Consider the following 72,089-nt stretch of genomic DNA (forward strand, 5'->3'; position numbering starts at 1 on the left):
TGTAATCAAAGCCCCTGAGAAGGGGATGCAGAAGGATCAGGAGTTCAAGGTCAGCCTGAGTTTTCAAACCTACCTTGGGTGACAGGAGACTATATATACATGTGTGTGTGTGTGTGTGTGTGTGTGTGTGTGTGTGTGTGTGTTTGTGTGTGTGTTTGTGTCATGTGTGTGTGTGTTTGTGTCGTGTGTGTGTTTGTGTCATGTGTGTATGTGTGTATGTGTGTGTGTGTGTGTGTGTGTGTGTGTGTGTGTGTATGCATATACACATGTATATATAAAACAGAAGACTGCAGAGATGGCCTAGAGGTTGAGGAGTATGGCTCAGAACCTACCACCTATGTAACAGGCTGTGTGTCCTTACAAATCTGCCAGTGCCTATGCCTCCAGCCCTAAGAGGATTGAAGGATGGTGGAGTCAGGAGTATTTCTGAGGCTTATAGCTTCCAACTAAACCAAGAACAAGCCCAGCATTCAGAGAGAGAGAGAGACCCTGCCTCAAAGGAATAGGAGGAGGACACCAAGGACCCTCTTCTACACACACACACACAAACAAACAAACATACACAAACATGCATTCATATACTCTCATACTTAAACACAATCACATAAATAAACACACACATACACACACATAAAAGATTTAAAGAAGTTAAAAAAATTCTGTTAGATTCTATTTTTGTGAGTGAAATTCACAGATACTTTCATATCCATCATGATCCTGAGTGAACAGAAAATTTGGACATCACTGAGAATGTGTAGCATTCCTGTTTGGTTTGGTTGGCACCATCTGTCAGGGCTGGGTAAGTTGTCTCCTTCACCAAATACCAAGGTGTTCAGGATCAGGAGAAGTTCCTGGATTTCAGTGTTGACTTCCCATATCACAACTTTGTACTGTCTGGAGATTCCATCTCCATTCTGAGGTCACAGGACTGATAACCCCAATAAACAACTGAAGTGGAGAAAATTATCCTTAATCAAGACCCACTTTCAAGTTCTAAAAACACTGAGCCTGGGTCCAGGTCATGAAAACCTCCCTGGCTGAGCCTAGCTGAGCCCTGGGCTACAGAGAATGCCATTATTCTAGACAAGTAGAAGTCACCTTTTGGAGTTGTCTCTGGAGCAAAGCAAAAACACCATCTCCTTCTAAAAGTAATTGAGAACTACAAAATGTCAACATACTTACAAAAGGGTCTAAAAAGATCTGCACCAAATCTGATCCCCCATCCTAGACACAGTTTGTGCTATTCTGTCCTGAGACAAGTAGACCAGTAAGTGCAAGGAGTGGGGCTACAGTGGGTCTGTCATGTTTCCCTAGGCTTTAAGAATCTGAGCTGACAAAGACACATTAAAAATACATTTAATTTTGAAAAAATGCCGCAAAGATATCAATCAACTGTCTAGAGGAATAGAACACACAGCCACACACACTCACACACACTCACACACACACACACACACACACAAGCAGGGAAATATATATGAATATTTATTGTATTGTCCTATGAAATACTGGGAGTTCCAGAACTAGTGATATGGCCCTAGGCCAATGCTGAAAACCTGGAGCTCCTTAAAGAGCCACTGAAGTCTGACTCAAAGGCTGAAGAAGAGTCTGGTGTCCATGGCCATAGGCAGCTTTCTCTTCTGCCATCCAAGCCTCTAACCTTTTGGATGGGGATGCCAACATTCGGTGGTGTCACCATGTCAGTTACAACCAGATGTCATTGTCTCTGGAAAGACTCTCACACCAGGTGTGCCTGGCTAATTTCTGAGATGTATCTTGGTCCAATCAAGGCTGACATCGGTAAAGTGAGGACAATAAGGACATGGACCAGAAACCCAGCCTTAAGCACAGTGGTATCCAGTGCTAGAAAACAATAATTATAATGCATCCAAATCCTATTTGCTGATAGCTCTGAACTATGTGAAGAGTTTGTTTCCAGATCCACAGAGGGAAACTAAACATACTAATAAGGTCTTTGACACATGTGTCTTTCAAACCAAATTGGTGTTTTTTATATTTTTCTATGATTTAATATCATCACTTACTAATAGCCAAGGCAATAATGCTATGTGATATTATATACCAAGGTATCTAAAATATGGCTGTTCTAACTGTGTGCATGATTAGAGTCTATAGCATGAACCTTATCAGTCTTTTCGCTGATCTCATTATTTTGTTCCACTCTTGGAACAAAGGGACCTATTCAAGACATATATAAACATTTACATACATTAATATTTTTATCTGTGCTCCATCTGGTACCCAACACATAACAGGTACTAATTACTATTTGACAATCAGTGCTAGTGAGTGTCAAATAGTGTTTTGCAAAGGGGGAGCACCTAGAGCCACAGTACAGCAAACATGGCCAGAATGGATTCTTTGGACCCAAAAGGATGCACATCACCTCCTCTGCCCATGTTAAAATATCTTGTATGTGTAACGTCTTTCCTGTACTTATGATAGTCTCACCAGAATACCTTATCCATGCCTGTACTAACTGTTGATACTTAACTGTTCAAGGTCTTTATATAGCTCATGTCTCAGCTGAGATTTAATCCTGAATAACCAATCCTTTACTGTTCTTTAATAAGTAACAAAGGTCTTGCCCTTTGCACACAAAGTCCAGGAATACTCCTGTAAATATTCTGGCACCTTTGATGGTGGAGCGTGTAGAAGCTCACAGCACTGAAATCCTCAAGAAGCAATTCCAACCATACCAGATCTAGGTCATGTTAATGACCTGAATTTTCATCATAAATGATCATCTTGGTGAACGAGTGGTATACCAAAGAGGCTCCTGAGCATTCCTTAGTCAGTCCTCCGTGGACCAGGACACACTGAGCGTATGCCACATCCCTGCCACTACATTGCCCATATGCACAAACACATTCCATATGAGGGTTGTTTAAGTCATGCCAACTAGAGAGTTGGAAACCAAAGGGCAGTAAGTTGCACATTCTTCAAGGGCCACTTACTGTTGCTGTCTCTTCCCAGATTAAACATCTGGCAAACCTCTGTATTGCAGCTTGGTTATCACCCCAGAGACTGGTGAATACACTGTGCTCCATATCCTTCTTATCTTTTCAGTAACATTCCCTAAGGGTGGGAAAGCAGGGTCTTCCTAGGAGTACATCCACAGGCTAAGTACCTCAATAGATAGCAATATCTGCATCATATCTTCCCCTTGATTCTCACAGCAATGCCATCTCCTGGGCCGGAGACAGCAGGCTAAAAGCAATAGCTCCCACAATGACCTGTTAAAGGGTTGCTCTATTTTTCTGTTTCTAATATATTAGAGACATATTTTGTGAAATAATATTGAAATACTATTTTAATTACATTTTTATGGTACACATACAAAATATAAGCCCAAGTTTCTATTACTATATTCAGGGAAGCTATGTGTTTCCTTTTCTTCAAAAAATTTGTGTATTTGCTATTTATTTCTAAATATTACACATGAGAAACTAGTGTCAATCAAGGAATAGTATTTTAAATAGCTCAGATCTAAAAGAGTCTGGCAGCTTCCTTAGACCCTTAGACAACCCATTCTTCTTCTTCTTCTTCTTCTTCTTCTTCTTCTTCTTCTTCTTCTTCTTCTTCTTCTTCTTCTTCTTCTTCTTCTTCTTCTTCTTCGACAGCCTGCTTGAGAACAAGCCTTGAACACAGAACCAAATGTCTAGATTTTGTGGATCCAGTTTGCATGGTGTGTCACTGATAATACATATAGAGCATATAAGAAAATTATATACAACCCAAGAGAGAAAATATACTTACATGAGCTGCATGCATCCACAGGTTCTTCATGGTACGAGAGATCCAACATCCGAATGTTATTCTGACCCCAAGTGTGTACCACAGCACACACTTGCCCACACTCAGACATACATACACCCCCAACACAACATAAACAAACATAAATCAATGTAAAATAGTTGTAAAAGCTTGCAAAAATATTAAGAATATATGCAAATTATATACATATGTACAACAGAATTTCACTTAGCTATAAGGAATAATTAAAATATGTCATTTGCAGAAACAAACACTTGGAACTGGAGTTGATCATTCTAAGACTGAAAAAAATATCCCATTTTTCTCTCATATGTAAATATGCAGAAGATAGTTATAATGGGAGAAAAATTGATCTAATGTAAGGGGAAAGAAAGATTATTAACAAGGGATTAAAAACAAAAAATAGTGTTATATATATGTGTGTATATATATATACACATATACTAATGTTAGCTACACATATATAACATGAAATCATAGGTAGATCTATGGTGTGGGTGGAAGAGACCAATTGTCTATAGGGGAGGAGGCATGGGAAGGACAATAGGTAGGGAAATAACAGCAAATTATGATATGTATAAAAAGATGTTATACTGAAAGTCATTATTTTGTACACTGAAAAAATATATAATGTACATATCACTGCACTGCTGATTGTAATAGCGAGTATGACGTTACTTAGGTTGAAGACGAGTTTCAAAATAAAATCCCCTCTATACCAGACAAAACTCTCATCCTGCACAGCCGATTCCAGCTCCAGGCCCTGAAGACAAGGGATTTGTGTTTCCATGAAAGGCAGATGCTAAGCAAGGCTAGAGCAGGTAGAAGAGCCAGGATGCATACCTAGTCCAGTGGTTAGCTTTAACCCATAACTGACCAGTTCTTAATTCACCAAAGTTGCTCTTTCTTCTTCCTGGGGTAGCTTAGATTTCTAAATTCTGGAATTCTTACTGACTGGCCCATCCCCAAACACCTCCTACACATGGAGACCTTGCTGCCACTGTCACGGTCATCTTCCACTTCCTCCTAGATGAATGTTTTGCAGTCTCTGCAGAAAGTGTACTTGACTCCCGTGAACCTCCCCACAGCCCAGGTATCTCGCCAATCATCCTCAGATTTGTTTACTTGAAATGTAAAATTGAGATTTGACAATCTATTTTGATCTGAGGGGATGGGTTTTTTGTTTTGTTTTGGTTTTTGTATATAAAAATATAAGCTTAGATGGATATAACCCAGTATAATTTATTCTTTCCTGCTCCTCACGTGCAACCTGAGGTCCTATTTCTCTAAGGAAAGATTCTTTCATTACTGCATTGTCCCAGCCACACTGCTCCTTCTTCGCTGTTTATAAAAACACTTCTGGGAAATTAAAACAAGATATGCTATTTTCCAGAGAACCTAAGCTTAGGCAGACAGCACTGTCTTAAGTACGATTGGAAACTCAAAACCTAGCCAAAACCTAGTATCGTGATTAGCAGACATTGTGTAAATAGTTAATTATGATGATGGAGATGTCTAAACCCACCTACACATCAGGAAAACGAAAAGAAAAGCAAGCCAGTCAGTTCTGAAGCCTGCAGACCCAGCTCCCCAACAATGCTGTCTGATACTGCACATGGGGACCTTCCAAGCCCTTTCGTCTGCCCAATTTAGGCCTGGAAAGCCATGACCTCCTATTTTTCATATTTGATTTGGACTGGGACCTGCGGTTGAAATCTGAGATCATTACCCCTTCTGTTCAGCATCCTCCCCTGTGCCTCCCTAACTCTGTTATTTCTCCTATTAATATCTCATCAACATTGGGCAGGTGCTTCCGGGAGGGAGGTTCCTCATTAACAAGTTGTCAGTGGGACACAGCCAGATTCCCAGGGCTAAAGAGAATCTGCAGGCGGAGGAGGCAACACACTTGGAGAAATAATCTTACTTTCTACAGGGTTTTTCTGAGTTTTCTTATCAAACTCAGATATGGACTTACCTGTCTGACTTGCCAAAACTTTCTCAGAACTTCCTCCTGTTTCAGCCAGTACTTGCTCTCAAATTAAATCTATTTTTAATGCGCCATGAAATATCTGAATCAGCAGTTTTTAAATACTCAATATATCTTTAAATGCCAACAGACAACAAGTATAGCAGGTGTTTAATTGTGGTTTAAAGATCTACATTGTTCACATTTTACAATCACAATTAAAATTAAGCAATAACACCAAAGGAGTTCCGGTACACAGCAATAATACTTACCCGTATAGTGAAATTGATAAGGACCCAGATATAATGGTGCCCATTGTAGTAACCCTGTGGTGACTGATTGCTATTCTGCTGTTAGCAAACAACCAAGAAATACTTTATTTTTTCAGAATTATCAATTTGTTTCCAGGGTATGTGAACAATGGAAACCTTAAGGGAGAACGCAATAGTTAGCGAGGTATTAAAACAGTTATATAACTAATAAAAACGCTAAATCAACTTAGATATGCAGCAGTGTGTCATTTCCATTTTAATAAAAAAGTACATTATTCTCTTCCCGAAATTACAAAATTTTATTTTTTTTTTACTCCGTGCCAACATATTTGGAAAGTAAAAAAGTCATAAATCTATGGTTTCTGGAATTGTCGTTTATGTGATTCTGTAGTCCTTAAAAAAGATAGAATAAAAACAGGCATTTTCATAAAACGATCGATTTGAAAAATTATTTGCATTCTCCGCTTGCAATTTTTTTTTCGTTGGGAGGTTGGAGGAGGAGCACAGGGACTTATAAATAAAACACATTTGATTTTCATAGCATCCTTGTATGCTGTGTGTGTGGCGGCCTCTGAATGCCTGCTCAGAAAGGCTGTGCATGGGGCTGTCTTACTGAGAAAAGCGCTCCAGCCTCCACTGTGCAGGCTACAGGATAACAAAGGCCCAGGCGGAGGGTCAGACTCCTGTTCAATTAAGTCCATGCCTTGGCCAGATGGGAGACAGTCTGGACACAGAGCCAGAGGGCTGTGACAGCTCACATTTATAGGCCTGAGCTGCCTTGGAACTCATGACTGCAAATCTGGGCAGCAATGATCACATCTTACATCAGCCAGTTTAGATGCATTCATTTCTAGCACACAGAAAAAGGCATATCAACAGGGACCAGGGATGGTTTCCAGAACCCTTGATAATTCTTGTGGGTTTATTGCCTGGGTTCAATGAATGTCTTCCCATGAGGAAGAGTTAGCCTCTGGAAGAGCCTAGGGATAGTATCTTGGAACTGCAAGATCATTTCAGAAAACCTGAATAAAGGTTAGAGGAAGGTCAGAGACAGATAGAAGCAGCAAATTCATCCCTGGTACTGGGTCTCATTCTGACAGCAAAGCACTAAACTGAGCTGTGCTCCCATGAGCTATGTATGCTCCCATGTATAAGTTCTTGTTCTAGACCACTTGAAACCAAATCTCTGGGGATAGGGCATGTGCCCCCTAGGTTTTATGTTCCTGTGTGTGTGTGTGTGTGTGTGTGTGTTGCATATGTGGGAGCATGCATATCATGATATAAGTGGAGGTCAGAGGACAACTTTGTGGAATCAATTCTTTCCTTCAACCTTGATGAGGGTTTCAGATACCAAACTCAGGTAGCCAGTCTTATATAGCAAGTCCCTTACCTGCTTAGCTGCCTCAGCTGGCTCCCCTTAGGTGATTCTGACACAACAATGTGCTCCACCAAGGAATTAAGGCCCATTTTATTCAAATTAGTGCACATTTTATAATTTTATTCAATGAAACGCTTTTTTGTATGTTATTACTGATACAATTCTCTTTTTTGTTCCCAAATATTCAAGTGAAGTTGTAATGAACCAAGATCATGGGCCATATTTATTCTCTGACTTAACTGTTTGGAGGGTTGTATAAACTCTAGAGAGAGGAGGATCTAACTCAATATAAATTTGCAAACTAAGGTTTGGGAAGTAATGCACTACTACCTTTACCTGTGCAGCATACATGAAGCAAAATGTAGTGATAGAATATTCTTGATACTTTTCAATAGAAAATCAGGAAATATGAAATGGCTGAGTCTGAGAAGAGTCTACTATAACAATGACAGCCCCTGGTGACTATCATACATTTACATATGCACGTATTCATTCAGAAAATTTTGTTGAATGTTATACAAGCAAGCCCCTAACTTAGCTATCTCAAACAGATATAAAGCTGAGATATGATCCTTGTGCTCTTGGGTCCTCAGGCTGATGACAGAGAACAGCATGAATCACAGCACAGCCATGAAGCCCTGTGATGACTGCTCAGAAGGGACTATGGTTCTGTTTAAGCAATGGAAAGTGATCTTCACCTAAATTCAGGAAAGAGACACCCACAACTGAGAGCGTGCGGAATGAATGGGTGTTTACCAAACAGAGAAGGAGCATCCATCACAGAGAGACCAGTGGGTATGATGTCCAGTGGTGTGTAGAGACAAAGCACTCTGGAAGACTTGAGAGGGGTTAATGAGACCGAAATGAAAGAGAAAATGGAGGTAGAACAGGCAGAAGGCAAGCATAGGCAAGAAGTTTGTAAATAGAATTTTATTCATCATCTTATACAGAATTTGCTTGATTTCCATTGTGCAAATGAAAAACCAAAGCCCAGAGTTTAGCTAGCAAACCTGGTGTTGTGTTGTTAGAAAACAACTGGAAGTTAGGCTAACCCGCTGCCCTGAGTTATCCTTTTACTCATACCATGCCAAGGGCCCTGTTCATAGATACAAAGAAGCTCTAAGCATGATCTCTGTATGCCATTAGGTGGGTCACATAATCCTTGTTCATCACACCAATCAGCACCACGCTCAAGAGCATGAACTCAAGTCTACCAGTAATGGATGGAGCAGAGAAACTTATTCAACACATTGAGCTATCAATAACCAAATGCAAAGGAGCTTCCAGATGTTAGAGGAATTGAAGAACATACAAGGCAGCCGCCACAAGCCTTACCTAGCAAAGTCTCTTTATATTCTTAGTGTTTGCTTATATTGCATCATGAAAGAAACATAAAACAATATAAGCAAGGAGAATCTTTTATTATTTCAAATAATATAAGCTCCAGAGCTGGGGAATAGCCCAGGTAGTAGAGCCCTTGCCTAATAGACCAGAACCCTGGGTTCCATCTCCAGCACCACACAAACCAAGCACAGTGGCACATGACAGCATTTGAAAGGTAGCAGTAAAAAGATCAGACATTAAAGGTCATACACCACCACATAGTAAGATTAAGGTCATCCTGAACTACACAGGAAACTGTCTCAACAAAAAAAAAAAAAATCACGAGGACTGGAGAGATGAGTCTGTTATTAAGAGCAGTGGTTGCTCTTCCAGAGAACCTGGATTCAATTCTCCAAGTACCCACATGGCAGCTCACAACCATTCAGTTACAAGGCATCCAAGATGCCCTCTTCCGACCCCCAGGACATTAAGTACAAATGTGGTCCACCAAGATACATGTAGAAAACATTCATACACAAAATAATAAACACATTATTTTGAAACAACTAAATTAAAAATTAATGTATATTCAGAAGCAGGAAGTAGGCAGTCTGTCACCTTTGACTCACTGACCTTGACCTCCATGACCTTCTATCATACACAAATGGATCAGCCATCAGCCAATGGGAAGAGTTAAGTTTTCTTATGTCAGAGCAAGCCAACATTTTCCCCAGACACCTCAGGTCACAATGTAGCGGGGTGCAGGATCACCCACCTCCAACAACTGTCTGGGGCAGGTGAGATGACCACGCATGCCTTAAAGTAATCAGAACTTTTGTTTCTCAAAATGGGCTCAGTATCCCTTGAATGGTGGTTTCCAAATTCTATCTGGAGTTCTATCTGTAAAGACTTGGTGAAATTTTATCTGAGGTGAATCTTCTATACAACAAGTCCCTTTTTTTTCTACATGCATTGGTGTTTTGCCTACATGATATCTGTATGAAGGTGTCAGATCCCCTAGAACTGGAGCTACAGATGGCTGTGAGCTGCCATGTGGGTGGTAGGAATTGAACCCAGGTCCTCTGAAGAGTCATCAGTGATCTTAATCACTGAGCCATCTCTCTAGCCCCAAGTGCAAGTCTCTTTTGCTTAACTTGCTCAGAAATCTCACCATCTAGGCTGCAGGAACAAGTTGCATGAAGTTCATTGATGCTACACTGGATACTATCAACATGGTGTAGGTAAGGCAGCAGCAGGCAATGGACAGGTAGGAGGAGGGCAGTCCTGGACCTATTCTTTTCTGAGAAAAAGAAGGTAGGACCTAATTCTAGATGTTAAGCTACCCCTGTGGAGAAAGTATCAGGCATGCAGTTGCATCCCTGGCTTTCCAGTGCCTACACTAAATGGCCCATACCAGAGGGTCAGTAACTCTCCCAGGACAGCAAGCCTTAAATCCAAAGATAGAGTTTATATTATTCCAAGAGGCCATGGTTTGAATATGAAGTATCCTTCACATGCTCATGTGTTTGAATCCTTGGTCCCCTACTGGGATTGCTATTTTGGGATGCTATAGAACCTTTGGGGTGAGACCTAGCCTACAGATGTAGGTCACCAGGAGTGGGCCTAGGAAGCAATATTCACTTCTAGTTATAGCCTCTTTGCTTCTGGGTCAGCTAACACTCTGTCCCCAACACTAATAACCAAGCCAATCTCATGCCATTCATGTCATAGTGGACTAATAGGTGCAGGGTGAGCCAAAATAAAACCCTTCCTCCCTTAAGTTGCTTCTTCCAGGTACTTTGTCACAATGAAAAAAGTAATGAATATATTTACTAATCAATGGAAGCAAAATCATGATATACGCATATGGCACAATTCATTGTTTCACCCCAGGGATGAGCATGAAGCTAGGACCATGCAAGAGTCTTCTATATATAAGGACAGCACTAGAAGCACATCTGTCCCTCTCAAAGTAGCTCATAAAGCAGACAGACAGGCCACCTGGTGTCTTTTCTGTGGTTTAGTGGCAGGTGCCATTGAAGCTCCATGGGTAGTGAGTGACCTGCAAACCTCATTCAGGCTTAAAGAGTCCTGTGCATCTTATTGGCAAACAGGGCCTATATTTTCTACACACTAGACCTTTTAGTAACTTTGCACCCTGTCTCTACAGGTATCTACCTCTTCATGAGCCTTTCATAGTTCCTACAGATTTGTCATGAGTTTGTAAAAGGCTACTCAACTACAGGACAGTCCAAAGTGCCGGTTAAACACACCCATGTGGGCTCCCTTATGGCTCATCTCCAATACTCAGGAGTTCTGTGGCTGGCTTTACCTCCCCAAGTCCTAGTTTCTTCATCTAGAATATCGCAATTCTTTTAGAGGTTATAAGAATTAGGTGAGAGAATGACTTAGAGAGTGAATGATCATAGTAAGTACTTAGCAAACATCAAGTGTGTCAGTGGGGAAAGAGCTGAGGCAAAAACAATAGGCCAACAGAAAAGACAAACACCCTAAGACATACACAAAGAAAAATGCTCTCTTGAAATGAGGTTCTAGTGTTGAAGGACTCTGGGATTGCAGAGGTGAAAGAATTCTCAGAAACAGCATAGAACCTCTCACGTTTTTAAGACTCTGTCCATTCACCCAACACACATTTATTGGCTACTTACTATGGTTTAGATACTGTAGAGGACTTTAAGACCTCATGCTCAGTATGTCCCATTCATAAATTGCTTATCTTGACACCATTAGATCCAACAACAGCATTTCTGATTAAGAAAACTGTTCTGGAGAGTCAGTTGAGTTCATTCATTCCAGTAAACTTACCTATTCCACAAAATGCTTCCATGTTGACTCTTCGATCTGCAGACTGGCCCAGAACCATTTGATACACACTTGGCTTGATTCAGCGTGACTTTGTTTTCAGAGTGTTAGGCCTGCTGTACTTCTGTGTCCCTGTGACCAAATTATCTGATACAGACAACTTAAGGGATGAAAGATTTATTTTAGCTCAAAATGTCAGAAGGCTGCAGTCCTTCACAGTAGGGAAAGGTTGGCAGAGAGACTCCATCCGAGGCAATGGAAGTATGAAGTAGTAGCTGTTGGCATCCATGAAGACAGGAAGCAGAGAGAGCAGGAGCCAGGTTCAAAGAACTGACCCCATCCCAAGCTAAACTTCACCTCCTAAAGTTTCTAAATACTCCCAAATAGTGCCACTGACTTGTCGAACAAGCATTCAAAACCCAAGGCTGTAGGGTCACTTCAGACTCAGTCTCTTTCGGTTTGAATGTGAAAATATTCCCCACAGGATTATGTGTCTGACAGTTGTTGTTTTGGTGATATGTGAGAGTTTAGGACTTGCGACCTTACTGGCAGACATAGGGCTTTCAAGACAGGTGTATGGGGTATAACTGGGCACTGGTTCTGGTCCAATTTCTCTTATTCCTGATCATCTAAGATATGAGGTGTTCTTCCAGTCCCTGTTATCACTATTAGCTCTTCTATGGTTTCCTACCATAGTGGACTGTTGACTTCTCAAACCTGGAGACAAAACAAATATTCAATTTAGTTCCTTCTTGTCAGGGAATTTGACCACAGAAACACAAGAAGTAACTTAGACAATAGGGGTGGCCCACATCCTAAGAGCCATGGCAGAGACCCCTCAGCCAATGTGACTGTGTATGGACTGTGTAAATTTGGTCACATCATCTACAGTAATGTTTCAATGGTCCAAAAGAGTTATGTGTAAAAGTGTAGTCTAGGATAGAGGACAATACTCCTCTTAGCAGGGAACAATGAAGGCACATGGTAAAGAATCTAAGATTTGCTATGTTGAAGGGACCCTTGTCTCTGACATCAAAGCCTTCCAACTCTAGTCACAACAGTCCTCCCAGACAAGCAAGCAAGGTTGATTTCCTGTAGAATTTTACAGAAATGTAACCTGAGATTGTAAGGAAATATATGGTAAGGGCTCAAAGCATTAGAAAAAGTGCTGAAAATACATGATTGGGTACAAATGACTCCTGATTCAACATGGGGAAGATATCGTCAATAAAACCAGAAGGCAAGCAACAACTAAACTGGAACTTTCTGTGGTTTGCCTAATTTGGAAGTCAACAGACAAGAGAGAAGATGATTGCTATCATCCAGAGACTTTTGTCGAAGTGTACACAGTAACCTTTGGCAAAAGAAAGAGAATAATTCACTTCATGAGTTTAACAAAGAAAGAAGAAAAGCAAAATTCTGATAGGAGAGTGGCATCCAGTGGTTAGGGGATAACTTGCACTCAGGCACAGCTGCAGGCACCCAGTTGTGGCTGTTGTTGGTTAACCACTTTCCTGGGGAGTCTAAGAAGACTACAGGAAGGGGCCAGAACCAGCCTAGATCCCATAAAAGGGAAGAACTCCACAAACAAGGACAAAGACAAGAACAGTCACACTCCTCCCAGAAGAACTGGATCCTCCTGAGTCCCATCTCCTAGTCCAATTGATTCTACCAGGTTGTTATCATTCCTGGTACCAATCATACTCAGAGCTGGGTCTCACTAATGTGACATAATTCAGGAATGACAAGACCACAGCATAACAAGTTAGGTTAGAATGCAAATGGCTGCTTTCAAGCAATGATCCTCAAGGTGGACAAGAGCATCAGCATCCCTGGACAACAGATGACAGCACAAACAGAGCTCAGGCCAGACCTCTGGAATCAGGAGCCCAGTATCTACCAGGTCATTCTGAGAGCCATTGTTGCAAAATACAGTGTGTTCTGAAGACAGGAGGCTCCCTCGTAGACATACATCTCCAGCTGGACATCGAAGGAGATGGAGAATGGGGAAACAGCACACTGTACACACTGGCAAATTAAGTTGCTCACTTAAGGGCCATTGAAGCAAACACCTGGACAAAAGAAGCAAGAGCTTCCAAAAGCTGGGAAGAAATAGACCAGCTAAATCTGATGTCCTTAAAATTGGAAACAAAATGTTTAGACTCAAAAATTTAAAAAAAAAAAGGTTGTACTCATTACAATACAAAATTGAACATTTTTATTCTGGGGAATGAATAGAGCAAGACAATCGGAAAAACAGTGTCTTAGAGTTTCTATCGCTGCCACAACGACCCTAGTTTGTATCAAGTTGACACAAGACCAGTGAGTACAGACACAGATGATATCAATTCCCTCAGATGTGACCCCCAACTTGTATCTTCTTTTGAAAAGATATTATTGGGCAGTAAAGCAGTATAAAAGCAAGAGCAAGCTATCCAAGTAATAACTGGAATGAGAATAGTCAGCCAATAAGACCCAAAGAGGAGAAGGGATGCCACTTAACGGCTTGCAGGGCCCTAGCCAAGATCATTTCTCCCCATCTTGTTTTCTGTACCCATCCCTTGAACCTCATTTCTAGGGCAGCTGCTTTTGGGCAACTGAAGTGCTCTGTACAGAGAGGCCTTTGCTGCTAACCCTGCCTAACTCAATCCCCCATATACTTGCCCAAGTGTGTTGGTCAGCTTAATGACCAAATTAACACAATCTGCAGTTATCCAAAAAGAGAGTCTTGATTGTCTACATTGGATTGGCCTATGGGCAAGTATATGGGGGGTTGTGTTTCAGTTTTTAATATACTTTATTATAAAACAATCTTGCAAACAAATACAAGCAGTATATACCCCAAAAACCAGATCTTTACAAATTAAAGTCTTTACAAATTAAAGAATTCACATACAGTTGGAATTGGTATTTGGAACAATGGTGAGGAGGGATGAAATCCTTGAACTAGCTTTGAACCCTGTTATCAATCACTACAAGAGCCCAAAGAAAGGCAGGTTTAGCCTTAAAGGGCTCTCTGTACAAAATTCCAGTTGACATCAGTGCATTACAGCCTTAGACCTACCCAGCCTCTTCACTACTAGAGTCCTCTTCCTGATGCCAGGAAAACCACCTTACTTTCAACTGGGCCGTGCTCTGTCAAATACCAAGTGCTACAGGAGAAAGATAATCACTATCCCATCTCAGCTATCTGCTAATCCCAAACGCAGAACTAAGCACAGCTTCGTGGATGTAAACTAGTAAATAAACTCATTCATACTTTTTTTTCCTTTTTTTAATTTTTTAAATTTTATTTTTTATTATATATTTGCTTTATTTACATTTCAAATGCTATCCCCTTTCCTCATAACACCTCTGAAAACCCCCATCCCATGCTCCCCACCCCCATTTACCACCCACCCCCCTCACTTTCCTGACCTGGCATTCCCCTACACTGGGGCATCGAGCTTTCATAGGAACAATGGCCACTCCTCTCACTGATGGCTGAAATGGCCATCCTCTTCTACATATGTACCTGGAGCCATGGGTCTCTCCATGGAATTATTTCAATATTCTTATATCTGCTGAGGTCTGTTTTGTGACTTAGTATATGGTCAATTTTGGAGACGGTACCATGAGGTGCTGAAAAGAAAGTATATTCTTTTGTTTTAGGCAAAAATGTTCTATAGATATCTGTTAAATCCATTTGGTTCATAACTTCTGTTAGTTTCACTGTTTATCTGTTTAGTTTGTGTTTCCCTGATCTGTCCATTGGTAAGAGTGGGGTGTTGAAGTCTCCCACTATTGTTATGTGGAGTGTAATGTATTCTTTGAGCTTTAGTAAAGTTTCTTTTATGAATGTGGGTGCCCTTGTATTTGGAGCATAGATGTTCAGAACTGAGAGTTCATCTTGGTAGATTTTTCCTTTGATGAGTATGAAGTGTCCTTCCTTATCTTTTTTGCTTACTTTAGGTTGGAAGCTGATTTTATCCAATATTAGAATGGCTACACTGGCTTGTTTCTTGGGACCATTTGCTTGGAAATTTGTTTTCCAGCCTTTTACTCTGAGGTAGTGTCTGTCTTTGTGCCTTCATGGGTATCTCTTTCTTTAGGTTAGGGAAGTTTTCTTCCATATTTTTGTTGAATATATTTATTGAAGATATTTACTTTAAATCTGTCTTATGCCTCCTCTCCGTCTCTTCTTCCTACCTTCCCTTTCTTCTCTCCTCACCATCTTTCTTATTCCTGTTCTTCTCTTCCTCTAACTGCTCTACTACTAACCTGTTTAGGAAGTCATTAGAACAAGGTAGAACAGCGAAAAGCAGGGGTTTTAGTATGGATGGGCTCAGTTAGGAACAGAGGAACAGGCTCCCTAACCCAAAGCATGGTACCAGAGACAGGCAGGTAGTTTTGTGTAAAAGCGTGACAGAGCATAGGTATCAGAGACAGAGGAGGTTAGAAGGAATCTAAAAGGTTCCTGAATCTGAAAGGGTTTATTAGAACTCAGAGAAAGACAAATACGCAAGAGGGTGCTTAATATCACCGCCCAAGCAAGGTGATAAGACTGTCCTTTAACAGTGCTATTCAATATGGGCAACTGAGTTCATAATGAGCTCACAGAAACTGAAGGTGTTCATAGGCCATGAAGGATCTTCAACGGTCTGCACCGGGTCCTCTGTGAATATAAAATAGCTTGGTGTTTTTGTGGGATTGATCCATGGGATCAGCTGTGTCTCTGAATCTTTTGCTTGCTCCTGGGACTCTATTCTATTGTGTTGCCTTGTCCAGCCTCGATACAAGAGCATTTGCCTTGTCTTATTATGGCTTGTTTTGTTGTGTTCAGTTATTGTCTCTTAGAGGACAGCTCTAATCTGAAGGGAAACAGAGAGAGAGAGAGAGAGAGAGAGAGAGAGAGAGAGAGAGAGAGAGAGAGAGAGAGAGAGAGAGAGAGAGAGATAGTGAATTTGAGGGAAGGGGAAGTTGGGGAGAAGGGAGAGGAATGGAAGGAGCAGAAACTGTGGTCATGATATTATTGTATGAGAGAAGAATCTATTTTCAACTTTAAAAGGGGAAGAAAGAAAGGCATCCTGGTACAGCGTGTCTGAGCCCAAGCTGGCAAAGAGGGTGAACATGTAGAGAACTCTCAGGGACAAACTGAAATGAAAGTCCAAGCTCAAGAGAGTGGAGATGATGGATCACATGGGAGTAGACATAGCATAGGTGTGGGTGATATGTAACTGAGTCAACTCATAACACAATGACAGACAACTCAAAATGAGGAAGAACGCCCAGAGAACTGTCTTGTCACCCTTAAAAGCTTAAAGGTTAAGACAGAATATATTTTTGATGTTCATGCATTTACATGAAAGAATGTCCCCCAGCTAGAGAATTGGGTCACCTTTAGGAGCACTTGTTCTTTCAGAGGAGCCTGGTTCAATACCCAGCACAACCATCTGCAATTCCGGTCCTAGTACCCATATAATGAAGCTCACAAATGCCTGTTATTACAACTCTAGGACATCCGACATCTTCTTCTGGCCTCCTTGAGCACCATGTATGCACATGGGCACATACATACATGCATACAAAACACTTATAAAAATAAGTATTTTTTAAATTCAAAAGTGTAAATCCAAAATTCTAAACACAGTATATATACAATCTAAATGTTTGATCTAATTGTGTACACACATCTATATGTAGAATTGTTATGATATTTACAGTTTATTCATGAGATTCATTACATTAATAAGTAAAAGAAAATGACCTTGACAAATGTCAATGTTAAACAATTTAGCATCAATGTTTAATTTAAAGAAAACCTGTTAAGTTGGAATTTTTAGTACCATCAAATTAGCTATTGCAAAATGCATCCCAGTAATAAAACACTGGGTGTGGCATATTAAGAAAAATATAGTTCCGACAATTGTCATTGCTTAGTGTTCACCAAGGCTATGTAGTAAAAGTGTAAATATCAAAAAGACGCAAACAAATGATCATCTTTGCAGATTTTTGCGATACTTGGAGAATCAAAGAAAAGTGACTATTAGAACTGATATAAATACCAGTATAATTTTCAAATCTAAGACTTGCATATGCTTACTGACCCCATTCTGACAGCTATAAAGGTAGACTCCACCCTTGTTCCTAAGTGTATTGTTAGCATCCATCAGCATCCCCCCCCCCCCCCAGTAGAGAAGAGAGTAAGTACTTTTGTACCTAACTTAGGTTTAGAAGTACAGAAATCCTAAACAGTGTGCGTGTATTATTCTCCACACAGAACTGGTTTCCCAAATAACTATACTATCTTAACAATAGATGCAGCAAAAATTGACAAAGTATTACACCTACATATGATTTTTCAGCCATCTAAGAATAAAAGGACATTGATGACAATCTACAGTTAGCATTGAGCTCAATGTGAAAAGACCGAAATCTCTCACATATGATCAGAAACAAGAGGTTGTCACTTCTCACCACTCCTGCCACTCTATGCTGGTGTGGAGTCCCTAGCCAGGACAATAAGTACTGACAAATAAATCAGCAAATATATACATAACTAGGATGGTTTGGCCCAGGAAGAGGCATTATTTGGAGGTGTGGCCTTGTTGGAGTAGGTGTGTCACTGTGAGTGTGGGCTTTAAGATCCTCATCCTAGCTTCCTGGAAGTCAATCTTTCCTAGTTGCCTTTGGAACAAGAGGTGGAACTCTCAACTCCTCCAGTCACACGTCTGCCTTGATGCTGCCATGTTTCCACCTTGATGATAATGGACAGAGCCTCTGGACCTATAAGGTAGCCCCAATCAAATGTTGTCCTTTATAAGAGTTACCTTGGTCATTGTGTCTGTTTGCAGCAATAAAACCCTAACACAATAACCAATTTATTTATCAAGAAATAAATTCAACAACATGATTACGTAGAAAATGAAAAAAGATTGTTATAAGCTTCTAGAATTAATGTGAACTCAGGAGAATTGCATGCAGTATATTATAAGGTCTGCATAAAATTATACTGCCTGTGGGCCTCAGCTTCCTCATCTGTAAAGTGGAACATATAATCCCAGATACTTCAATGTCTGAGTTACAGTTTCATTATGTATGCCATTTCTCATAGTATCTGGCACACCATAGAAGCTTAACAAAGGGTAACTTTAGAACTGCCAACTACCCAGAAGTAGATAAGGAGGCTTGTAAAGTTGGTGTAAAAGAAAACTATGAGTTTTGTGGATTAAAATATCCATACCATCTGTGACTACATTCTAAGGTCAACAGCAAAGGGACATAATCAGCATATTTGAGGCACCCAAGTTGAGTTTTGTGTTAAGTTTCTCAAGCACATCAAGAAAACCAGGTGCCCCTAAAGGGAATAGTATGGAATAGTTTGGGAAATCATGCTATAAGCACAGAAAGTATACAGACTTCACAGTGAGGTGACAGCAGTCATAGATATGTAGACATCCACCATTCAAATGGATGTAGACATCTTAAGAGGGCAAATCTGTGACCACAAAATGCTTAATACTAGAAATAACAGTGAGTGTTATTTCTAACACTCTGATTATCTTTCTGATAAGCAGTAGTTAAAAATTAATCCAAATATTTATAGACAAGGAAGCTTAAAATTATGGTAGTTTACTAAGACCTTGAATTTAGCCATTACAGAGCCACACTTTGGCTATGTTTAAATCTCAATTTGACTCCATGTACAAAAACTTATCGCAGGTCTCAGCCTTCAGAGAGGCTCAAGGATTTAGTCCAGTGACCTGGGCCTTATAGGTGAATCTGGAACCAAACAACATGGAGCTGTTCTGCAGAAAGAAGTCCACTGTAGCTAGTGCTCTCCCTGAGTGGGGCAGCGCAATGGTGTGAGCAGATGCTGTTGATGCTTGCTGCTGAGTATTTGAAAACCAGCTGGGAGTATTGATGCCAAGAGCTTGCTGCTGGCTCTTAGAAACAAACAGAAGACAGAACCACCATTTTTTTTTTATCTTCTTCAGTACAAAATACTGTTAACCAAATGCAGACTTTGGGTTTGATTAAGAAACACAAGTCTATCACATTCCTATTGGTAAGTTAGGGTTGTTGGCTGAGGCACAGACAGTCTTCAAAGAGTTATGCTCAGAAGTGCAGGCTACCAGACCATGTGTATGGTGATGCCTCACCCTGACAGCTGCATCAGCCAAGAAATGGATTTTTAAATGATTATTCAATCTCTTCCAACAGAGCCACATTAGCTATGTCCATTGTCACCTTGTATCTTCTCAGTGAATTGGGTTTTCAGTTCAGTAGAAGCTTAGAATTTTCCTACTCAAGCGGGCAGATTAGAGCTCTCAACTAACTCAGGTGTAACCTGTTTAATTCACCATCCACCTAATTACCACAGATGCAGATAAACCAGACTAACAGGAAAGAATCAGCTTCCAAAGCAACAAAGGAGCCAGTATGCAGGGCTCTGGATGCCCAGGAAAGAAGGCACTGCATGGCAGAAATCTTAGAAAGAAACAAACACATGCTCCAGCGGGTTTGAAAAAATCTGTGAATTCTAAGAGGGAAAAAAATGATAGCATAGTCTTTGTGCATTCGAGGTCTGCTTGGAGTAACTTTGAATCCCATTTAGTGGCACAAGAAGATCACCTGTTTCCAAATGAGATCTGAATTCACCAGGTTTTTACACAATTCAATCTTTAAAACCCAGTATTTTTCATTAGAAATGATGCAGACTGGAATCAAGGACATTGTTTTAAAGTGAACCCTATGTCCTTCAGATAGGTTAACTTTGAAATAGGAACTTAATTGCCAGTCTTTTGCTTAAAGAACATTAATTGGATATATCTTATTGTGGCAAAAAAAAATTATGTTTCAAAGGAAGATAACTAAAAAACACCAGACTTTTGTTTTGACAGGTCATTTTTCTCAAAAGGCATACCCAGAAAATAAATTACTTGAGCATATACTTTAAAAAGAATAGAGAACGAATCTTAAAGGACCAGTTAGAATATTTCTTTCTTCCTTTTTTTTTATATTCACAACGGTTATACACTAAATGAAAGTTTTCCAGCTTGACAGAGAATAATATTCTTACCTGTGGAAGGGAAGGGCTTCCTTCCAGGCCCTGTTTTTCTGTTTTGTAAATTCCTACTTCAGGAGAACAAAATATCTCCCACATTCCTATTGTTTGGAAACATTTCTTGGCCCTGATATACAGTAATTACATTGTATTTTGCAAAGTATGGCCAAGGGAATTGAGCAGGGCAGTAAAGAAAAATCTATGTACTCCTGACACCTTTCATTCTAAGTTGGGAACATTGGGACGTCTCCAACTATATTACTTTCTACATCTGTAGAGGACAGTGCCTGCCACTTTGGAAAAGGCGGTCAACTGAAGCTGTGACTTAGCAAACAAGTTGGATCATTCCTCTGTCTGTCTGTCTGCCTGCCTATCTGTCCATTGATGGGGAAGACTAAGCTCTCTGAGGAACTTTGTTTCCATTTTAAGATAGACACTATCAATAACTCATTACACTGTGACAAAATACCACCACCTTTTCAGAGAGTGTTATTAAGAATTCCCTCCTTTCCATGAAATGTCATTAAGAATTCCCTCAGCTCCTGGAAGTGGTGGTATTTGCCTTTATCTCTGAGTTTGAGGCCAGTCTAGTTTACAAAGCAAGTTCCAGAATAGTACGAGCTACACACGAGAAACCTGTCTCAAAAAAAAAAAAAAATCCTCAGTATAACACAGGAAATCCTTCAAAGCTTATTCTCCACAATGAGGCCCTAAAAGGTATACCAAATAGAAGAAAAAAGCAAACCAAACCACACAATGGAGTTATGGGATGTTGTATATACTTTGCAACACTCTGAAGCTCATTTTCTCTAAAGCAATGAAGAATTTCAGGAATTAGGTCTGTTTAACTTTGACTACCTTGGTGTTTTGAAAATATGATTGACTTTGTCTTCATGATGGCTATGAAAAATCTCCCTCTGTGGGCAGTGGAAGTGGCATATGCCGTTAGTCCCAGCACTTGGGAGGCAGAAGCATGGAGATCTCTGTGAGTTCTAGGCCAACCTGATCTACAGAATGAGTTCCAGAAGAACCAGGGATACACAGAGAAGCCCTATTTCAAAAACCAAAACCAAAAATCAAAACACGCCAAAATAAGCAAACAAATATACTCCCCTGTCTCACGAAACATTACATTTAAGGTATGCTTGTTGAATCACGTGGTACCCAGGTTCCTTCCACCACCCTTCATAAACCTAAAAGCAAAATTTTCTAAGAACAGAAGTTCTTCAGATTTAAGTCACTAGTCTTTATACCTACAGAGACAAGGTCTCAGTATGTTGAGCAGGCTGGCCTTGAACTTTCAGTAACCCTGCCCTTTCTCCAATGTGCTAGGATTCCAAGCCTTAGGCCACCAGACCTTGTCCTGGTGCATTTCTTTCACTCCCAAGCAATTTCAAATCAACATCCTGCCAGCTCAGTAGTGCAAGATAGGACTTCTCTGCAGAGAGCAAGACCTGGCTTGGATTGAACCAATCTGGGTCATCCATCTATCCTCAAACCACTTTCTATGGTAAAAGGCAAGACTGGTACATGGAGAACTGGCTAGGTAAGAAATGGTCTCCCAAAGGAAACAAGAGTCCTTACCAGAAGAAAGTAGAATGAATTACAGGTAAGAAAACCAACCAGAGGTATGTTGGGTCAGCTGTAGACTGTTAGAAAAAAAAAAACAAAAAAACTATGCAGTGAGTTTCTCCACCCTGTGGGGTTATTCTGAACCAGGATTCCTGAACAAATGTCCACAGAGAACTTCTCTTAGGGATATGCGGACAGCAAAGCCATAAATCTTTTTCCAGGTTAGGACTCAGAAAATGAATGAATGTGCTTGTTATGGTTCTAAGCCACGCCCTTACCCAGCCAGAATCATGCCAGTCAGGCATATGACACAGAGGTAATTGAGCTGGCTGGTACTGTGTGTGTGTGTGTGTGTGTGTGTGTGTGTGTGTGTGTGTGTGTGTGTGTTTACGCCCTCCCAATGATTTCTGAAGGTCTATTCCCCCTGAGAACCAAGAGGAAAGCTCCAAACTATTGTGCTGAATACCTCAGAGACTTAGTGTCTTATTCAAAGCTCCGGTGCTGATAAAAAGGTAGAAGAAGCAATGCTGTGTGGCAAAAGGATTGAACTTTGGAGCTGCAAGTGTCTCTGCCCTTTCATCTGACAGAACTTTATTGAGTATCTCAAGGTACCAGGGATTATTCTGTTGGCCAAGGAATCACAAGTAAACAAACACAGGAGCCCCTACCTACAGCAAGCATGCACTCCAAGAACTGAATTCGAGAACTTGCATCCAATTTTTACATCAGCAATTCACCAGCTGTATAAACATAATTATTATCATCTGTGAAGAGTCTCTGGCAGCACATTATAAGTAATGCAGTAAGACCTGCTTAGGATGAAACGTAGCATAAGAAACAGACAATAAGTGAATAATGACTGTTTTAGCTCTTTAATTCCAATTTACAGAAATGGTTTAATGTCCAGACAAGCATAGTGCTACTTTTGCCATAAAAATGAGAATATACAAAAATTACATATAAAAATAAATCAATTCTTTAAGCAGTCACAAAAAGATAGTCATTATGCTTCCACATGGTAAAAATGGTACAACTTAGGAGCAGGGGCAAGCATCCTTATCCTTCAACAGATCTGGAGCAAACACTGTTTCTGATTCATTCATTGTCGTGTTGTGTCTGCAGTGCTGGGACTCAAGCCCAGGGCTGTGAACTGTACAGCCGCTGCACTGGGAACACACATCCTGAAGGACAGTTCTTTAACCTCTGCTCCGCCCTCTTGGTTCTGAAATAGTGCTCTGGCTCTACTAATCTTGCTGTTTACACTGAAGTAAATAATCTGACATCTCTAGCTTTAAAAAAGATCATGGTTACTCCACAAAAATGAAATGAAAGAAAGACTGCAAGGAGACTGGTTTTCATAGCTGCATAACCCCAGCAATAGAACAGCAATAGCTGCTAAATACTAGCCTAGTCCTACAAGTGAGCAGATTATTGAGATTTTCAAAGTGGCAGCTTTGATTTGAAGATTCACCCCATTGACTATCTAATTCATTCCTAATGACATAATCATTGGTGAACAGTAAACGCAATTCAGAGGGTCAGAACTCTCCTATTAGTCATTAGCTTTTATATCCAGAGTGCTGTTTTACTGCTGAGCCTTGGATTTTATTACTTAAAAGAAAAAGAAAGTATCCCCATTTCTAAGGTGATGGTTATTAAAGCACTGCTACAAACTGTACATGGTTATTAAAGCACAAATAGAGAGTTGTTCAAAACATGTGCAATACACATTTAAATCTGTATTACTGAAAAAAATTCTCACAAATAAAACTCAACTAGAGATAAATTAATTACCTTATTATGCTCCACAAGGAAAACAAGTGTTAGATACCCTGCCGCATTGTTTGTGGTAAGCAATCAATATTTTACTGTCTAACCATATTTAACTTTGCATGCAGATCCAAATGCCTTTCTACTAGGAATTCTAATACAATACTCTGAGCATAACTCACGGCCATATTCAGGCGAATTAAAGATTCTCTCAAATGCACCACATGAAGGAAGCCATATTTCACCTGCATCTATTTCTCTTATTCATTGCATAATCCTTAAGCCCCCAATTCTCTCTACAACTCTTTATTCATTTAAACAAACAAAATCAATTTGGACTTTTCCAATAAATATATATACTTACCTTATCACAGATTTTAATAAATATCCAAAATGTTATAGTGACTACTTTGTAAGAATAAGTTCCTAAAATGTTATATTAATTAAAAAAAAACTGTTCTTACTTGTAGTATACCCCTTTGGAAGCTTACTTATAGATTCAATTATCTGTAACTAAAATATTGATTCTGAAATGGATGGGATTATATCATAGTGTTTGGGTTTCCAATTGGGCACCCTGAAAGCTTTTAAATGTGCCTGAGGAATAGTCAAGTGGTCAATTCAAAAACTCTTCAACTATGGGGAATGTCTTAGGTAGGATTTCTATTGCTTTGATGAAACACCGTGACCAAAAAGTAACTTAGAGAGGAAAGGGTTTATTTGACTTACACTTCCATATCACTGTTCATTATTAAAAGATGTCAGGACAGAAACTCAAACAGGGCAGGAACCTAGAGGCAGGAGCTCTAGGTTCACAGGCCGCAGAGGAGGGTTGTTCACTGACTTGCTCCTCATGGCTTGCTCAGCCTGTTTTCTTATAGAACCTAGGGCCATCAGACAGTGGATGGCACCACCCACCATGGGTTTGGTGATCCCTTCTCCATTGATCACTAATTAATAAAATGCCCTATAGGTTTGCCTACACTCTGATCTTAGAGAGGTGTTATCTCAATTGAGGATCCCTCCTCTAGCTCATGTCAAGTTGACATAAACCAAGCCAGCATGGAGAAGACATATTCTTATGACTGTCTATGGCGTTTTTTTAACTTAAAATTTATTTTCAAGTCCACACACACCAAACTGCAATTGAGAGGTGTATTCCACACTCTTCTCTCTGTGCTGGATATCCTGACAGGAAGCAGGTTAAAGGCGGGAAGGTCTGTTTTCACTCATAGTTCAAGCAGATACAGTTCCCCATGGAATGGAAGGCATGATGGCAGCAAGAGGCCACTGAGCACGCTGTGACCACACACAGGAAGAAGAGGAAAAACAGCAAGTAGCGCAGTCTGTAAGAACTTTCCACCGTGATCCACTTCCTCCCAAAAGGTCTATAAAACTCCAAAATAGTCTCCCTAGCTAGGGACCAAGTATCCAGACAAGCATCCTGTGAGGGATATTTCATACTAAGAAGGGTGCTTAATGAAATAGTGGTGAGACATGGAAAATCCATAACAGTGATGGGTTTACACTATTGCTATACACATTTACCTATATAATATATACACAGTTCCTATATATTATATTACGTATCATGCATGCTAGAAACATAGGTAAAGGAAATCTGATTTGTGTGCTATATTCAAGTTACTAAACTTGAGTTATAATTTGTAAGAGTAAAAGATAATGTTTCCAGTACGTTAAACTTAATGTTTCAATTCGGTCCATGTTTTCACTTCCTTGTCTATAACATTCTCTTTTCCACAAATTTCAAAGTTAAATATTTTCTACCAGTGTATTTCTTGATAAACTGTATAATCCATATTGATATTAAGTATTCCTCAGCGTCTCAGAGAAAAGTATCTCCCTTCTTCTTTTCATCTAAACTGCACATGACACACCCTTTCTTAGCAGGAGAGACTATAAAGATGTAAAAGGCACAGTTTTTGTCTAATGGGGCTGAGTGGACTTGCTACCCAACATTAGCAAACTTATTAGCCCAGTCACATTATCAAAAACAAGCAAGTTATTTGATAGGATGAGCAATGCCTTCATACAATATTAATGATAATATTTTATAACCCTCAGAGGCAAAGATTCACCCATTTATCAATGGGAAGTCCTTCTGCAGATTTTCCCAAAGGCATAACATTCTCAATCTATGCTTTTTCAAAAAAAAAAAAAGATTAAAAATACAGATGTTTTTGTCGAGGGAAAATGTAGAGGTGGATGGAACAAAAAGTTACTACTCTGCTCTTCCTGGGAGTCCCCAATAAGACTCTCTACACCCACAATCTTCCTCTTGTTCTTCTATAAGAGTCCCCGAGCTTCATCCACTGTTTGGCCATGGGTGTCTGCATCTGTCTGAGTCAGATGCTCGGTGGAGCCTCACGGAGGACAATATAAAGCTAAACTTCTAAAGCCAGAATTGTGGCTTTAAAAGAGGAAGGATTGGTGATAAGATATTTTCACAATTACAAAGCATGATTGCCATAACACATTTGATAAAAAGCAGTCATTCTCACAAAATATTCAGAAAAATTTAAAAGACATAGAAACTACATGAGGTGCTAATTGAGAAGGTTCTTTACCAAACTGTAAGAGAAATTAAGCAGAAAATAGGGGGAAAAAATAACAAATTTGCTGAGCTAGTGGAATAAAACAAAATCAGTAGCCACAAAATTTAGGTTTCAGATTGTCAAAGATCATACATTAAAAGAAAATTTTTTTAAAAGTATTCCCAGCTTGCCTGAAATTGAAGAAGTATCATAGGGGTGGGATCTAAACTAAGGATCATAACAGAGTATTTCTTTAAAGTTAATAGAACTGATCTTGAACCAAAATAATAATTGAAGTTTAAGGGATACATTTTTAGAGAAAATGTGTATCGTCATCAGTCATTTGAAGAGGAGAGGCAAAGCAGTAAACAGAAACAAAAGTCACGAGTAGAGTCCTACAAGCCTCACCTCTAAGACAGGATCCAGGGATTGTGCATCATGGGGGGAGAGTGGCGACAGAAAGGGACACGGTAGTTCATGAACAGACAGGAAGTTAGAGCATGTAAGAAGAGTCTCTTAAAGAAGCACTTCCTGTTGGAAGAAAAATTAATAATTAAATCTGAGAATATATTTATTTTGCCATGGCTGGGAGAAGAAAGTATATTAGCAACTGAAAAAAAATGGTTGTATAAGAAAAGAATGCTTTAACATGAAAGAATTAATACAAGGCATGATTCTAAGCAGTGGTTCTCAACCTTCCTAATGCTGAGACCCCTTAGCAGCTCAGGCTGTGGTGACCCTTTCAAGCATAAGATCATTTTCGTTGCTATTTCAGAACTGTAATTTTGCCATTTTTATAAATTGTAATGTAGATATCTCATATGCAGATGGTCCTGGGTGACCCCTATGAAATGGTCACAACCAACAGGTTGAAATGTTCTGATTTTGAACATTTAAGGCAATCAAGCAAGCTAACATGGAAGGACTACGTGGGTAGTGAATTTCTAGTATGCCACTGGGACCCAGTGGTCACTCACACATCCTCTGGCTGTTGTAACATCAAATGCTCATCCTTCCTTCTTTATCATCTCCTTTTAAAATTTTATGATTAAATTAAAATATGATTATATAATTTTCCTCTCGCTAATCCCTTTCATTTGTAGTCTTCAAATTATTACAAATTATTTCAAATGTAGTCTTTATTATTATTACATATAATATGTGCAAATAAATATATAAATGCAGCCCACTGAGCCCATGTAGTTATACTTGTACATATATATTTTTGGCCTGATCATTCGTTATATTCCCTCAGCCTCAGGGAACTGTCTGGCAAGGTGTTTCATTCCTGGTAGGATTACCTACAGCCTTAGTTAGGAACAGTTACCAGCCTCTCCTTCTGCCAACCCAGGCCGGCCCTTTTCATCGTCTTACAACCTCTCCCTCTCCTCTCTTCATCAATATGCTTCTACCCCCAGTGCTTTCCTAAACATGTGTCTTAAATCAGGCTCCTAACACAGTTCTCAGTAAGTTCCCTCCTGTGACAGGTGTGTGGTCCATGGGGTTTGTTTAGTTACTTGCCTCCCACCTTGGAGGCTATGCAGTGGAGCAAGGAAAAGACTATGCCACTGAAGAAAACCACACTGCCTCCCATAAGAGTTAATTGCCAATATTGCTTCTTGGAGAGTTGGGGCTTTGAAAACATCTCCCCATCAAGAATTCTTATAACTTTCTTGTATTTTGTGACCATCTTTACCTCAGTGACTGAATGCCTTTGTGCTCAATAGTTTTATGTCAACTTGGCACAAGCTAAAGTCATATTATCGGCAGAAACTTCAATTTAAAAAATGCCTCCATAAGATCAGGTTGTACGCAGGCCTTAAGCTATTTATTAGTGATTTATGACACAAGAGTCCAGCCCATTGTGGGTGATGCCTTCTGCTTCCCTGAACTGATGGACTATAGGAAAGCAGGCTGAACAAGCCATGGGGAGCAAGCCAGTAAGCAACACTCCTCCGTGGCCTCTGCATCAGCTCCTCCCTCCAGGTTCTGGCCCTGAGTTCCTGTCCTGACTTCCTCCAGTGATGGTCTATGATGTATAAATACAAGCCAAATAACCTTTTTCCTCGTCAATTTTGGTCATGGTGTTCAATCATAGCAATAGTAACCCTAACTAAGACAGTCTTGATCTGAAGGAAACAGTTACACAGCACATAGGAAAAAGGCAAGAAAAGGCATGTGAGAGGCTCAAGAATGAAGGGACCTAAATACTCCATAGCAGAATGTGCTCAATGGCAGTATGGCTGTAAATTAATCTGTCTTCATTTGGTTACAAAACTTGAGAGTTTTGTAAGAATAATAATATAGTATCTATGTGAATGCTTTGATGCTTTGAAATGAGGCTCAAGTGTAGATATTATTAATAGACTTCAGTCCACAGTGTTTTAACATGGCTACAGACCTAGTACAGTTGTCCAATCATATTTCAAAATATAAAACCCTCCATCCTGTGAGACCAATGGCCAGTGGAGGAGGGATGTGACTCAAGAGCTGCCTCCTAGTAATATCATCCTCTCAAGCCAATCCACCATGAATTCACATGAGTTTCTGTTGCTAAGATTGGGAGAGGAGAGACAAGAGAACAGAAATTGGGGCAAGAAGAGCTGACAGGAAAGGAGGGTCTGCCATGGAGCTCCTTAGGACAATGGCACAATATCTCTGTTTTGTGATATTACCCAAAGTTTGGAGAGACTTGTTATCTTCTGTTGCTAGAAGGACGATGCAGCACTTCAGAAAATGTATACTTTTATCAGAGTATTAGAGAAGCTCTGCAGGAAAGTGGGACCTGTGGAGAGCAGCCCAGTTGTGGTCACAGAGGAAGAGAGGGGCTCTAAGCAGAAGAATCCAAAGGACAGAAGAAGAAAACATGAGGTCTCTGGTACTTGTCACAAACCAAACAGGCCTCCTGGTGAGGGCTGGACTGTTCCCAATAGAGGTCTGTCTTAGTTAGGGTTTTACTGCTGTGAACAGATACCATGACCAAGACAACTCTTTTTTTTTTTTAATGCAAAAAGCAAGAGGAAATTTATTTAATCCAGCATGCTGGGGTCACCCAGGACATGGGGAGAGAACAACCCTGAGCAGTCAGCACAGCAGGCCATTTATATAGTCCTCAGGAAGGCTGCCATTAGGTACAATGTGATTGGCAGAACAGCCTTACCTTTAAACTAATTGGTTGCTAGGGAATAGGTAGGTAGCTAATGGTCTCAGAATAACTCTGGGCCTTCCCTTGCTGCAGGGACCTCCCTGTGGTCTGAGGAATGTAATTTAGCCTCTCCCTTCTGGGAAGGGCAAGTGTTCCATGACCTTTCCAAAGTTCCTCAGCTTACCCTTTCATTCCTCCCTTTTCTTTGTACATGCTTCAATCCTGAAGCAATTGCTGATATTCTGATAGCTCATACTTCTGGTCTCCTGTGTCTAGTGCTTTGTATCTCTGCTTCTTAACAGTAGTGACCAAGCAGTCCAAAATGTAGGGGCCAAAGGTCAACAATAGCAGGAGAACAAATTAAGGATCCTAAAAGGGCGGATATGTAGGTGGTTAACAAAGGGGAGGAGTTAAACCAAGACTCAAACCATTCCTGACTCTCTTCTCTCTTTTCTGCTTGGCTAGCCCTTTCCTCACCTTGGCTACTCTTTAACAACCCTGGAATGGTCTATATAAAAGCGACACCACTCAGCTAAGGCAGCACATAGCCCTCCTATCCTGCAGTTTTACTTCTGATAATGAAGTCAATGATTCTTGAAGGTGATAGATGGAAGTTTCTCTTCTCTCTACATCTAAATCAATGGCTGCCCTCAGACTGTCATAATTTTCCCCTTGTAAGACCAGAGTAGAAGTCCTGGTGACTGCCCTGGCTATCCCCAACCACAACAGAAGGGAGGCAGTGAGTGCTGTAACAGGTTTGATGGATGGGCCCATAAGGTGGAGGAAGGAACCAAAATCCAAAGGTACTACCAAGCAATCATCAAGGATGAGTGATCTTGAGCTTGAACAGACTGTCCATCTTCTGTACTGTCCAGTGGGGTTCTCTGTCATCTGCAGGTTTCACACGGGAAGCATGTACCCAGACTGCAATACTGTCCATCTTGAGGCTTGTGGATGTGGCTAGCAGTGCCAGGAAGAGTCCTTTCCATCAGGGTTCCAGAGACTGTCCCCCAAAGCCTCCTTACACAGAACCAGTCACCAGTCTGGAAGTGATGAGGAGTCTCAGGCATCCCTGGAGCATTTAAGGCAGGCAATTTGGGCCAAATCTCATATTGTAGAATACCTCCTGGGAGGGTTCAGTGGACACCAAAGGAGTTGAGGTACTAAAGAGGATCTTAAAAGGGGTCAGATTAAAATGGCAGCTGTTCTGGGCTCAGAACAGGAACAAGGAGAGGGACACCACCCAGCCTGAGCCACTCTCCAAGGTCAATCTAATTAAGGTCTCTCATAGGATTCTGTTTATTTTCTCTATCTGTCCTGATCTCTGGGGACAGTATGCCCAATAATGCTTCCAATTAGTCCCTAATATCTCTGTCAATCCCTGACTTACTTTAAGAGACCAAAGCAGGACCATTGTCTGACCCAATTACCTTGGGCACTCCGGAACCTTGGAAAAATTTCTTCTAATGTCTTCTTTAGTTATCATAGCAGCTATTGCCTGCTTGGTGGGGAATGTCTCCACCCATCCAGAGAAAACATCTACAAACAGTAGAAAGTATTTATAACTATATTTTCCTGCCTTAGCTTCTGTAAAATCTCTCAATATACACCAGGCTGTTCTCCCCTAGGTCTTTTGTCCTGTTTACTCTTTGCTGCATAAGCATCCACTTGCTGGCATACCTTAAACTGTTCTACTATCTCTCTGGCCCAAAGCCTGAGTCTTATAAATGTATACTTTAGGTCCCTTAACTGCTTGGGCAAGCTTTTTATCCCCTAAATGAGTCCATCTGTACATTTGGCCTAGTAAGTCTTTTGCTTACTTTCAGGGGAGTATAGTTCTCCCTTCTTGTGTGTGCCTTCCCTTGGTAATGGTAGGGCAGCTAGGAATCTGAGTCCTTTTTTCTTCAGTATATTCTAAGTGAGGTCATTCCTTAGTCAAGTCCATTTCCCAGCGGGTGTCTCTTGCAGGCCCATAACTGGGATGGGCTCCTGCATAGCCACTTCTGGAGCCACTTGATCTTCCTGGTTATTGCTCACTGAGTCTTTTTCCGTCTGATGTCCTTGGCACTGAATAATACTCACAGTTGTTGGCTTCATTAGGGCATCCAAGAGGTCCAATATTTCCTGTTATTTTCCTCTGATGTAAGTAGTCCTTTTGGAATATATATCCCTGTGGAAGTGGACTATGGCAAAGGCATACCTGCTATCCATGTGGATATTAATTTTCTTGCTGGCTCCAAGTTCCAAGGCCTTGGGGGAAGCAGCAATTAGCTCCACTTTCTGTGCTGAGTGCTGGGGGTGGAGGTTCTGCCCAGATGACATTTGTGCTGTTTACCACAGCAGCACCTGCTCATCTCTGACCTTCATGAAGAAAACTGCTCCCATCTATAAACCAGGTACCCTCAGCTTTCATCAGGGGTCAGTCAGAGAGGTCTTTCCTTTTGAGCCAGTTAGCTGTGGCCCATCAGGCAGGAAGTGTATCTGGGCCCCCATTTTGGAGAGCATGTCTCCCTCCAACAGAGTGTAGGGACAGTTTGGGGTGACCCTACATGAATGGGCTACCCATCCCATCCCTATATCCACTGTCCTTCTGGTAGTCCATGAATACATTTTGTTGCCAGTGGCTTCTTGGAACCAAGATCTTTTCTTGGAACCAGAGCTATTGGCTTAGAGGACTGAGTGTTGAGCCCCTGTGTCCACCAAGAATTGAGTGAGTTTCCGCTCCACTCTCAGAGTTACCCTGAGTTCAGGGAGGGGGTCCAAACCGCATCTCCCCAAATCACTGTCTTTACCCAGGACTAACACCTTTGCCATTTTGGGGCACTTTTAGAAGGCCTGGAACTTCTTTTTCCTGGCTTCTGCTTGTTAGGGTACTCTCAAGCCCAGTGGCCTCTCCCCTTGCAGTATGTGCACTGGTCCCTTTCAAGGGGTTTTCGGTCACTCTCTGGTTGGAGTCTCTCTTCTTTGCTTTTCCTAACTACTGTAACCAGGACTCTGTAGATTTCTCTGTCACCTTTTTCTTTCTTTTTCTCTATTCCCTCTTCTCCTCTGTCTCCCTGTCTCAGCAAACTACACTAAATCCCTCAACAGCTTATCCTTTCTCTTTCTCTGCTCCTTCTCCTCCTCTGTCTCCCTGTAACAGCAACCTGCACTAAATCCCTCAATGGCTTATTCTGTCTTTCAAGCCTGAAGCTTTTCCCCAATATCTATATTAGCTCGGTCTATAAAAGTCATTGTCACAGTAGCTTTATGCTGGGGTCATAGAATATATATTGGCAGAATGCCTCCTTGAACTGCTCTAGAAAGGCTATAGGCTACTCATCTGGTCCCTGCTTAACCTCAAGTGCCTTGGTCAAATTTGTGGGTTGCCATGCAGCCCCCTTGAGAACTGCCAATGGAGTCTGGTGGTGGACCTTCAGATGCCCCTTACCTCTTGCCATATTAAAGTCCCAGTTAAGTCTTATCAAGGAAAGCCCACTGTTCACAACAGCCTGGTTAATCGATGGTGCCCCTGTGTCTGAGCGGACATTCTTTCTGTCTTCGTGTATTATAAATAAAACAGTCTCAAAGAGATTAATCAGTCTCTTGGAAAATATGCTCTTAGTGAGAGAGCCACCAAGGTACCAAGGGAGGTGTCTCTCAGGTCTCCTCCCTCTTGCTTCTCCCTGGTCCCATATGAGCTGAGGATCCCAGAACCAGTGCTGGCAGATGGCAGGGCCAAAGGAGCAAGGGTAGGGAGATACAGGGAGGATCTTGAAGTAACAGGCCTGCTGTTGAAGGGCCTTTGGGGGGATCAACGTCTCAAGTCTGGATCTCTCTTCTCACACTTCCTTTTTCTTGAAGGCCAGAACCTGTGAGGTGTGTCTTGGGAAAAGAAAGGCTTTTATCTATGAGCGGGAGGTGGGTCCTCCACTAGATTCTTCTAGGTAACTATAAAGACTTTCTCTTCTACTGCTTTGATCACCTTGCAAGTCAAAGGTCCCTACAGGTAGGTCATTTGGAGAAGCATAGAGTAACTAACTTGCTTTCATGTTTAAACATGCTTGGTCTAATGTCCAAACAATGTCCTTAGTCTAAGTCCAAGAACACAGAACAAGATACCAACAAAAACAGAGAAAAACAATTACCACACAGACAGCCTGACCCTGCCACAGGCAGGCATCCAGGTCTTCCAATACAGAAAAAGACAATCAACACACAATTCACCCCTTGCTGGGCCCAGTCACAGACACTAGGTGCTCCTGCTCATACAGCAGGAACCAGATAACAGAGAAGCTCAGCCAGCTCCATCTGTGTTGAAACAAACTAGGTGTTCCTGCCCATATGGCAGGAGCCAGATAAACCAGGTTATAGCAAGACTCAGCTCCCACCTTTACTGTCTTGCCATTTCCAGAAGGAGCAGAGCCTTCCTGACTTTCTCCTGGGGGACTGAAGCATCCTTCAGTCCCCAGCAGTCTCAACATTACGGCACATCTGCCCATCGAACTCCACCATACCTGACACCATAGGCTCTCTGAGCCTCCCAGACACATGCAAGCAAACGGAAAGTTCAGACAGGCTTACAGACTCAGACTTTGACAAACAGCAAAACAAACAAAAAATAGACCTGTAACCTGCTCAAGACCTGCAATTCACTAAACCATCGTGTCCCCACAGGACATGCACCAAATTTAAGACTCAGGGAGTTTTGACTTGAATGAACAACGTGGAAACAGCAATTGATGCAAAAAGCAAGAGGAATTTTATTCAATCCAGCATGCCTGGGGTTGCCCAGCACATGGGGAGAGAATGACCAACCAAGACAACTCTTATAAGGACAACATTTAATTGGGGTTGTCTTACAGTTTCAAAGGTTCAATTCATTATCATCAAGGCAGGAATATGGCAGCATACAAGCAGGCATGGTGCAGGCAAAGCTTAGAGTTCTACATCTCTATCCGTGAAGGTTGATAGCAGAATACTGGCTTCCAGGCAGCTAAGATAAGAGTCTTAAAGCCCACAGCCACAGTGACACACCTACTCCAACAGGCCACATCTTCTAATTGTGCCATTCCCTGGGCCCAGCATATGCAAACTATCACATTCTATTCCGTGGCCCCCAGAAGCTAGTTTAAACATGAATACAAAATGTATTTAGTCCAACTTTAAAGATCCCCATAGTCTATAGCAGTCTCAACAATGTTAAAAGTCCAAAGTTCAAAATCTCTTCTGAGATTCATCCGATAACTGTAACTCCCAAAGCCAGCTGGGCAAACTCTGAACTCTGCATCTCCATGACTGATGTTAAGGCAGTCTTCATATCTCCAACTCCTTTTTCATCTTTATTGACTGCAACAAACTCCTTTCTGCAGGGCTGGTTCCACTCCATTATCAGCTTTCCTTAGCAGATAGCTAAAGAAAAGTTTTGGAATCTCAAACATCTTGGGATCTCCAAGGAAACTTCAGTGTTACAGCTTCTTTTTTCAGTGTCTGGGATCCACACATGATCTTCTGGGCTCCTCCATAAGATTGGTATCTCTTCTCCAGCTCTATCCTCTGTAACACTCTAAGCTCAAGTTGATCCACTCCACTGACTGTGCTATTTTTGGTGATCATCCCATGGTACTGGTATCTCCAATACACTGGGGTCTTCTGTTGCAACTAGGCCTCACCAATAGCCTCTCATAGGCTCTCTTAATGGTGCCAGGCCTCAAATCCTTTTCATGGCTCCTTCAGTCCTGGGCCATCAACTGCAATTTAGACTGTACCTTCACCAATGTCCTTACATGGACTCTCACAGTGCCAAGCCTCAGCTGGTTGTCATGACCCCTTCATGCCTGCGTGACTCTTACACATTACCAAGTACAGCTGAAACACAAGGTACAACCTTGGCTATCTCTGGAACACAACTTCTTTATGCTCTCAGAAAATACTTGCCAGAAGATTTCACCTCAATAATTTTGGTCTCTTCTTAATCACTACTAATTTCTTAGCTCCAGCTGACCAGCATCAATTGTCCCAGTAATCACTTCTATTCTGGACTCTAAAGCCAGAGTCACGTGGCCAAAGCTGCCAAGTTCTGCTGCTTTCTGGGGCTGGAACATGGTCCCCTTGTTCTATTACATTATCACTAGTTTTCTGTTTTCCAACTCCTTCACTGCCTAAGCTTAGTTGTCCTGGAACTCGGTAAACTGGCTTTGAACTCAGAGATCTGCATACTTCTCTCCGAAGCACTGGGATTAAAGGTGTGGTCTATCAAGCCTGGATTTAAGATGTTTTTCATGTGGAACTTGCTATGTTCTAGGCTGGCCTTGAACTCAGAAATCTGCTTGTCTTTGCTTCCTGAGATTAAAGGCTTGTACTACCATAGCTAGACCTAAACTTAACTAGGCAGGGTCTTGCCCCAAGGTCACTACTCCCTTAATCCAACGTAATATCCTGGAACACAGGATTCAGCTCCATTTCACTTCCTAATGCTCCTTTAATACTTGAACCACATATTTTATATTTTTTCTTTCTAAGCTTGCTACACTTGTTCAAAATGTTCTTCATGAGACTTAACCAGAGAACAAAGTCTCTGCTGAGTTTTTTGAGATTTCCCTTGTCAATGTAATTAATATAAATCTCTTTACCTTAGCCTCAGCTAGACTCTTCATACAAGGGAGAAAAGCAGCCACATTCTTCACCAAAACCCCACAAAACCAATCTCTAAGCCACATATTTAAATTCTCCGCTGAAACCTCTTGGGCCAGGTCTGCACAGTTCAAATCACTCTCAGAATTAAAGGCTTTTATATTCCTACTAGGATAGCCTCTTAAGCCCCACTTAAAGCATTCCATTGCTCTCGAAATCCAAAGTCCCAAAATCTAACTTTGTTCCAAGCAAAAACATGGTGAGGGCTATCATAGCAATACCCCAATCCCTGCTACGAACAGACACCATGACCAAGACAACTCTCATAAGGACATTTAATTGGGGCTGGCTTACAGGTTAAGATGTTTGGTCCATTATCATCAAGGCAGGAGTGTGGCAACATTCAGGCAGGCATGTTTCAGGAGGACCTGAGAGTTATACAGCTACATCTGAAGGCTGCTAGGAGAATACTGGCTTCCAGACAGCTAGTTTGAGAGTCTTAAAACCCATAGCCACAGTGAGACACCTACTTTAGCATGGTCACACCTTCTAATAATGCCATTCACTGGGCCAAGCATATACAAACCATTACAAAGGTCTAACATTTAACAGATGAGAGGATGCTGAGAAAATTGTGTGCAGTTACAGTTAACACCAAACCATCTCTGCCAGGATTCATGAGCCCTTGGAAAGTAAAGAACCATTGTTGTTGACCAGATAATAGCAGTCTCTAGTGGGAGAATGTCCTTCATTTCTTAGTCATCATTGCCTACCCCTCCGGTCTGTGAATGGTATGAATAAGTGTTGACTGAATGAATAAATGAATGAGCATAGGACTCCCTCATCCTGCCGTGTTTCCTTGATATTACCACATGAAAGATAAGACAGTAAGGCCTGGCTAGTAGTACGTCAGAGTCACAATCAGTATTCACTGATTCAACTGAAGTAAACAAAAATCTAAAGCTTTCTGGAAGGTTCCAGAAGCTCTCAAACTTCCTTGAGTGTTATCTGCAAACATATCTAAAAACTCCCCTGGAATCATAATAGTTTCCATCTGTAACATCTCCTTGGGGTGGTAAATGTCATATGTTACCATCCCCTGGGTGAATAGCGCATCACCCCCCCTGTGCCTGTCTGTCTAAAACTCTGAAGCCTGTTATTTGTCATTGAGAGTGTCTTTCCACAGGCATAATCTGGGTGTTCACATTCGCTAATCATTCTGTGTCTGCCCTGAGCGGCACTAAACTCGAATCAGCTTCCCTGGCTCAGCCGTGCTGTTCTTACTCACTTTGCTGAGAACAACATGCTCTGACCCACGTCATTAGGGTTATAAATCACAACATGCAAAATCTTACCAGCTAGCCACATTCCCTCCAAAGGCAGAGGGCACATCAAATGGTTTATTTTTTATTGTAATCAAAATCATTGTCCCAAGTAAAACTGCCAACTAGATTTCCCATATCTTTCTTGGCTGGACCCCAGAATTCATTAAGACTTGAGTCTTCTCTACTCAAAAGGCCCAGAATGATACATAACCGAATGGATGAAAGTTTAGGGTTTGTTTTTAGAGGTACAAGTTTGCTGATAATTATATAAACAGCAAAAAGTACCTTTGAAATAAAATGCCCTGGATTTTTAAACTGAGAAAGATCCTGCTTATTTCATCCCCTACCATACACCTCGGCAACAGTATTCTTATTTCTTCCAATAAACATTGCTCAGTCCATTTTTTTTCAACCAACTTTCTTTTCCTTCTAAATATCCCTAAGTATAGCATAATACTGGCATTCTCAACTGAAATACTATCTATTTTTCTGGTCTCCTATAAGCTGTTTATCATTTGCTTCTCAATGTCAGACAAAATTAATCTTCTAAAAACAGATTACACTCTAAGATGTCTTACATCTAAGAGATCCATCAGGACTTCCCCCACAATTCGTTAATGGAACAGAGAGCAGCCAGGTAAGCACCCCGGGGACTGTAGTAATTGCTCACACCGCCCTCAGCAAAGCCTGCAGAGTGTCACCGGCATCTAGGAGGCCCCTTTGTTTCATAAATTACTGAAATCTTTCAGGACCCTTTGCATGAGCCAGAGATTGTCTTCAAGTGTTTAAGATTAGTAACAATGAGAACTGGCATGATGACATCTTAAGAATCTCAAATATCCTCAAATATCATATAGTGAATCCTGGCTGCTTCTCACAAAGAACTGCTAAAAAGAACACTCTCGCCCAACACATATACATATACATATACTCTTTTCTCTCTCTCTCTCTCTCTCTCTCTCTCTCTCTCTCTCTCTCTCCCTCTCTCTCTCTCCCTCTTCCTCCCTCCCTCTCTCTCTCTCTCTCTCCCTCCCTCTCTCTCTCTCCCTCTTCCTCCCCCCCCTCTCTCCCTCTCCCTCCCTCTCTATCCCTCCTCTCTCTCTCTCTCTTTCTCTCTCTCTCTCTCTATCTCTCTCTCTCTCTATCTCTCTCTCTCTCTCTCTCTCTCTCACACACACACACACACATCATGACATTGCCTTTAAGGCTAATTCTTCCTTCTTATAAATATTGCTGAAAATTTAACTTTCAATCTACTTATATGCAATAGCTATAAGACAAATGATGTGACCATATGTTAAACATCATGACTGATGTCAACTCAGTGTATTGGACAATGCAAGATTCTGCTCAGTAAGAGCTTTTTAAGTCTTGTCAAAAGAAGTGAACTTAGTCTTATTTTGAGTCATTTTTCATCTCTCAGCTACTCAGGCCAAAATCCTTGGAATCCTCTCTTTCTTTCTTCCTTTCTTTCTTTTTTCCTTTCCTTCTCTTTTTCTTCCTTCCTTCCTTTCTTTTTTCCACATCCACACCCAACTATTAACAACTCTGACAGCTCTGATTTAACAAGGTCACAATCCAACTTCTCATACACAGACTCATCCCACCTAGTCCAAGGTCATCCCACCTGTGGGGAGGAAAGGGTGTATTTGGCTGATAAGTCATAGTCCATCATCAAGGGAAGCCAGAAACCTTGAGGCAGGAACTGAAGCAGAGACCACGGAGGAATACTGCTTCTCACGGAGGCTTGCTTTCTTATACAATGCAGGGCCTCCTGCCCAGGAGTAGCACCTTCCACAGTGGGCTCTGCCCTCCTACATCAATCATTAATCAAGGAAATCCTCCCACATACTTTTATACATGCCAATCTGTCAGAGACATTTCCTCAGTTGGTATCCTAGCTGTGTCGAGCTGAGAAAAATGTAAACAGCACAGAGCTGATCTCTAAGATTTCTCCTTTAATATTCTGTCATCTCTCCATCAAAGTCTCAATGCCCCTTTAAAAAGAGTAATCACTCATAGGCCCTAGTAGGGAATGCATTAATATGTTTTTTTTTGTTGGTTTTTTTTGTTGTTGTTGTTGTTTTGCTATTAGGACATGTTATCAAACTGCCATCTAAATACTTAAACTTATATCCAGTGCTTAAGCTTATATCTAGTGCTGCATTCAGTGTTGGTCAGCAAGCTTCTTCTGCAGTGGGCAGCACTCATAACTGGTGGAAGTGCTGAGACAGGAAATAGCTGTTGAGTTGAGCGCTCTGCCATCAGTAAGACATTTATATCATGACCCAGGCCTCCAACCAAGGATCAGAGAACATTGTAGAAGAGTCAGATAGATAGATAGATAGATAGATAGATAGATAGATAGATAGATAGATAGATAGATAGATAGATAGACAGACAGACAGACAGACAGACAGACAGACAGACAGACAGATAGATAGATAGATAGATAGATAGATAGATAGATAGAGATAAAAAATTTAAAAATTGAAAAGCTAGAGAGGAGTACTGTGAAATGCCATTATCTGTACACAACATAACTGTTGTACTCATAAATACATACCTTATTTGTTCAGTGAGAAATAAGAGATAGGAAGAAATGAACATATATCACTCTGCCTTTCATCCACTGATAGTTTTGAAATTCACATGTTTACACAGTCTGTCTGCAATTGTGCTCAGTGTCTGGATGATACAGTCTGGACAGTGAGTTTCCAGTCTCATTTGTTTATGCTGTTTTGATGTTCCGATGTCTGTAGGGTTATTACAAGCACTAAATGCTACCACGAAGCTTGGCACACATGTGTTTTGTACTGTTTTGTACTTTGGTACTGTTGGGAAGATGTGAAAACTTCAGGAGGCAGAGTCCAGCAGACAGGAATCAGCTTACTAGGGTGTGCCCTTGAAAGAAATATTGAGACCAAAATCCCCCTCTTTCTCCTTTTTCTTCATGGACACCAAATGTGAGCAGCTTTCTCCACCATGGACTCTTGTTCACAATACGCATTTTGTAACAGGCCCAGAAGTCAAAGAAACAACCACTTGGGGGTTAAAAGCTCTACAGCCAAAGGCTAAAATGCCTCTTTTCCTCTTTTCCATATTTTATCTTAGTTATTTGTCACAATAGAAAGCTGACTATGAGCTGCACAGCCAGCTTTTATCTGAGGCGATAACCAGTTCAAAAATTCATCACCGTTTATTTGCTCTCCTTGTTTCTCTGCTGCTTTACTTTTCCCCTCACTTGGTTGTCCTGGGATCGTAACCTACAAAAATACTGGGATATACTTCATGTTTTAGCTCTATGTTCTAGAAAATCAAAAGTGCACATCCACACCCACATATACATTCTGTCTCCCTCTCACACACATTCTCTCTCACATACACTCACACACACACTCACAGACACACTCACATACAATCACACACTCACACACTCACAGAAACACTCAGAGACACTCACACATACACTCACACACATTCTGTCTCTCACATACACTCACAGACACACTCACACACATTCTGTCTCTCTCTCTCACACTCACACACTCATACAGACACACTCACATAAACCACACACACTCATACACACACACCTTCATACATGCTCATACACACGCACACATTCACACAATCTCTCTCTCTCTTTCTCTCTCTCTCTCTCTCTCTCTCTCTCACACACACACACACACACACACACACACTCACCTTTTCCCTCCCTCTTCTAGACAAGACCTACTTAGACTTTGGACATATTTAGTCATGCCCTTTCTCTCTAAGTAACATCCTAAAACAGAGTGTGTATGCCTTGAGCCCTGAGTCCACTATACACAACCTCATAGATGCCCACATCCCTTCCCACAGTAAAACTCCTGCTAATCTTTGTGGTAAGCTCTTCACAGACAACACATAGTGTGCCAAGCTTTGTGGTGGCATTTAGTCCTCACACCAGTCCTGGAGAGCATCAGAACAGTGTAAACACTCATTCCTCTTGCAGTATGAGCCCCTTACTCTTCACATTTGGAGTTGTCTGGGTGAAGGTCACCCCATTAACAGAAATGAGTTGCTCCGGCATACCCCAATGCATCAAGGAGCATGGGGCTACATGGTGCAGGCAGGGCTATGTCCTACCTCATGCTTATCAATTCACAGCCCTACACAAACCACTGACTGGTAACTTTGAAAGTAGTTAACCCTTGTTTCAAGAGTATGTGTAATTTAAAGTCCTCTGAGATCAGACAAGTCTTTTATTTCTTGGGTATTCTATGTTTGCTTCTGAACTTGATTCCAGCCTCTGTTTGTTAAACAAACTCATCTATTCATGTTCTTTGTATACACATGTGTCTAAAGTAACAAGGCATTCAAACACAGAGAAGACCCAGGCCCCTTTAACTTTCTTGCATATTTGATGAATTGCACTTCAAGACATCCAGGTAAAAGTGAGGCTATACATTATATAACTGATTGTTAGCTACACTAACACTGGCAAAAACAATGCCTGTCCTATGATGTCTATAAAGAAACCATGAATAGAAGAGAATAAAAAGACCCCAAACACAGTAAGAAAATGACAGAGGCAGCATTCTCCCCGTCCCCCAATGCAAGCCATTTATCAGTTACATTGTAAAAAAAAAAAAAAGTTGAGAGGCATTTTACCTCCCTTGGTGTTGTAGATTCAGGCAAGATTAGACCAGATTAAAAGCAGATAAAGGCAGGTTTATTGGGAGGCAGCTCTCTGGTGGGTTCACTGATCTCACAGATGAAGATCAGTAAAGTCGTGCACCCAGGGTAAAGCAAGGGGGTTTTATAGAGCTTCAGTGGGGAATGATGACCTGTCAGCCAGGAGTTGAGGAAGTGTCCATGCATGGTCAGAAACTGAGGCCCTGAGCAGGCACCGTGGTCTGGCTCATGAGTTTTCTTTCTGTGGGCAGGATTGGGGGAAGAAGAGCAGATGGGGGCTCTCAGATTGTGTTGGGATTAGTATTTGCATTATTTTCTTGTTTTGAGACATGGTCTCATGTTGGCCTCAAACTTCCTATGTAGCTGAGACTGGTGTGGAACTCTTGAGCCTCATGCCTCTACCTCTCAAGTGCTGGAACCACAGTCAGATGCTACAATGTCTGGCTAAATTCTTCATGTGTTGTATTATTACAACAAAAACTAGTGAGAGCCATCTGTGAAAACAAACAAGAATAAAGAATTTAGCCAGGCATGGTAGCATCTGACTGTGGAGGCAGGAGGCTCAGGAGTTCCAGACCAACCTCAGCTACACAGAAGGTTTGAGGCCAACATGAGACCATGTCTCAAAACAAGACAATACTAACAATAAATGAAAATTTTCATTTTGTTAAATAATTAAAGTCTAAATATGTGGGTAAGACGCATTTTCAACTAGTATTTTGTCAGTAAAACTGTTAGAACCAAGTCATTCTTTTGATAACAATTTTAAGGATTTTGGCTAAGCTTTCTGAGAGCTCTCAGGCTACATTCAGCATTCACTCTGCTGTGTGAAGTCAAGCATCAGCAGCTAAGGAGTTGGAGTCAGAAGTACACAAAATGCTTCTGGATACCAGTGGTACATTCAGCTTTTATTTTTGAACAGCACTGAAGTTAACTCTTTAAAATAAAATGAGGCAGAGGTGACCATGGCCATGTTTTCTTCAAAACAAAGATGTGAAAAGTCCCGAGAAGAACTACAGGTGTATGTGTACTAGAAGAAGTGTTCCAAGTAGGTAACCTTTTCCTGGAAATAGAGCCATCTAAGGCATAGATATCTCAAGTATAACTTGTCAAGTAACAATAACAAAGTAGTGTTTCAATAATGAATAAGAAGGAATTGGCTGGAAAAAACATTTAGGATAGGTATCTAGATAGACTTCCATTGTTAGTTGATTTTGATGACAAGCAAGATAAGTGCATCCATTGTCTAAATAAAAAAACCTCACATCAGTGCATTCTATACATTTGAAAACACGATTTTTTAAAACTTCCTTAAAACTCTTCCAAGCAAAGATTTCAGTGGAGTTCAAATGCATTTGCTAAGAATGACAAGTGGCAACATTGCTTATTGGTTTCTAAGGACTATTGATTGACATCAGAGAAGACGGAAGCAAGCACTCAAATGTGTGCATGCATGAATGTGTGTGTATGTATGTATGTATGTATGTATGTATTGCATGTATAATTGTATATGTGTGAATATGTTGGGGGAAGGTGGTATGTGTTGTATGTATGATTCTATATGTGTGCACAGGATTGGGGAGAAGGTAAATATGAATGTGCGTGTGTGTGTGTGTGTGTGTGTGTGTGTGTGTGCGTGTGTGTGCGCGTGTGTGAGCACACCTGAGCCCTTACATAGTCTAAGGGGAAAAGTCGATATTCGGTATCTTCCACAAACATTTTTCCACCATATTTTTTAAGACAGATTCTCTCCTTAAACCTAGAGCTCACTCATACTAAACCAGCTAGCCAGTAAATTCCAGGAATTTGCCTATCTCTGCTCACTCCAAGCCCCCACCAGCATTAGGATTACAGGCTCATGAAACCACATGAGACTTTTTATATGGGTGCTAGGGTCTGAACGTATGAACCTTATGCTTGTGTTTGTTTTGTTTTTTCGAGACAGGGTTTCTCTGTGTAGCCCTGGCTGTCCTGGAACTCACTCTGTAGACTACATTGGCCTCGAACTCAGAAATCCGCCTGCCTCTGCCTCCCAAGAGTTGGGATTAAAGGCGCAGGCCACCACTGCCCAGCTTTATGCTTGTATAGTAGACACCTTATCAACTGAGTCACCTCCCCAGCCCCTACCAGTCAACTTTCCATAGTTTGTAAAGGGTATGTATTTAAAATAACAATAAAGAAATTCTCTCAGTTAGGCTTAAGTGTGTTTGTACAATACATTACCCAGATGCAAAAAGAAATACAAAAATATTTCCATAGTTTAAAAATTAAACATCTAGTTAAATGACTGTATCAAAGTTGAAAAAGAAAACAGTGATACAAAGTCAAATACAAAAAAAAATCTTTAAAAAAAGACTTATACCATTAAAAATTCAAATTAAGCAATGACCTTTGTGTCTTCATTAGCTCAGCCATTGACATACTTTACTCTATAATTGGCAAGTACAGTGTTTAAAATGAAAATGGCCCCCGTATGTTCATATATCTGAACACTTTGCTACCAGTAAGTGGAACAGTTTAGAAGGATTAAGGGGTGTGGCCTTGTTGGAGGAGGTGTGTCACTGATTTTGACACTAGACCAATCTCTCAATTCCTCTTTCTGTCTGTCTCTGTCTCTGTCTCTGTCTCTGTCTCTGTCTCTGTCTCTCTCTCTCTCTCTCTCTCTGTTTGTCTGCCTTTGGATCAGGATGCCAACTGTGAGCCCCATGTCTGCCTGAGTGCCATCATGCTCCCTACCATGATGATAATGGACTAATCCTCTGAAACTATAAGCAAACCTGCAGTTAAATGATTTCTTTTATAAGATTTACCTTGGTCATGGTATCTTCTCACAGCAATAGAACAGTGAGTAAGAGAACAAGTAAATAACTATGCTAAAGGTGTACAGGCAAAAAACCTTTAGTTATAAGAACATACAAATACCTTGGAAAGCCTCATTTCTTGTGTCAGTGTTAATTACAGGGCATTTTGTGAAGCCATACAGCCAGGCTAACATGCAACATCACTGAAAATGCAAACTGAAAAGCTCTACCCAGTACTCACTGAATCGGAGTGTCTCAGATGAGGGTACAGGGATATGGAGCCTAACCGAATCTTGAAGTGATTCTGTGATGTAGTTTCAAACACATCATCCTAAAACAAGTCTGATCCAAACACTTACCTTTAAACATTGCCTGCTACTGAATAGAGACCAAAGTCTCCTCCATCCATTCAGAGCCTCCTTTCTTGTCCTCTCTCATGATTCCTTATAGAACTGCATGCACATGATATTCATTCTCTGTTCTCTCCTTTGCTTCTTCTCTTTCCTTGCTTGGAATTTCACTTTTCAGCCTTACTGAGACTATGTAAACAAAATCTATACAACTTTTCAATGTTTGCCACACACATTGCCTATTCTAATACTTGCATAATATCAAAAGAAGAAAAATAAAATTAGCTGGCAATTCTCCACTCCTCCTACCTCTTTTATGTATTTTACTTCCCAAAACATCTCATCTGTAGAGGTGGTTTTGATGCTGTCCTGTTCCCCAATTGGTTCTTGATCTATCAATAAAGAAGCCACGGGCCAATTGCTGGGCAGAAGGAATAGGTGGGTCTTCCAGGTCCCTAGAGGAAAAGAGATAGATGCAAGGGAGAAAGGGAGAGTTTGTCGTGCTTTGGAGAAAGAAAAGCCAAGCAGTCATTTGAAGTCTGAGGAGAAGCAGTGGCCTATGGCCACTCCTATAGGTGTGTGGTCAGGTGTGTTTAGCAGGGACTAGATGTATCTGAGCAACTTTTAGAGAAGGTGGGAGGTGTGGAGATAAGAATATTGATAAGGGCACACTTTTCCAGGCAGAAGATAATATCACACAATAATTGTGTGCAAAGGCAAGTTGAAATTGAACTACTATGTGTCTGTGTCTTTTATCCATAGATTCAAGGGAAGCTGGCTGGGGCCTGGTAGTGCGCCCAGTTTCTGGAGCCTATGCTGGGTAGTGAAAGCTACATGCAACACTCATCTGTTCATTTCCTACTGGCATTTGGCCCCTGCTATATTGATCCATGCATTATATTCATTCTGGTACTGTCCAAATTCCTACAACAACCTGAAACTCCTTGGGAAAGACTTCCTCTCCTCCCTAGATAATGACAGGCCTGAATGATTCAAATGACTGCAACATTTGTGTCAGTCATGATTTTTGTCACCATAACAAAGGAAGAAAGCTATACTTGAGCTCATGTTTCCAGAGGCTTCTGACCATGGTTGACCAGCTCCATTTTTCCTTGTCCATTGGTGGGATAGAGAACTGCTATATGGAAGGTGAGAAGGAAAGTTGGGTCATCCTATGGAGATCAGGAATCACAGGAATAAAAAGATATCAGGGACAGCACACAGCCTACAAGTACCTGCCCCATTGCCTCTAGCTGGGTTCTACTTCCTAAAATTTCCAGAACCTTCCAAAATAGCACTCATAGCTAGGGACCAAGGTGGCCACAAATGAGCCTTTTATGATGGTACTCCCATCCAAACTACAGCCTGAAATAAAGTCCCACTGTTGAGTTCTGACCATCTTCTTCCTCAGCACTCTATGTAGACATCGCCTCACCATGGATAAACTCAACCTCCCAGGAGCTTCCTATATGCTTGATGACCTGTGACCTCTCTCCCTGACACATGGCATTTTTAAGGTTGTATAAATGTTGTTGCTTACTAGGCAGAGTTGGGGCTCAACATTAATTAGAAAGCAAATGATTTTTAAATAGTATGTTTGAAGACTTACTGATTCCAGACACTATAAAGAGTGCTTCAAATGATTGTTTTAACCAGTCTCAGCAGAAACTCCACTTTATCCACTTTTACCAGATGAGGAAGCTGAAGAGCTATGAGAGCTAAGAGAGCAGTCAAGCCACAGCTAGAGACCAGGCTGGCTGCTACTGTGCCTCCTCAATCAACTTTTACAGAGAATACCAGTACTTCAAGACCGTCCTTCTATTAGATTCAAGTTGCCAGCTCTCATGTGCACATGAAAAATCATATACATTCTAGCTGGTCATGATACCCAATTTAAAAGCTGGACTTTTATTATGTATGTTCAATTTAAATCTAAATCAAAGAAATCTAAATGGTGCTTCATTTGGGCTATAATCGTATATGCCAAAGCTTAAACGCTTATAAGAAAGCTTTATCTAATTTAAGATTACCAGCTCAAATATAAGCACAGAGTTAATACTACTTTTTCTCCAAAGTAATCAGTACAAAGAGTTCTATTCTCCCAGAGTAAAATGTCATGGAACTTGTAGTAGTGAGTAATCACTATCTCTTCTTTACAAGAAAAAAGCCTTTGAAATATGTACCATAACCTCTGAAAAATACAATTATCCTCCCCAAGAAATGAGGCATTTTTTCCTGACAAAAACGATGGGCAATTGATCTATAGTTCTTTTCTTTCTCAAAAAATTATTGTATATTGTGTAATGATCATTATAATTAAAAATTAAGATGGCTTGCAATAATTCCACCATTATTTGATTCAAAATCTTTATAAAATATTGGCATTTTCCAACATTTATTTTTCCTGTCTATGTTCCATTTAAGGCCAAATTTTCAAACCCAGCTGCCAAATTACACATATAATTACTGCATTTGCGCACAAAAATGTGATAATTGCTTACACAATTTCAGAGGCCAGCTTGAGGCTCCTTTCCAAATTTGTTTTACATGTACAGTGCGGTGTATGTAGTTTTATATAAAAATGGAAGAAGTAAAATTCATGGTTTATCTGGGAAGTCTGTGAAAATGGGTATAAAATAAAACCTTTTGATAAATGCATGTATCTAACTTCCCATTTTTTCCCACAGATCTATCTCTGATTCTTATAGAATAGCTCAAACTTCAGCTGGTACTACATTAATGGCAGTGGAAGGAAATTTAGCCTAGCAGGAGTTCAGGTGTCCATTCTTGTGGTCAGACGACTTCTCACGGGATGGTCTTTTGCCTATACCCATAAGATATACGTTAGACAGTCAATGACATCAGCATTGAGTATGCTGGTACTGCTGCCTAGGAATTTACCTTTCTAAGTATGCCTAGACAGGTAATAATACTGTCTTACAAATGATTAATATGGGGTTAGGCCATGATGGATATTCATAATGAAAGTTTGGGTTCCAAAAAAATAAATAAATAAGGCAAACAACAGGATTGATTTAACCATGCACGCTAATGAGATGATCTAAGATATTTTTGTTTCTACTCAAGCAGGGTTAAAAAAAAAACGGTGCTAATTCCTTTATAAACCAATGTGTTGGCTCAGAAAAACAATCTACTATCACATATCAAGGCCTATAGACCTCAGTCTGTGCCTGTGGCCAGATATCTCACAAAAAGTGGATGGTGAAGGTAGTAAAGAAAGCCTCACAAATGTCATCCCTTCTAGCATCTATCTCAAAAAGAATCATGACTAGCACATCCCCACCATATATCAAACAAGAATATATCACAAGCCATGTTCTTGGTGATATTACTGAACCAGTCAATCAATAGTCATTAGCTAGATTCTTGGACCTCCAGTTACTTGGACCAGTAGGTTTGCTTTTGTCATTAATCCAGTCTGGGTTTTACCTTCTGTTAATTAACATATTCTCTAAGGTTATTTGTGTACCGAGAAGGGCTTTGGTTTCCATGAAGCCTCCTAAGAGGGAATACGCACTCTGCCCCTCCCACAGGGCTTTGTGTGCTATGAAATCCTGCAACAACCATTCTGTGAAGTACTCAGGTAATGTGGAGTGTCAAGAGAGGCAGGGAGTTTGGCTGAGCTTGATTGCTACCACTAGGATTTATTAGTTGTATAAGATGACCCTACAACATATTGCCCAAATTTACTGATGAATAAAAGGGGATTTTTTTAATAGTGTCCCTAGTACAATAGTTACATCCCAAAACAGTGCCAGGAAAATATACACATGTTGGTCTATAACTAGAGTGCTTTGGACATGGCTCTAAGTGCCAGTTCATGTATCTGCTCCTGGAGAAACTGTTAACGGGACTTCAGCTACTGCTATGAGGAAAAAAATGGTCCTACCAGGGTGACAGAAACAGGTGACTCTGATTATTAACCATTCATAAAAATATAGCCGCTAAGATGTCAGGTCAGCTCTTGATATCCAAGCTGTTAGGAAATGCCTACCCAAATACATCTTCCAACGTGAATAATATTATCCCAGCCATGGTGTGTGTGTGTGTATGTGCGTGTGTGTGTGTGTGTGTGTGTGTGTGTGTCACTGGCATCAGTCTGGATCTGGAGTTACAGACAGTTGTAAGCTTCCTGCTATGGGTAGTGGGAACTGAAGTAGGGCCTTATGTAAGAGCGGAAAATGTTTGTAAGCACTGACCCAGCTCTCCAGGTTCCATTTCAGTCATTCTCAGTTAGGTACTGCTAGCATTCTCATTTTACAACAGAGGAAACAGGAGCCTGGAAAATTGCACAAAGATTATATATGTGCCTATGATCAAAGTCCATGAAAGTCACAACTGAAATTTGAACTCAGCAAAGTAACTCCAAAACCTATCTGTTGGTGCAGGAAGCTACACTTCCAATTCTACTCAAACCATACTTCCAATTATACCTCTTAATTCCAAACATTAAAATCAAAACCAAAACAAAACAGTAAATTATACAAATTAATCAAGGAAGAAATCATTGAGACTTGGGTCCTTCATTGAGAGGAATTGGTCATACAAGGAAAAAGGACAGTCAAATGAAAGGAAAACGGTTATGTCTCCTGACCAGCTGATCTGTGATTAATATTGCATTCTCTTTGACTCTTACAGTGAACCATGTTTCCACCTTCATATTGGTTGCCAGGGAAACAAACTCAAAGTTTACAATACTGTATCAACTAATCAGAACCTACCGGTGTAAGCATGTGTGTACCAAACAAACCTTTATCAGAATTTTGCTCCCACTTTTCTTCTTTACCAGAAATTTTATTTTCTTTGTGCTTTGTTTGTATTCTTATTTCTTATAGGTTTTCATAAAGTCTTCTTAAATGGTAAGGCATATATAAACATTAGTCTATTAAGAAGAAAAGACAGACCTTTTCTAACATCTTTCTCATATTCTTTCTTATGATAAGAAAACAAAACAGGATAAATAAAGAAAAGATGGTATTTTCCCTATGCTAAATTATGGATCCCTCACACATGAAGAATCCAATTTGTTAATGCCCTCTGTTGGTAAAGCTTAAGGGAGACACAAACTATCAAATAAGATTAGTAAGAATGAACTTTTATGGAGGGTAGTAATAACAGGTATCAAAAATCCAAGGGCAAGGAGCCTCTAACCCAGTGTATTTTTATCACACGTCTGTCCAACAGATATTTTGTCCCTACAAAAAGTAACAGATGTGCAAAATTACTCACTTCAACCCTGTATTAGCTATTTTTTATTGCTATGATAAAATACCAAGACAAAGGCAACTTATAGAAAGGAGTGTTTATTTTGGACTTACAGTTCCAGAAGGGTAAGAGACCATCATGGCAGGGCAGTGAGGTCACAACCAGCCTGCACATTGGCTAAAGCAGCACATGAATTTTGAAACCTCAAAATCCACCCTTAGTGTCATACTTCCTCCAGTGGTTGGTACACTACCTCTCCAAAGCCTCTCTAAAGAGACACTAACTGGGATCAAGTATTCAAATGCCCAAAACTATTGGGGGAATAGCTCATTAAAAACAATGAAAGCCCCACTTCTCAAAACATGATACTGGAAAACAAATTAATATCCACCAGTAACACAGTGGCTAAATCACTTGCTTATTTCATTTCTCAAACCCTGTTCAGATCTTTGAATGTTTGTAGCCTGTGATGACTTGTGATTAAATTTGTCCCAGCAGAGTCAGTGAGCATCAGACTTTATCTCACCCGGCATGCCTACTCACACTGCCAATGTACATGTTCTGTTGTCTATAAGGGTCATTGGCAAGAAATAGATGGCTAACAAACAATGTCTTCACTGCTTCCATTTGATTCATTCAATTCATATATTCATTATTTATCAAATCTTCACAGAATCTACGTCAAGTTCTCAGTGAGGCATTTTTGAGGGCAGAGAGCCATTATGCATATATTTACAGAGGACAAGAATTTCTTCTGGCAAGTGATGAGTCAGAACACTAGTTCCACGTACAACTATTAGGCCTAAGATTCAAATGCACGACAAGCAAAGGCAGAGAGTTCATCCATCCAAATGCCTTTTTCCTTTCATGAGTTCAATGATGTAATGTGAACGGAATTCCATCTGAACAATCTGAAATTATGCAATTAATCACATTTGTTCTCAGTTTCAATTACTAAGTGACCCAACACTATTATTAAAGCATTTAGAAGACATGATAGTAGTGGTTGTCAAAAGCTAATTCTACCAGCTCATAAGCCCTGGTATAAATCCACCTGATATTGAGCAGGAGGTGATTAAATGCAATGTCCCAGTCTACTACTCTCTGGGGGATGCTTGATGGTGTTAAAAGAGAAGTGTCACTGTACTTTGAAAATAGAAATGATTTGTATTCACTTTACTCCAATCTGGAAAGGTTCATCCTACACTGAAGAATGTTATTATTGCAGCAAGTACAACTACCAAAAAGTACAGTTTATACAAGCAATGCCTAAGTATTTAGCATTCTGTTATAAATATGCACTACAATTTCTTTTTTTTCTTTTTTTTAATTTATTTTTTATTGAATATCGTCTTCATTTACACTGCCAATGGTAAAACCTTTCCCAATATCCCCCCTCCCCTAAGATCTCCAACCCCTCCCTTTCCTCCTTCCCCCTGCCTCCATGTATATGCCTCTCCACTCAACATTCTCCCTCCTCCCCCCTCCTCAGTTTCCCTTTGTTTGGGCCTCTGGTGAGCCTTTACCTGACCAAGGACCATTCCTCCCATTGATTCCCAACAAGGCCTTCCTTTGCCATATTTTTGGCTGGAACCATGCATGCCCCTTGGTTGAGGGTTCAGTCTCTAGAAGTCTTGTGGCATCTGGGTGGCCGAAATCATTGTTCTTCACATGGGCCTGTAAAACCCTTCAGCTCCTCTGGACCATCCTCCAGCTCCTCCATTGGCGACCCCATGCCCAATCTAATAGTTGGTTGTTAGCATCTGCCTCTGTATTTGTAAGGCTCTGGCAGGGCCCCTCCAGAGACAACCATGGCATGTTCCTTTTGGTATACACTTCTTGTCATTCATAGTAGTGTCAGGGTTTATTGACTGTTGATAGGATGAATCCCCAGGTAGGGCACTCTCTGGGTGGCCTTTACTTCAGTCTCTGCTCCACACATTGTCTCCCTTATTGCTCCTGTTCCCTTTCTTAGAGGAATGGAAGCACCCTCACTTCCTTCTTCTTGAGCTTGGTGAATTGTAACTTGTTTATTTTGAGCATTTGGGCTAACATCTACTTATTAGTGAGTGCATACCATGTGTGTTCTTTTGTGGTTGGGTTGCACTACAATTTCTTTATCCAAGTGGCCTCTAGATTAATTGTATAACTTGGGTATTGTGAATAGTAGAGTTTTGACATGATTTCAGTGGCCTTACTACCTTGGTGACAAGAACTCATTTAATGAACATTTATTATTTAATGAACATTTCCTATATGTGTCTGATATTGTGTTTGGTACTGGAGTATTCAGGAGTGAACAGAGAAAATGTTGTCTAATAATCTGAATGTATTAGAAGCCTCTGTCATTCTAGGATATGTCTATATCAAGTACACACATGCACACACACCAAACACCATCACCACCACCAACAATCCAGTTTGCTATTAGCATACTGGCACTTATTGATGTCTTCTATGTCTAGGAAAAATCTTGTAAATGTTGCTTGGAATGTGCATGTTGGGCCAGATCCAGGTGGTAACATTCTACATTGCTTCTAATCCTATGTGTTTTATGTAACACAATAAAAAATAAAAATGAAGGGAGGGATTAAGAGGATCAGAAGCAAGGACATGATAGATGCCAATCTGGCATTATCTAGTTCTCCCACTGCCCTCCTGTTGTTGCATGCACATGCACACGTAATATAATGCATACTCCTAAATATATATACAACATTTTCAGTCTCTATAATGTTACTTGTTTTTACATATTTTCAGGGAGGATCATTTGGTATTGGATAAGCAATTGATGTATACTTCCCTAGGAAAGTCTATTTCTCCTACTCTCAGTATTTCTTAGTTATGTATAGATCTTTGTGCAGGGCTGAGGCCTCCTGAGACTCCACCTTCCATACTAGCATGTCTATTGGTATTTGTTGTTCTTATTCTGCTTCTTAAGGCAGCCATGGTGGTGAGACTTCATTGGTGGAGTTTCTGACACTTCTCGGAGACAATCTCACAGCAAACATACTGTTTCTCTGGCTTTTACAATATTGCCATGCCCTTGACAGCAATGTTTTCTGAGCTTTTGGGTAAAGGAGGGTGTTATCGATGTAGCCATTGGGACTAGATTCTATAACTCTGCATTATGATTGGTTGTGGTTTTCTGTAATGGTCTCTGTCTATTGCAAAAAGAAGTTTTCTTGATGAGGGGTTATCTGTAAGTATAAGGACAAATGTTTATAATGTAGTTTGGGATTATGCTGGTTAGTGAAGTGGCAGTTGTAGATTCTCCTCAAAGATCCATGAGTCACTAGCCCTGGGCCACTGGCAAGATTTCCAGTTTAAGGCACGATTACTATCTTGTTAGGTGAAAAATATACTCTTGGATGAAGACTAGGTCACTAAAGAAGTTATAGTGGAGTTTTTAGAAATTCCCAGAGTCAAATAGAAGTTAAAATACGATTTTTTGGAATATTTGGAATTTACAAATGCAGCTTTGAGAAATCAAGAGCATAACTCAAACAACAGCAAGCAGTGATAAAGAGTTGCCAAAGGGGGGAAAAAAACGAAGGAGATGGGTGGCTCTTTGAGAAAATCAATAAGATTGACAACCCTTTATCCAAATAATCTAAAAGTAAGAGAGAGAGAGAGAGAGAGAGAGAGAGAGAGAGAGAGAGAGAGAGAGATTTAAAATATAAAAGTGGAACTGAAAAGGAGAACAAACAATAGGCACTGTGAAAATCCAGAGAATCATAAAGGCATACTTGAAAAACCTTCAGTCCCAAAGATTTTTACCAACTCTACATCTAATAGAGAGCTAATATCCAAAATATATATAGAACTCAAAAAACTCGACATAATAAAAAAAAAACCCAAATAACCCAATTTAAAAAATGGGGTATATATCTAAACAAAGAATTCTCAAAAGAGGATTTCCCAAATGTTCAAAATTCTTAGCCATCAGAGAAATGAAAATCAAAATTACTTTGGGATTCCATCTTACACCTATCAGAATGGACTATGATCAGTGATACATATTACAGTACATGCTAGTAGGAATGCAAATGTGTACAGCCAACTGCGGATTTCAGTATGGTGGTTCCTTATAAAAAATAGGAATTAGTGTACATCAAGATCCACCTATACCACTCTTGGGCATATATCCAAAGGATACTTCATCCTACCACAGGGACACTTGCTCACATAGATTCTTGCTGTTCTAGTCATAATAGCCAGAAATCTAGATGTCCCTCAACAGGCAAAATGGATGAAGAAAATATGGTGCATTTACACAATGCAGTATTATTCAGCTCTTTTTAAAAGTGACATCATGACATTTGCAGGCAAATTAATGGACCTAGGGAAAAAAAAATCCTGAGTGAGGTAACTTAGATTCAGAAAGATATATATGGTACATATTCACTCATATCTGAATATTAGCCATTAAATAAATAATAACCAAGCTACACTCCATAGACCCAAAGAGGTTAGGCATAGAGAAAGGGACTGTGGGGTGGGCAGGGAACATGGGTCTCCTTGGGAGAGAGTGATAGAATAGACTGGAACTGGAAAAAGGGGAGGAATGGAAAAATCGGGTGGGAATGGGGAGTAATATGAGGCCGGGGGAGGAATGAGGGAGAGAAACAGCTAAAGAAGAAGGAAGAAGAGGACACTAACAACCACAACAACAACCACTTTATTCCACCAAATTGGAAAATCTAAAAGAAATGGATATTTTTCTTGATATATACTACCTACCAATATCAAGATCAGATGAGTAATTTAAAAAATTTATAACTCCTAGTGAAATAGAAACAATAATTAAAATCTATCACCACCACCACCAACAACAACAAAAACCAACAACAACAACAACAACAAAAAAAAAAAACAGGACCAGAAAGCTTTATCACAGAGTGCTATTAATTCTCAAAGAAGAATTAATGCTGTCACTCCTCAAATTATTCCACAAAATAGAAACAGAAGGAACATTGTCCAATTCTAGGGTCACAGCTACCCTGATTCCCAAACCACATAAAGGCCCCACAGAAAAAGAGAATTACAGACTGAGTTTTCCTAATGAATATATGTGCAAAATTTTTCAATAAAATATTATAAACCAAACACACAAAAACAACAACAAAAAACATCCACCATGATCAACTAGGCTTCATCTTACATATGCAGGGATAGTTCAATATATAGAGGTTGATAAATAGAACCCACTAAATAAACAGACTGAAAAATAAAAACTACATGATCATCTCATTAAATCCAGAATAAATCTTTGACAAAATCTGATACTCTTTTATGACTAGGTACTAAAGATATTAGAGATTCAAAGGACATATCTAAACATAATAAAGGCAGTTTACACAGGGAGCATCAATCTAAACAAAGTGGAAACTCAAAGCTTTTCCACCAAAATCAGGGCGAAGACAAGACTGTCCACTATCTCCATACCTATTCAATGTAGTACTCGAACTCAACTTAAAACTAGAGCAAAAGGACAACTGGAGGAGATCAAGAGGTTACAAAAAGGAAGAGAAGAAATGAAAGAAGTTTATTTGCTGATGATTTAATAGTATATATAAGTGACACTAAAATTTTGACCAGGAAAATACTACAGCTAATAAACTCTTTCAGCAAAGTAGCAAGATACAAAATTAATACACAAAAATCAGTAATCTCCCTCTGTAAAAATGGCAAATGGACTGAGAAAAAAATCAGAGAAACAGCATGTTTCATAAAAGCCTCAAAAAAATTATCTTGTGGTAGCTCTAACACAGCAAACAAAAGACCCGCATGATAAAAATTTTAAGACATTAAAGAAAGAAATCAAAGAAGATACCAGAAGGTGGAAAATCCTTTCTATGCTTATGGATATGTAGGATTAATATAATAAGAATGCCCATTCTACCAAAAGCAATCTATAAACTCAATGCAATCCCCATCAAAATTCTAACACAATTCCTCACAGAATTTGAAAGGGCACTTTCCAGTTTCATGTGGAAACACACACACACACACACACACACACACACACCTAAAACAATCCTGATATTAAAACAAAATGATAAAAAGAACTGCTAGATGTGTCACCATCCCTGATCTCAAATTGTACTACCAAGCTATAGCAATAAACAACATGACATTTGCACAAAAACAGACAGAGAAGCTTCCTCTGGTAATAGATTAGAACAAACACAAAGATTCATAGCTGAACAGTGCTGAGAGTGGAAGACCTCAGAACAACACAGTTTTAAATGGGATGTCTCCATCAAATTCCTCCCCTCTGGGTTCGGAGGGGAAACGTTGTAGAGGAGGTCAAAACTTTAAGAGCCAGAGGGGATAATGGACATCAACGAAGCATCTTCTTAACACAGCAGGATACACACATATGAACTCACGGAGACTGGGGCAGCACACACAGGGCCTGCATGGGTCTGCACCAGATGGGGTTCCAGTGTTGAGAAAAGACATAGATATATGTACCATCCCTAACCCATGAGCTAACTCCAATTCATAGCCACTAGCAAATGAACAGGTAATTTTTCTCCAAGGATCTCCCACTAGGGCTACATATCATTCTTAAGGGTAGCCACACGTCCACCAGTATATGGCCAACACAAAATAAATTAAATAACATCTTTGGAAGTCTTTGTCTTGCAATGATTGTCAGAGTTTTTGTTTGTTTGTTTGTTTGTTTGTTGTTTTTTGTTTTGTTTTTTGGGTTTTTTTTTTTTTTTTTTTTTTTTTTTTTTGCTTTTTTCGAGACAGGGTTTCTCTGTGTAGTCCTGGCTGTCCTGGAACTCACTCTGTAGACCAGGTTGGCTTCGAACTCAGAAATCCACCTGCCTCTGCCTCCCAGAGTGCTAGGATTACAGGCGTGCGCCACCACTGCCCGGTTCTTCGGAGTATTTTTTATTTTAGTTTTTTTCCCCTCACAGGTCTTTTGCACATACATTATAGCTTCTGATTTTGTGGTTTTTATAGGATTCCTATGTATACAAATAAGTATCTTTGCATCATATAAGTTTTTATACTTTTCTTTGGCTTTTTTCTTCTGTTTCTTTTATCCTATCCCCATTTATTTGGTGTTTATTTTGTTTTATCATTATTCTCTAGTTGCCTGTTTATTTTCTAAAGGGAGACAGAAAGGGTGGGGATTCGAAGTGGAGGGAAGGTGAACAGGGTCCTAGAGGAGCTGGAGGAGGGGAGACCATAAGAAGAACTTATTTTATGAAAACTCTACTTTCAATAAAAGGAAAATAGAAGAAAAAAGATATTTAAAAAATGAACAGATGGGCTTACTATGGAATTCTTTCAAACTTTTATATGATGGGCCAGCGAGATGGCTAAGTGGGTAAAAGGACTTGCTGCCACGCCCGAGTTTAGTCCCCATGTCTCACATGGAAGAATGAAAGAAATGACTATCAAAAGTTATCTTTTGACTTCTACACACTCATCTTCACCATAAAAACACACATTCTCATATCTCTCTCCTTCCTTCCTTCCCTCCATCTCTCTCATTTTCTCATATATAATATTTTCAACTTTTTAAAAAATAAAGAATACCTATACCAATGCTCCCCAAACTATTCCATAAACCTGAAAGGGAGGGAGTTCTACCACATCATTCTATATTTAAAGTGACCAATACTACCCTGTTGCCAAAAACCAGATAAGAAGTTATAAATAAAACAAAAAAAACTATAGAATAATTTCCTTGATGAACATAAAACCAAAAATCCTCAATTTCTGCAAAGTGAATTCAACAATGCAATAAAAAGAGCATATGCCATAATCAATTGGTTTCTTTTTAGAGATGTGAGGATAATTTGATATTCACAATCAGCATATACAGCAGTACATAAATCCAACTTAGGGACAGAAACCCATGACTCCCCTCCCCCCATGAGTCACAGAAGCGGCTTTTTAACAAATTTCAATATCTTATTTTGGTAAATGCTCTAAAGAAACAAGGAATAAAAGGAACACACCCCAGCACAATAAAGGCTACATACAACAAAGCGCTAGCCAGTACCATACAAAAAGCATTTCCTGTAAAATCAAGACTGACAAAAGGGTTTCTGCTCTCTATGCAGTCATTTAAAACATCACTTGATGCCTTAGCCAGAACAGTAAGTTGATACAAAAAAATTTAAAAGCTGCTAACAGGACAGGACCTGCTATACCATCAACATTGGATCCTCACAAGGATGCCTCTGGGTTATCCTGCTGCTGCCCTGTGTCATGGAGATCCTGCAACTCTAGATCAGCATGATTGGTACTTTCACACACTCCAAAAGTCCACAGATGAGGCAGATTTTGGAGAGGGCCAAGTCCAAGTCCTAGATGGTAGCTGAGCTGGCCAGCCTGTCAGCTCTCCCAGGTCCCTGCCACCAGGGTGAGATCTCCAGCACTGATTACCCAGTGCCATAGAGCAGGTTCAGCTCACCTGCACGCCTGCCAACAGAGCCAGCTCCCCTATGCTGCCCAGTTGAGGCATAGGGCTCTCTCCCAAGCACTGCAGCCAGTGAGGGGCTAGGCCAGCTCTCCTGCTCTTACAATCTTGGGGCTGGCTAACTCAAGCCGTAGCCATTGGGGCCAGCTCTACTGTATTGCTCAGGTGAGCTGCAGGGCTGTTCTCCTGAGTGCTGCTGCTGGTAAGGGGCAGAGTCACCTCTGCACAAACCTTAGACATCTACATGGTTCCAGACAACTGCCCAGACCAGGGACAGCCACCTGGTCTCTAGTGGTAATATGAGTCACAGACATTACACAGACCCCTGCCATTGTATGACCATAGACCTAGACATGGTCGTCAGTGGCAGCACAGCTAGGACTGTGCCTCATGACCCCATGACAGGCTACTCCTCTCCACTCTTACACTTCCAGTTCCATCTCTCTTCATAATGCACAAACTGTTCCACTTCTCTCTCTCTTCCTCTCTCCCTCTCTGTTTCTCTGTCTCTCTCTTTCTGTCTCTCTGTATCATCTGTCCACCACCTTCTTGCACATTGTGGTAGCTTCTGCTGAGGGCGGACCACATGCCTCATGGGCCTCTAGGTGTCTACAGCATACCCATGTGGTATAACAGCTGGCAGACCTCTGTGTGTCCTCTGCCTGTGAGCATCTGTGTGTCAATAGCCCCCTTGAAAAGTGTGACAACAGGCAGATCTCAGGGCATCTTTTCTCATCTACTTCATATGGCATAGTGAAGGGCTGGTCTCTGGATGTCCTTCTCCTGTGCTGTGCTGTTGCGTGGTGACAGGTGGGTCTCTCGGGGTCCCCTGCCCAACTGTGCCACTTGACATGGCAGCAGGCCAGTCTCTGTGTCTACAGTGTGCCCCAATAATTTATTTTCTTTCTTTAAGATTTATTCATTTATTTTATGCATATGAGTACCACTGTTGCTGTCTTCAGACACACCAGAAGAAGGCATCAGATCCCATCACAGATGGTTGTGAGCCACCATGTGGTTGCTGGGAATTGAACTCAGGACCTCTAGAAGAACAGTCAGCGCCTTTAAGCCCTGAGCCATCTCTCCAGCCCAAGAATCTATTTTGAGTTGAGAGTGAACTATACAGTGAGCCAGTAAGGAGCCTTCCTCTGTGGTCTCTGTTCCAATTTCCTGCCTTCTTTCTTTAAGGATAGGAGTATAAACTAAAATAAATACTTTGTCCCCGAAAGTCTTTTGGTCATGTTATTTTATCACAGCAACAAATAAGGAAACGAGAGTTTCTATAAAATGTCTTGTCCTCAGAGCTGTGACAAAACTTCTTGTCCTCAACACCAAATGGAAAATGGCAGGGAATTGCCCCAGAGAGGTTAGTTGAATGTTCTGGCTTTGCTTCTTGCTATAGTTTCAGCTGCTGTTTCATTGATCAATGAAACAGAAGCAAAAGTAAAGTTTATTATTTCTAAGTTGAAGCCATAAGAAAGCTCATAGGTCTCTATTTGCTCTTTGGGCTCTCTGCTATTGCTTTGAAAGATATGTTTCCCAGATAACTAGTCACTGCTTCTCTGAGCTTGGGGTAGATATTGAGTTATGTCAGTCAACTGCATGGCAGACACAGAAAGAATAGCCACCCAACTTCCCCTCATATCCATGAGTAAGAGGAACTTATTATTTTAAGCTAACAGGTTCTTATACAATTTGTTTAACTATAAAAATTCTATGACTGGCCTGGGTGGGGGTGGTCAGGAAGGAAAACTATTTCTGCACAGGCATTATATACGATGATGAAACCGGGGAAATAGTTGTCAGAAGGCTGTGGCAGTGGCAGGAGTGACATGGGGATGTGTAGGGATGGGCCATGATCTCTAATTCTTTAACTTCCATCTTAATTGCCATTTTTTAATCTGCAATAAAGTCTATATTTCCCCACCTAACACTCCTCCATTATAGTTTAATAAAATGCTTTTGTGTGGTTACTGGGATTTCAGAGAGTCTGGGTGGAAGATCTCATGGTTAAAAACAAAGGCCTCATGATAATGAGTATAAAAATGGAAAATGGAGTAAGATGTGGACAGGAAGCAAAGGGATGATGGTAGAATGGTGAACACACATAAACCCTGACCTAGGTTATATACACGATGGTAACCTGGGCTTTTTGGGGCTTCCTATTGCACAGAATACAAGGATTATATGGAGATACACCTTGGGAAATGCATCAAAAATTTTGCCAAGGCAAGTACAAGAACCAGGGAGCACAAATGGCTGCCTTAACCAGCAGTTTTCCTTAATATGATAATGCTCAAATCATATTTATTCATTTTTGTTGGTTTATTAGTATATCTATATGTGTATGTTACATACATGTGTTATATATGCATGTGGTAAGTATGCATATGATATGATATGAATATGATATGATATGGTATGTATGCATGATAAGTATGCATGTGATATGACATGATATGGTATATACATTGATAGGATATGATATGATATATGATATGATATGGTATGTATGCATGTGATATGATATGATATGGTATGTATACATGTGATAAGTATGCATGTGATATGATATGATATGATATGATATGATATGATATGATATGGGTGCATGTGATATATATGTCTGCACCATCCCAGCATGAATGTGAAGTCAAAAGGCATCTTGCAGGACAGGAGGTAGTTCTCTCATGCTACCACATGAGTCCCAGGAACCAAACTGAGGTTGTTATGGCAGCAAATCCCTTTACCCACTGAGCCATCTCACAAAGCCCACAGTTCCTTTTGTCATGAGCCACTTTCTTTCCCTCTCACTCCTCACATCACCCCCATAAGAACAGAGTGAAATGTTTGGAATAGTACATTCATTCTATTGCTCAGTCACTACAGTAGCTTGCTCATTAAACCAGAGCTTTTCCTTTAACGTCTTACAGTCATCTGTGGGTTGGAGTCCTCTATTTGAAGTGCACCACATGTCCTGTCAAAATAACTTCTTGTAGCTGCACAACAATTGTGGGTGGCCTGTGATCACCTTGTCAGAGTGTCTTTTACACCCAGAGCTGATTGCCAGATCCCACATCCCTTGCTCCCCCGCCCGCCCTCCCTCCCCACAGCTTATGCTCCATGTATCCTCTCCTCTCTCACACGTTTATTGCTGGCAGTTGCTGGGCCAAACAGCAATTTGCAGTTATTTATGCAGCTTAAACCCTATTGTCAACATCCTTATCCTCAATACACAACCATTTCAGGGGGGAGTTAAGCTTCTAGGAAGGGGGGTGGGCTGAGGTTAACAGAAGCAAGGCTTCCCCGGGGGCCTCAGCCAAAGCACACATTGTAGCCCAGCAGAGCCTTTCCTTCTTGCCTCTCTTTGGGATTGGCTTTCATTTGGAATTAAAAGCAGATCACAGCTTGCTGTTTGTTTGCTATTGTCAGGTCAGACCCAGTACTTAGGGAGAGGGTGGTATTGCTGTGCTTAGAATTTCCTTGGCATTTTAATAGGGAGGCTGGAGTTTGTATTATACCTTCCTCCTGGGCTCTCAAACACCTCCCAAAACAGAACTTAATCCTCAGGGCAGCTGGAGAGGAAGCCAGGTGTGCTGTGGGACAATGTGACACTCACTCCTTCAAGCTGCCTTAGAGAGGTACAGCTCAGACAGCACAGGTGAGGGACACACAAACTGACACTTCCTTCAGGTCCTTTGTGTTACTTACAGAATAAAAATCCCCCCCATGGGTATATGTATATTTCAGAAACTACTTACTTATCTGTCATCTGTGGCATAGCCCCCCACCAAAGGACACAGCTTTGTAAAAATGGCTTGAATTTAAGAAGCCACTTGTCCTTGTGGCCAGGTACTTTTATGTAATACTTAACACAATTGTGCAGACTGCCTCTGAATTTTTATACCCAACAAAGTAAACTGTTTTGTGCTCAAGGTTAAAAATCTTTATCAAAGGCACTGACTGTTTCTACTATCAGACTGCTGGTCAACAGAAGAGACCAGCAAGACCTTAACATGAAAGTCTGCCTTTGCAGACTGAAGTGGAGATTTCTGGTTTCTTTGAAGATGCATTTGTGTCACGTAAAGTTTTTTCTTAAAGCAATCTTATGAGAGGATGTTTTGCTGAAGTGGACACTGCGGGGGTATGTAATGTTTGGAAAGAGAATAAGTACATCCCAACAGACAGTGAACAACGCTATGGCATTGGTTCACCTTGCCTTCTTTGCTGATCATTGTCTGTCATGACTTTGTAAAAAGAAACCCAAGAACTTCTCATGGCATTCCAGTGGCTTCTTACTGCTTCCATGGACTCAGGCCAATTGTCAGAGACTTGTAGTTTCTACTGGATGAAACTGCCAATGCTGATTTTTGCTAGTGGATCAAGCTACTGCTACTGATTTATGTGAACTGAACTGCTGAAATCCTGATAATGAAGTTTAGAATCACTCCAAAGAACTATTTCTAAATGCCTCCACATCCCCTTTATTAAAGTAGGTTTTGAAAAACTGAAGTCTAGAACAGACATCAACGTATTTATTCAATAAATACTTATTAAGTACTTGTGTACAAAGCAGTGGGCGACTCTAGGAATTGAGACCCTTTGGGAAGGAACAAACAATGCAATAACATAGCTTCATTTCAAATTTTGTGTGACTTATTGCTACAGTCTCAGGATAACTCATTACTGGACTCTCTTCAATAATTCATAGAAAGGATGTCAATGGTGGAAATGTGCCTGCTGCGATTATAAAAATACAAAGAGATATTAAGATATGTTCTATGGGGTGTGGTGAGGTGTGGGGGAAGGGGGTGCCTCAGTGGGCCCATGCCAAGACATCCCTTCCCCCTGAGGGACCAGCCATTGACAGTATAGCATAGAATAGAGTTTATTTAGGGCATGGGGGGGGTTAAGAGGGTCATAGAGCAGAGAAAGGCAGAGAGAAGGAGAGAGTAGAGAAGGAGAGGCCGGCAATGACCAAGTGGAAAGAAGGGGGAAGGGGAAAAAGGCAAGAGAGAAGTAAGCAGGAAACAGGACTAAGAAAGTAAGAGGCAAGAGAAAGAGGAGGGGACAAGCGGTCCCTTTTATAGTGGGCCAGGCCTACCTGGCTATTGCCAGGTAACTGTAGGATGGAGCATACCTGGCTTTTGCCAGGTAACTGTGGGGTGGAGCTCAGACAGTGGCTAAAAGTGCCTACTAGAGTCTTAGAGATAAAGTATGGGAAGTGGACCTGGGAACCATTAATGTCACAATGGATGGAGGAGAGCAGCAGATGACTGTCAGCAAGGTGAACACACCAAGCAGAGTCACAGGACTCTGGTCAACCCGTGGCCATTGACAGGAAAGCCCTACTCCAGGGTCAGTGACCCAGATGCAAATTTAGCCCTAATGAGATTGCTAGCCAAGAACCACAAACAGAATGTGGCCATCCATTTTCTTAACTGTGGTCAGAAGTTTTTATAAGCCTGATTCTAACTACCCCTACAGCTAAACTGGTATTTTAATCAACAAATCCATTATTAAAATACTAGTTCCAAATGTTGGTACATACCCACATTACTTGGAGGGCTTGGAAAACAGTTTACTACCTGCGTTCCTGGTAGTGTAGACTTTGGAAAATCTGAAACTTTGGATTTCTAGCAATTTTCAGGTGACAGTGACCCTGTTTCAGCTGATTCAAGGGTCATATCTGGTGAATTACAAGTTCAGGATATATTTGAGTTGCTCACATTTTGTCTTTCAGCTTCTTCTTTAATAACTCACTCCTGTTGGCATTCCCCGTACCTATACATATTCAGCTCGAGGGACCCGTGTTTCCCACATCTCTTGGTGATTCCGGTTTACCCTGTTGATACACTCTCCTATTTATTCAGGTGACTCATGCTTATTTATCTTTGGTTCTCAAGTTGAATCTGTTCTTCCTATGAATCTTCATCATGTCCTAAACTTCCTTCCCTAGACTGTGTTGTTAGTAATCATCATGGGCTATGTCTTGACTGGTCTGCCTGCCTTTTCATCAGAAGCTCACAACCAGGGATGTCAATGTAAATCTATAGGTGCCAATCTCTTCCAGATACTTGATTCTGCCCAGTATCCATGCTACGCTTCTCTCAAGGTCTTTCTCTTGGGTTTTTAATTACTATTTCCAATTATCTTCAGTTTCCTCAATCTCTGTCATTCCTCTTCTGTTTCAGTTACCAAATGGCTCTGCCTTCTCCTTTATAGAGAAAGTAGATGCCATCAGACAAAGAACTCTCAGCTTCCCATCACCAAGCCTACAAAATCACCAGCATCTACAACCTGCCCCCTTCCCCTGACCTCTCTTTCTAACAGAGGTACTCCTCTGCTTTCCAAAGCTATCCAAAGACAAGCCCTCCATCCATGCTAATGAAAATCTCCCATTGATCAGCATGTCTTCTTTGTGTGTCTGGTTCTGTTCTTCTCTCATCTTCTCCATCATTTTAAAGACACGTTCAGCCCTTGTCTGTATACAGCCATCTTCCTTAGACACCATGTCACCCTGCAGTTATACTTTTATTTCGATTTGGCACTGCCCAACCAAATAATTTTTTAACTGAATAATTTCTATCTTTTTGTCTCTTATTTACTTCCACAAAACTGTCTCCACATAGGACAGGAAGCAACTTACGTTAAATTAATCAATAGACACATTCCAGTTCCTCTTATCCTTACCCAGTTAAACCTCCCTCCATCTCTCTTCTGATATTCTCTCTGACCACCCAGCCTGGCTTCTTCCCATATAACTGTGCTTCTTTTAATAAGGACGTGGTCATCTTCTATTTGAAATGTATTTTGTGAAGCTCAGTGATAGATCCTCTTGTTTAAAGTCTGCCCATCCCTGTGAGTTTAGTTACTATATATACATTAGCCTCCCAACTTCAGTGATGAGCTCTACACCCTTCACTTCTAGATTATGACCATCTCCAACTTGTTCTCTCTTGAGTTGCCCCTTTCAAAAGGAAATAGATACAGGGAACACACACCTGATTCCATACCCTATTTCTATTGCATTCCTTAGTATATCAAGGAACCGTTGTTTATCCTAAAACCTTCCGTGGTTATTCCTCAGTGGCTAGTCACTAGCCATCGCTACTGGGTGAAGTTTTGGTCTTGTCTCCTTGTCTACACTGACCTTTTTTCAGCTCCTCTTAGACTTCGAGCCTGAGTTCAATGTCTCATCTTTATACCTACCAGGAATGTTGCCTTTATCACTTCTCTACCTGCTATGCACAGCAAATGTCATGTAAGTGAAGATTTTTTTATACTTTTACATCTTAACGTTCTCTCTCTCTCTCTCTCTCTCTCTCTCTCTCTCTCTCTCTCTCTCTCTCTCTCTGTGTGTGTGTGTGTGTGTGTGTGTGTGTGTGTGTGTGTACTACATGCATGCAAGTGCCCACATTGGCCAAAGAAGAGCATCCGATCCCCTGGAATGGGAGTTTCAAGTTTTAAATGATGTGGTTGTTGGGAAACAAACAGGGTCCTCTGCAAGGGCATCTAGTGTTCTTAACTCCGGAGACATCTCTCCAGCCCCACCTTTTCTCCATCTTTAAAAACACATCAGACCCATTTCCTGTAATCTGCCCTTCTGTAATAACTAAAAGATAAGTTGCTTAAAAGACAACTTTTTAAATGAAACAAAGTGGAGCAGGGTTACAGGAATGATTCTGATTGCTTGTCCCCTGCTTTTGTCTCTTCTCCCTTTAACATTGTCTTGCACAAGTTGTCATGTGTGCTTCCCTTCAAAGGACAAAAGGTTTTGCTCAGAGTGCTACCTGGTGTTGTGGACTGAATGAGAATGTGCCCCATAGGCTTGTGTCTTTGAACAGTTACTTGGTCTCCAGTGGGTGGCACTATTTAAGGAGGGTATGGAACCTTTGTGTAGGAGAGCCTTGCTGAAGGATATACATCACTGGGAGAGACAGGTGAACTTTGGGGGTTTGTAGCCTTACCCTACTTCCTGTTCTCTCTCTGTATTTCCTACATGCAGATGAAATGTGATCTCTTCCTGCTCTTGCTGTTACATCTTCACCATTGTGAACTCCCTCCCCCTGGACCCACAAGATAAGATAAACCCTTTCTTCCCTTAGTTGCTTTTGGTCATGTTATTTTATCTCAGCAATAGTTAAGTAACTTGTATACCTAGCTAAGGTTGGGAAAACTTCAGACCCTTATCCTTTCCAACAGTTGACACCACCCTTCATATATTCATTCTCCTAAAATGCACACTGAAGAGTAACCTGTCTCATGCTCATGTAGAAACTCTCAGCAGCATTAGATCTAAATCCATCTCTTCCCAAAGAAATGTTTTCAATATCTCTTCTTTAGTTTATTTCTTCTCTATAGTAGTTTACTATCCATTTGGGATATATAATGAAAGAAAAAAAAAAAAAAAACCTCTGGACCTTAAATCAAAAATTGGTTAGAACCTCTTTAACAGGAAGATTCCACACACGCCCCCAAATAATCACAGCATGGTTTATCTTTCTAGGACCACCTGATAGTACTGAATTTTATCACCTTCCTGGTATGGGAAAAGAAGCCTTTTAAAATTCCACTGCAGTGTTTTGAGGCCATATATCCCCCAGGATTAATCACAAATATTTTATAAAGATGAAGTTTCGTTATATCTTTGTTCTTTGTGTCTTGGCTTTTGTTAGCGCATTTTAATTAGGATCTGGTATCTGCAATAAACAGTAAACATAAAGAGCTTTGCAAAAATGTATTAGACTGTTTGTTTTCACACTCTAATGCATATTTGCACAATTTTACCATGAAAAAAGGAAAACATGCTAAGCTCTTGGGCTCTATCCCAAATGTCCTGGAATAGAATCTAAAAATTACTAAAAATGCAACTGAACCTCATCATATTCTAGCAATTAACCTAAGAAACGGGGTCCATTCTCTGTATGAAAAAATCCCCTTCCAGGAAGGGTTTGAATCTCAATAATACATGTCTGATGCTCTCCAAACCTGTCCTCAAACTTGGACTCTTTCCCTCTTGTGCTAAAAGAGCTTAATAAACAAATTAAGTCGAGTAACAGTCTTTCAGAGTGTTAAGAAAACCTCTTTTATAAAATAAAGCCTGGTGGACTGCTAAACACATGCACAAAGCACAAAACAAGGGTGTGTGTGTGTGTGTGTGTGTGTGTGTGTGTGTGTAAGAAAAAGCTGGAGGTTAATAATCTTCCTGCTAAATAGTTTTACCAAAATGAAATGCTACTACAACACAAGAGTTATGAAAAGTATGACTGACAATGGACAGTTTGAGGTTTTTCTTACTGCAGTATACCCCAATACAGAAGGAACACAAACATTAAAATCTGTCCTTGTGGCTCTTGAGTGAAATTGTCATGGGATGACACCTTAATAGTATGTAACTATGACACAGCTCATAAAGGTGTGAGTGTTTCAGGAGCTTAAAGGGATTTTACTTCTGCAATCTACTCCTTAATATGTTTCTAAATAAAACTCTGGATTAAGTAATTTATTTTGCCTCATGATTTGCTGATGAAGTGAAACACAGCAAACTGTATAGATAAAAGGCTCTGTCCTGAGTATCAACTTAATTTTATTAGCCGGTGTCACGTAAAAATGCCAACATGAACTGTAACGAAAGGAAAAGTGCTAGTTTAGAGGTCCTGAATCTAAGTTACACTTGATGTTTCTAACCCCTCTTTGCAGAAATAATAGTCCTGAATTTAATTAGAAACTGTTTTGTTAAGATTAAAGTTGTGGAGAAGTTGAAAGGTTAGATCACATCACACAAAGATAAAAATGACTCTAAAGCTCTCAGGGAATCTGAACTGGTAAACCTAGATTGTATTTCCTGCCAACTGTTTGCAGGAGGATTAAAAGATGTACAGGAATTATTAGTTTTAGATAAAAGCCAGCCATTTTATGAAGCAATTAATTTTTCATTAGTTTCACATAATTTTGGCAAAAATAGTTTTGTTCCAATAAAACTATTACATTCTAGGAGGTTATACTAAAATACAGTCATTAACTTCACATTAATTTAACCAGATTAATAATAAGCTAAACTACATGTAGGAAAGCAGTAATGGTTTTTTACAGAATATATTAGAATTAAAAGGAAAAACTTAAAATGAAAAATAATCTTAAAAAACAGGTCATAAAACTTTCAAGTTCCTCAGTATGGTTATGCATTTATTTAAAAGGCATTTTGCTATGTTTCTTAGCCATATAAAATTAATAATATAAAGTCTACACTTAGGTTTTTGCACGGGATTATCTTAGAAGTAACAGACATCATTATTTTTATTAAAATATGTTTTACATTAAAATAAATAAAATATACCTAAAACTCAAAAGTGAACTTATGGTCACTAAAAACTTCATTCCCAGGTCCACAACCTCTCCTTCTCAATGCCAGAGTGTCCCAAGGATTCCATGCACATTGTCCATTCACCCGGAATAACAGAACCCTCAATATTGTTTTATTACCAGGATAAAAAGGAACTCTTGCTGAGACTAGATGAAGGGCCAAAGTCCTGGCTGTAGAATGTTTCTAAATAGCTCCATAGATAATCACTTCATCACTACCAACCGGCTCCAGTCTAGAACCACCTCTCTCTTGCTTGTCTATTTATACCATGCTTACCAATTCTCTCAAACTCCATTTGTAACCTCATCCCAATTCAGGTTCCATCCTGTGGACTGGAAGGCCTTGGGGAAAATGTCAAATCACCTGGAATAAAGCCTAGTCCCTCAACTTCGTGTTCAAATCATGGCTTCTACTTCTTTCCTGAGTGACATTTTCCTTTGCACTCTGTTTTGCCCAGCTCTTTGACTCTCCTGTATCCATGTCCTCCCATGCTCATGTGCCATGCAGCAACGGTGGCAGCCTTCTATGACATGGCATTTGCTTCAGTGAATTCTTGATTTAAAACTTATATGTGGTTTTCAGGTTTGTTCTGACTATGTACATCTCTTTGATATTTGGTCAGATCATACAGTTTTCTCCTTTATGAAGTTTCTCAATTCCTCCTGGAATATTACACTGTTTTATGTTCTTCCTGGCTCAGTATAAACCAGAATCATCTAAAGAACCCTACTTAATTGAGAGGTGCATTTGTCTGATTTGTGTCAGTCCCATGTGGGTTCAGGAAAAAAAAAGTATCAGTATGTTTTCTAATGTCCACATGGATTCATACTGTCACCTCCAAAACCTGGTGGTTATCTAGGTTAATAATGGTCTTATTTAGATCATATTGGGGGCATGCCAAGGATTTAGCAAATGTAGTATCCAACATGGGCTCCAACAAAGACATGGTAGAACTTATAATGAAGAGACTCAGGACATTAAACTAGGACATAAGACACCAAATGAGAGGAAAGAGAGATCATGTTTACTTGCTTATTCATCATCTCTGCACTAAGTTTCTACATAAGAAATTGTAGGGGTTCTGACACTCTGATTGAGAATGAGTGCTGAATGTCCTGTTCCATAATTGGTTCTTGATCAATCAATAAAGAAGCTAGTGGCCAATGGCTATGGCAGAGGCAGAACTTACAGGTTCCTGCAGGCAGGCTAGCAAATGAAGGAGGAGGAAAGAGAGTTCATGATGCTTCGGAATGAGAGAGAGCCACCAGCCAGGTGAGACCTCAGGTAGAGTGGCCATTGACTGCTTCCCTGACTGGTCCTGGGCTAGCAGGTGGAAAATAAGAATTGCAACTAAGCTGAGGGCAGATTCAGAGGTGTTGAACTGGGAGTGAAGGTACGGGCACATTAGCCACAGGAGGCTTGGAAGTGCCCATGCATTGAGCTAAAAAGCATATTAAGATTAAGCTAGTGTGTGTGTGTCTTTCATCCATGGATCTCAGGGACCCAGTAAGGGGGCTGGTAGCATGGTCTGCCTTGAGCTTAAAGCAGAGTAGTAAAAACTGCACGCTACAGGAAGTGTGCCAGACAATGGAAAGATAAATGAATACAATAATTACCACCTTTTTATTCATTTCCAAATTCTTAGTTCCATATTACAACCAGTTTGTTCATAATATATGTATTAGAAGTACGCATGAATACATTTTTTTAAACTTTGTGTTCAGTGTCTTTAAGTTTGCTTTAAAAAGAATAGTTGATCATTGTCTATATAGAAAACCCAAGAGACACAATGGAAAACAATGAAAACTATTAATAGAATTCAATTAAGTGGGAGATTACTGGAAAGAAGGACAAAATTCAATTAATTTCCTACATACAAATAATAATCAAGTAGAAATTATCCCCATTCATAATTCCAACAGAAAGGACAAAATAGCTAAAAATAAATCTAATAAGAAATATGAGTAAAGAAAACTCAAATTTTTTGAGGGACATAAAAGAACTCTTGAGTAATTTGAACAGAACACAGTGCACTAATATTAGGAAACTCACTATAGGGTATCAATGGTCCAATTTAAATCCTCTAAATGTTTTTAAGAATGAAAACATATCATGCGCATGTGAAAGGATAGAAGAAAATACTCAAAAAAAGAATTGAAAAAATAATTATTTTAGTTATCTACAGGCATGCAACAAATTACCCCCAAATTTAGCAGCTGAAAACTACAAATGGTTTCTATTCCAATGTCTCAATCAGTAATGTAAATTTGGGTTAACTTGACAGTTCTAGGTCAAATTCTTTCAGAAGGATGTAATCAAGGCATCATCTTGGAGCTCTGGTTTCATCTAAAGGGTCAACTGGGTGTGATCTACTTTCAAGTTCATCGGTTCTTGGTGCTGTTCCCCCCAAGCCTGTGAGACTAAGGCCTCAGTGGTTACTGTCAGGCTTAGCAGTCCCTGATGTAAGAACCTTCCCATGGAGCAGCTGACAAGTCAGCTGAGCTGGTTTCTTTCAAAGTGCTTGAGGGAGAAAGAATTAACACCCAAGAGATATCACAGCGTGCTTACAATCTACTCACAGAAGTAGCTTTCACTGTATTAGCGTTATCATGTCCAGGCCACATATTAA

This window comes from Apodemus sylvaticus, chromosome 9 (assembly GCF_947179515.1).
Source record: "Apodemus sylvaticus chromosome 9, mApoSyl1.1, whole genome shotgun sequence".
Classification (NCBI taxonomy): Eukaryota; Metazoa; Chordata; class Mammalia; order Rodentia; family Muridae; genus Apodemus; species Apodemus sylvaticus.